At 44.6% G+C, this 72,089-nt stretch overlaps 1 protein-coding gene across 1 annotated transcript; it reads left to right on the forward strand.

Moving 5' to 3' along the window:
• The first annotated feature begins 1,992 nt into the window (after positions 1-1,992).
• MANEA (mannosidase endo-alpha) lies at positions 1,993-49,603 on the forward strand. Its single transcript, XM_088470836.1, has 5 exons — positions 1,993-2,270; positions 21,411-21,956; positions 40,567-40,676; positions 42,286-42,362; positions 48,482-49,603. The coding sequence occupies exons 2-5, from the start codon at positions 21,437-21,439 to the stop codon at positions 49,116-49,118; spliced, it is 1,344 nt and encodes a 447-aa protein (XP_088326962.1). The 5' UTR covers positions 1,993-2,270; positions 21,411-21,436; the 3' UTR covers positions 49,119-49,603.
• Positions 49,604-72,089: the final 22,486 nt, after the last annotated feature.

Genomic DNA, 72,089 nt, shown 5'->3' on the forward strand with positions numbered 1-72,089 from the left:
CACCCCGCACCCTAACCCACTCGGTGCCTAACCCTAACTTACCCCCGGTGGGCCTAACCCTAACCTCTCCGGTCTGGAGCCTAACCTCCTCCTCCTGCAGCCTAACCCTAACTCCCCCTGGGGTGCCTAAATCTAACCCCCGCACGCGGCTAACAACTACCCGGCCCCGCTATACTTACGATCGGGATGCCTGCTGTCGGGATTCCGGTGTCGGCAATTACAGTGCCGGTCTTCTGGCCGGCAGTGGAGATTATGGCGCCGGAATTTCGAGAGCCGGCATCCCGGGTGTAGGCATAGTAACTACGTCCCATCTATGACAGATGCCATTCAAAACTTTCCCATGTCTTCGATAAAGAAAAATAAATCTATTTTTGAGAATACAATTTTTAATGCCTTAAAATATCAAATATGACAATATACACATATGTACAGTCACATACACACCTACTGTACATACACTTATACAATGGGCGTGGCATATGCGTGTTCTGTAGACCACATATGCACAGGATCTCCGGCACAGGAGCAAAGAGATTGCTGACTCAGAGGGATATATTTACTAATGTGCGGGTTTTTAGAAGTGATGTTGCCCATAGCAACCAATCAGATTCTACTTATCATTTATCTAGCAACTTTTTGAAGATAATAGCTAGAATCTGATTGGTTGCTATGGGCAACAACTCCACTTCTAAAATCCTGCACTTTAGTAAATATACCCCAGAGTGTGGATGGCCTTAGGTGTGGTTACCATTGATGGTATAATAACAAGTAGCCATCGATAGCTATCAACTATACAATGGATTACCATTGATGGTAACCACACCTATGACCATTCGGTTATGCTTAAGACATCGATGGAGGGAAACCATCTGGTTCTCCCCCATCGATGGCAAAAGCATTCAACGTCGGCCATAAACCATCGATGACTATGAATCATTGATGGTCGATCGCCATCCCTATCAATGAGTAAACACGGGCAGAGAGATTCACTCTACTGAGTTGAGCCACATGGCTCAGCTCAGTGGAGTATCTCGAGACACGACTCTTCGACTGAGCATTGGCTATCAGCGACTACGGGTAAATCGCTGATAGCTCCGCCCCTCGCTGCTGCTGATTGATTCATCTGCACTGACTCACCCGAGTCGATGCACACCCCGGGACCCAGCTCTAGTGGCGCGACTCTGAGTGAATCACAGCTCTGCCCCCCACAGTCCTGCACTGCTGACTCCCGACTCGAGTCAGTGAAGGCAGGCACACTGGCAGGATCACATAAATGATGACTCTCCTGAGTCCCGACTCCCAGAGCTGCAGCAGACTACAGTAATAACACACTACACTGACACTGTAACCTCTGCCTCCTGGCTCCCTCAATGTAACTGTGGGAGGCTAGAGAGGTGACTGTCTCGACACCCCAAACTGTGAGTGACTCGAATCATTCGAACATCTAAATGATTCGAGTCATTGTGTCGAGACACTCACTCACTAGCCATCTCTATCAGAGAGTCACTTGACTTCACTGCTAGCACATCGCAGGGACGGGCTCAATTCGGAGCCCCTGTCCCCTTGGGTGCAATTTAATAAATCCGGGCGGTATGCTCACAACTTGCAATGCAATCATGGGCGCTAATATCACGCCCAGATCGCATTGCAAATATGATAATTGATAAATGGTCCCCTAAAAGAGGGGTGAGGGCGGGGGTGCCGCTTACCAAGAAAGTTGGGTCGGAACCTGTCGACAGTATATATATATTTTAAGGAGAGAAACAGATGAACAAGCTGTTTTGGTGTATGTATAGTTGCATACACCTTTCTACCGCGTTTGTTCGTTTCTGCAGGTGACACTTGACTAGTTCTAATCTAATCTATGTACTGTAACCCTAACCCAACAATTGTCACAGTCAGTCCCCTGTACGTCTGTGTGGCTGTGCTGATTCATTCATGTCGGATTGGAAGCTCCTCCCAGCAGACGACGTCCGAGGTTACATCGTATTCTCCTCCTCTCGGTCTCCGTGTACCAGTCATACAGAGCAGGAAGCGTCCTGGCAGCGAGCACTGTAGTAGCTGCGTTATTACCAGTCTCTGGTAGGTGGACATTACTGAGCCTGCGTGGAGGAAGTGCTGTGTTACACGGTGTGATATCTCCAGGAGTCCGATCTTCCAGCTGTTACCTATCTCGCACTGGGGACATGTGATAAGTACATCATGTGAGAGTCACATGACTGTTCATTATATCTCTCTCCTGCTGCTGAGATGTGTGTATGAATAATGCGGTAAGTATAGCAGCCAGGTGTTTCCTGTAATTGTCAGTTGATCTTTGCATAGTTTAGAGTAAGATCTAGGTTTCCTATTGGTATCTTTGCAAATGGCAAATTGTCATTTATCTGTGTTGTGTGGTGTACTGTAATCGTGTAAGCATGTTCTTTTTCATATCTGAGCATGTACTGTTAGTGAATCTCCTTGTGTGTCATTTTATCAGTAAAGTATTGAGGTAATAACTTTATAATAAGAATAACACCGTGGGCAAGAACATTCACAGATTTTCTTTTGTTAATGTTCTTTTGCTATGTTCAACAAAGGTGGGTAATTATTAATTACACAAATGCCTATGTAAATATTGGCTCGGTCCACTTGTCATTTCAGCTGAGCGCATTTGGGAAGTAAGACTCCCTGTTGCACATTTGGTTTTGATTTCACTTCTCATGAGTGCAGGTGTCCTGTCTTACCACAGAGGATGAGCTTCTCCCCTGTAGCTCTGTAATGTGTCCTCCTCCTATGTCACCTGCACCTCCATTATCATTGACTTACAGCTGGTGCATAGTGCATGGGGATCTGTTCAGCTGCACAAATTGCCCCATTTGTGCTGAAAATATGGAAATGCTACCTGTAATGTCAGGGCCGAGATGCACTAAACGGAAAATGCGGTAAAGCCCGTTTACCGCATTTTCCGTATGCATCAAACAGCTGGCCGCCGTGCTGCGATGCAGAGGGTAACTCCAGCTTTTGCTGGCGTTACCCAATAGAAGCCTATGGGCTTCTACCGCATCGCGCTGCTATGAGAGATCCGATCGGATCCCTCCCAGCATGCCCCGCGGCCGCCGTGTCTCTCTTCGCATAAAGCCGGAAGTCCACACGGTGGCAGGGATTGCAAAGGACAGCTCTTATCGGAAGAGCTGTCCTTTTGCTGTACAGATCGCATATGTTAGTGCATATGCGATCTGTACAATGGCGGTGACTGGCGGTAATTATTAGTGCATCCCGTCCCATGTGAGCAGATTCCTACTTTAAATGTCACTTTTAAACTCAGCCAATGTAATAGTCACAGAACATGCATGTTTTTCAGACTCAAAAACTCTCAAGATTTAGGGGCCTGTGTATCAAAGTTTGATGAGAGATAAAATTGTGAGATCTAAATCACCAACCAATCAGCTTCTACCTTACATTTTATAGGCTGTGTTTGAAAAAATGACAGGAGCTGATTTGTCAATACTTATTATCTCACAATTTTATCTCTCATCAAGCTTTGATACATAGGCCCCTTAAACTGTCTTCCAGGTGTTTCCTGTTTTCAAAATACAACTCGATCAGTGTATTAAGGCCCCATACATAAGCAGTTGTGCAATTTGCAATCGATTGTGTATAAAAATCTTTCCCTTTGTGGCAATTCTGCAATCGATTGAAAAAGGGAAAGATTTTTATACATAATCGATTGCAAATTGCACGATTGCTGCAATCAATTGCTGATGTATGGGGGCCTTTTGTGCAGAGGTTCCCAAACTTTTTTCAATCATGGCCCCCTAGACTAACAGCATTGTTGTCACGGCACTCCTAAGCCAAACGTTTGTTATTGAGAAATTCAGAAAAAATGTAGTAAAGTAATAAAGTGTAGTAAATTGTGCTTACCTGTCATCCTTAGGTTCAGTAATGTGGTTGTGGACAGGTTTAAGCTTCTGTTTGTCCACATATTCACATTACATTGACCATAAATAATTTGATTTGGTGCTGGACCACCAACCTGAGGCACCCCAGGGTGCCACGGTGCACAGTTTGGGAACCACTGTATTAGAGTGAGTTTTACTGCTTAACTCTCACCCTATTACATTTGGCCCTTGGTGTTCAAACTCGTGCAAATTGCATTGGATTAAGAGATAACTGTTGTTCTTTAACAGACATACTTACTGTGTAGTGCAATAATCTGCAAATACCTATTCATGTTTAATTCAGGATAACATATAGGGGTTACTCTAAGTTAAAATTTGAGTCCCAGGGACCCCTCACTTTAAAGAATTGGGGTCCTACTTCACTGTTTCTGGGTCCCATTACATATTATGGGGGGTGAGGGCAGTAAGCAGTTGGGACAGTGCTGGGGGCAGGTAGCAGGTGTGGTAGAGGGGGTTAAGGGCAAGCAGCAATTGGGGTAAAGGTAGGGAGAAGTTGGGGTAGAGCTGGGGGGAGTAAGGGCAGGCAGTACTGGGGGTACAGACTGGGCAATTGCAGACAGCAGTTGCGACACTGTTAGGGAGCAAGGAGGGGGCTATGGGCAGGCAGTGCTGGGAGTAGGGATGGGGTAAGGGTAGATACCAGCTGCGCAGTACTGGGGGCAAGGAGGGTCTTAGGGGCAGACAGTACTGGGGGTAGGGCGGGGGCAAGGGTAAGTGGCAGCAGGTGCAGTACTGGGGGGCTTGAAGGAGGTTAGGGACAGGCAGTGCTGGGGATAGGGAGGGGGTAAGGGTAGATGGCAGTTGGTGCAGTACTGGCAGGCAAGGAGGGGGTTTGGGCAGGCAGTACTGGGGGTAGGGAGGGGCAAGGGTAAAATGTAGCTGGGGCAAGGATGGGGTTTGGCCAAGGGAAGGGTGTAAGCGTAGATAGCAGCTGGGGCAGTACTGGGGGCAAGGAGGAGATTAGAGACAGGCAGTGCTGAGGCTAAGGTGGAGGTAAGGGTAGATAGAAGGGCAGCTTAAAGTAGTTGTAGTAGCATTTGATCACCAAGTTTAAGGAACAATCAGTCTTGATTGCTGTAATGTGGATAGAGAATAAATCCAATGTATAATAAGAAATCACCTATTGTGAGTTACAGCCACTTCCTGTCAGCTAGAACAGAATGCTACGTTTCAATTCTATATTATTATGGCAGATAAATACATGATTGAGTTGCTGCTGTATGTCTGTTGGATATAGATATCATCAACCATGTCATATTTATAATGGAGCATCTGGAGGTTGCAAGGTCCCGCAGCACTGCCACTGCATCAAACAAACCACCACCTGCTTATAAAATTTACTTGAATAATCCTCCAGTGTCCTCCTGCCGGGTGCCGGGACTGTCCTCCCGTCAGGGCCATGGCCACGTGTCCCTGTAGTGCACTGCCGGGTACTGCAGCATCAAGGAAAGCCTGGCGCTGCAGCTAAACTTGTTGAAGAGGGCTGACCACACCTCCACCTTTTCATAGTCCTCCCTGGCCGGGCCAGGGAGACGTCAATCATTTCATCAGGAACCAGGGGATTGGCTTAAGCGGAGCGCGTCCCCTGGAACCCACCCATTCTGCAAAAGTGGGTCCTCATATTTGGGTAAAATACGCGCTATAGCGTGTATTTGCGATCACTGACTGAACAATAAATAGTTGTACCCCTTGCAATGCAACATGGTTTATCTACTTTGATGTCACACTTCATGGACTTTTGATTACTTAAGAACCTGGTGAGAAAATAGCTGCATTTTAAACCTCCTGTATGACATCACTTTTACGCTGGTTACACACCGATTCCTGAATTGAATCGAATACTGCTATTGGGTAGTCGGTAGAGTGGGTGGGTCACTCATACCCCTTTTACACCACAGCTAAAATCCAGGTTATTGCCGGGTTAACCCGGTTTGCTGCTAGGCGTAAAAGGGACCAGGGTGGACTCCTGGTTCGAGTGACCCGGCAATCCAACCCGGGTAGTTTGCAGGGTTTAACACGGGGATGACCCGTCTAAAAGGGCAACCTGGGTCGTCCGACTTGGTTCCCGTTTACAGGATGGTGATTTCCAGATTTTCTGGTGCTTGGAGATATCAGCTCCAAGCGCCGACAGACCGGTTCTACTGCACCTATGTGCAGTGTGAATGGCACTGACCCGGGTCGGCGCCGCTGTCTGAAGAGGGTATGTCCCGGGTCTGACCCACGACATTAAGAGTAAAAGCAGTGTTAAGAGTAAAAGCAGTTGGTCTTGTAGTGAAGTCCTAAGAGGATGGCAGACACATACAGCACTAATGTATACTTGGCCAAAAATGATTGTACTGATTTTGATTATAACTAGATTTCCAGGTTGTTTCTGGACCATTTACTGGAGTACACTGTATCTGGCTCCTTGTCTGATATCTATGCCTATATTTCAGTACATTTGGCAAACATTAGTAGTGCACTCTATAATGTGTATGTATTGCAATGCTAAAAAACAAATCCCACCCTGTAAATTGTTAAGACCTTAGAAATGACCTCCTAGGTTTATGTCCAATTTTAGAGCACTGTTCATTGGGGTATGTATAAGGACACTGGGCCTGATTCAGCATGGATTGCAATTGAAACAGCGCATGCAGAGTGGCTGATTGTTATGTACGAAGCATGCACTGCGCGTACACGGTGATTATGGACACATTATGGAATCCATCGCAGAGTGAGTGACAGCCCGTGAGCGTTTAATTCTGACGGGGGAGTGGTTGCAGAAACCCAGGCGTACCTGTCACATTTAAACCAGGGCTTGACAAATTTTTGTAAAATCTAGGAGCCATCTTAAAAGTTTAGGAGCCAGACCATTGTCCATTACCAAAATATATGAAAGCTTGTATAGATCACCACACATGCCCTTTCAGTGCCCCACAACCTAGCAGTAAGCTCCCTGTAATAGTGCCCCCAGTAGTAAGCTCCCTGTAATAGTGCCCCCTGTAGTAAGCCCCTTGAAATAATGCCCCCTGTAGTAGTGCCCTCAGTAGTAAGTCCCTTGAAATAGTGCCTCCAGTACTAAGCCCCCTCTAATAGTGCCCCCAGTACTAAGCCCCCTCTAAGTGTGCCTCGCACACACACACACACAAAAAAAAAAACAATACTTACCTTAGGCCACGATCCTGCGTCCGCTGCCGTCTGCCGCTCTTCGGAACTATGGGAGAGATGTCATGACGTCTCCCCCATAATGCCCGTGGGGGGAGCCATACGCCGGAGCTCAGGAGTGAGCTGCCGCTGCGGGGAGTGGGGCGTCCGCCGGTAACATTTCTTTCCGGCGACCTGGCACCTGGGATTTGTCGAGCACTGATTTAAAAGTCGTTGCATGGCTGTGAATAAATTAGCCTACGCACAGCGTGCGACGAGACTTGCAAATTCTGAGACAGGTCAGAGCTGCTGTAATTGTGCGTGAGGGGCTGATGTTACCGATGTATACGCAGGACTGCGAGGTATTACGGTTGTGAGAAAGCAGTAGTGAGTGTCTCTATGCTGGTTGAGCGGTGGCAGACATTAGCATATTTTCGCAGATTCATTGCGTGAAATTACGAAGCTGCGACCGCAATTGCGATCTGTGCTGAATCAGGCCAGTGTCATATAGCATATAGACTATCTTGTCCACATCTAGCATAAGGTCTACCGCGCTATTTATTGCAGAGATGTGTTTTACTGTAACTTACAAACCGCTTTTCATCAGTGTGTCATAATAATCAATACAGTTGTTTTGATGTCGGTGGAGAAAGACCATTAGTAGCCTCTAAAGTCTGATTTTGTTATCAGTATGTTTCGGGAAAGCTGGTTGGAAACGCAAGCACATATGATTCTGTGAGTTTATCCAACACAATGATGGACTGGGATGTAGTCAGCATCCCACTATACGGGATGCCGGCGGTCTAATTATCGCAGTCGGGATCCCAGCTCAAGTATACCGACTGCCGGCATCCCGAAGGTAAGTATCGGAGCTTAGAGGAGGGTTAGGTTTAGGGTGCGGGGAGGGGGAGGTTAGGGTTAGGCACCGAAGAGGGAGGGTTAGGGGTTAGCGGTAGGAGACTTGCCTTCCATTGTCGGCATTCTGACAGCCAGGATCCCATACCCAACCATGGCCCGTATTCAATTTGAGGCGATGTAATTTTCGCCTGTTTTGCTTTTACCTCGTATTCAATTTGAAAGACTTTCCGCCTAGGTGGAAAGTTAATGCAATATACTAGGCGAAAAAGTTTCGCCTATGAATAGCAGGCGGAAAAATGTGCAGAATTGGGGTTTTGGGGTTCAACATTGCGGGAACCCCCCTGCAGCCTTCAGACAGTCCCCCAAAGGTAAACTGTGTCAAAAAAATAAAAAACACTTAAGGACACCTCAAAAAATAACTGACTCTGCGGGGGTCCCCAAGTATGCCCCAAGTGTTTTTTTTTTTTTTTTATTGCAGGTGTTTGCGGCAGCTGGATTTCTCACGATTTTTTCAACTTCACTTTAGCAACTATTAAATATGCTGACCCCCATTTTCAAGTACCCCGAATTTGCTGGGTTAAGTTATTTTCTGGAAAAAAAATCTCCAGAATACTATTCTGCACCACGTACGGAAAAATTAAATTTAGCAGCTATTGAGCCCGTTTAAAAACACCAAAAACCTTTAGCAAGCCAAATCGGGGGGTATCATAGGGAACCCCCATGTCAGAGCATCTTTTGGGGGGTGTCAGGCTTATTTCCCCAAATCTGTCAGTACTTTCCGCCTGTTCGAGTTTCGCCGGGTCCCGTTTTCGCGTACTTGCAAATTGAATACGGGGTAAAGCGGGCACGTGCGCGATACTTTTCTGCCTACAAAACAAGCGAAGTAGGCAAAGTCCGGGACGCAAAAAAGTATTGCGGCTTGGCTCAAATTGAATACGGCTCCATGATGGAATAGCTTGCCTAGAATCAAAATGGTCTTGGTGCTGCATCAATATAAGCTTGAGAAAGTTTGCAGCTGGAACCAAAAGACAGTTGATACATTTACTCCAATGTTCGTCCAGCTGATTGCTATAACAGGGTTCATCTGCAAAAGTTTTTTTTTTTTTTTTTAAACCATTGTGTTTTGTGTCTACAGCTTTATTCAAATTTTATATACCGTATATACTCGAGTATAAGTCGACCCGAATATAAGCCGAGGTACCTACTTTTACCCAAAAAAACTGGGAAAACTTACTGACTCGAGTATAAGCCTAGTGTGGGAAATGGCAGCAGCTGGTAGTGCCCCAGTAGTAATTCCCCCTGGTTGTGCCCCCAGTAGTAATCCCTCCTGGTAGTGCCCCCAGTAGTAATCCCTCCTGGTAGTACCCCCAGTGGTAATCCCCCCTTTCAGTGCCTCCAGTAGTAATCCCCCACTGGTAGTGCCCCCTGTAGTAATCCTCCCCTGGTAGTTCCCCCAGTGGTAATCCCCCCTTTTAGTGCCCCCTGTAGTAATCCCCCCCTGTAGTAATCCCCCCCTGGTAGTGCCCCCTGTAGTAATCCCCCCCTTGTAGTTCCCCCAGTGGTAATTCCCCCCTTTTAGTGCCCCCTGTAGTAATCGCCCCCTGATAATGCCCCTTGGCAGTGCCCCCTGTAGTAATCACCCCCTGGTAGTGCCCTCTGATAATGCCCCCTGGTAGTTCCCCCTGTAGCCCCCCCCCCCCCTAGTAGAGAGAGACGTGAAAAGATTTAAAAAAAATCACTTACCTGAACTCCCGCTCCTGGTCCCGCCGCTGTCCGCTTCTCCGGCCGCTTTGCATGGGAGTTACGACGTGTCTCCCATCACCCACTGCGGGAGCCGGAAGATGGCTCCCGCAGTGGAAGCAGCAGCAGCCGCTGAGAGTCTGACAGACTCTCAGCGGCTGCTGATTACACCAAACACGCAGCTGCCAGCTCCGGCGGCTGTGTGTTTGGCAGTGTGTAGCGCTGACCGAACTCCGTCCGGTCAGCGCTACACTTGACTCGAGTATAAGCCGAGGGGGTACTTTTTCAGAAAATTTTTTGTGCTGAAAAACTCGGCTTATACTCGAGTATATACGGTATTTTAGAATGCATCAAAAGTGCATGCGTTATTCATATGATAGACAGGAATATTTGAGTCCAAGGTAGTATTCATTCTGGCACCCTGTACCTACTCAGTGTGGAGGGCATATTTTGATTTTAACAGGCAACATTTTATACATGATGAATCGCTACATAGCTGTATCATTAAAAATTAGAATATGCCCTCCTCACTGATTAGGTGCAGGGTGCTAGAATGAACACGAAAGGGAAACATTTTAAGCATGCTGAATTGTGAAATCGTTAATACAATGTTATTTAAAACGGAAATAATGTGAACTTCACTAATGAAAGTAATTTATATTAAGATTTGTTTTTGACTTTTGTGCATTAATGCAAAAGAAGCAATTTTAAGATTTGGTGTAATCTGCTTACTAATTGTTAGGATTAGGGAGTTCATTGGTGAGTACCATATAGCGGCTATGGAAGTAGGTAAAGTTGTAGAAGGTGTGACCTCTCCAGAGACTTTTCTTTGCTCCTCTCCTACATGGCACACTTACCATCCCCCCTAATAAACACACCAAACACCCTTACTGGACATACAGTGCAAATGCTTAATACCTACTCACCCCTGCCCCATCCCCCCCTTAATGGGCATACTCACCCCAGTCCACCTCTGCTATGCATTTACCCACTAGGGACAGGGGATCAGGTGCCCACCACAAACACTCAATAGTGAGACATTCCTCAGGGCACAACAGCCCCACCCCCCCGGATATCCAAGAAATACTGCCCAAATCTCTCCTCACCCCAGCCACACCGACAACGCACAGCATGGAACACATCATATTCTGTCCTTTGAGTGTTCTCTCCAGTCACCATTCCTGTCGTTACCTGTGGCTCCGTCTAGCACCTGATGTCACAAGGTCTTTCCGGCAAAGGGGATCCAGTGTCTATCGCTGTCTCCTCTGATCAGCGATCTGAGGAGACTGTGCTGTCAGATTACATTTAAAAATGCATGAGGCTAATCAACTTCAAAGTTGGCCGTTCCTGCCAGATCTGGAGCAACCTGCTGAGGTCTCACAGCTGTGTAGGTGGTATGCATACCACAGATTGAGAACCACTAGTTTGGATATCTTGCTCAATTGTTTTTCTTCTGTTGGTTACTGATTTCTGTGCTCTTTACTCAAAAATAGAGAAGGCAGAGTTAGAAAGTTGTGACCCCTAGCTTACTTGGATTTTAGCCAGTTTAAAGTTGATATACCAACAGTGATGACATTATATTTAAACAATTTAGGGGCATATTTAATTGGACGCGGGAATATTGAAATTTCTTCCATTGCGAGATTTTTTTCAATATTTTACGCCTCCAAAAACTTCACGCTATACAAATGCACCTGTTTTTCTTGTGTGACTATTTTTCTTTGGAGCATGAGAAATACTAGTACAAGCATGCATTTTCGTGCACTTCATAATAGAAAGTGTAGGGGCATAGTTATTAAATTGCTCTCGCGTCCCAAATCTCGCGCTCAATTTTTTCAAAATCTCACTTTTTTTTCCATGCATGTCAGGGAGGTGCGTGATTTTACCTGAGCAATGTACAACACCGTCCAACCCCCTGACAAAGCAAGTGGGACAGTCCAATTCCACCCTCCATTTTTTTTTTCGAAAAATACACAATGGACCTTTCCAAACAGCTTTAGTCCTGCTTTTAACTGGAAATTTGCTGGAGCAGTCTGTTTCAACCAACACCACTTGTATATTTCACTGAATTTCATTGAGATGGATGCATTTGGAGGTGTTTTATGGTTGTGCCTGATTGATGAGGTTATGGAGGAAGGTGATAAGACACTGCTCAGGAACATCTGAATCTTTCTGCTGGGAGTGATCAGCTTTTCAACAGAAGTTCACGCGTCCTCTTTCCCTCGCGTCTTCCAAAATGGATGCCAAAATCGAGGCGAGGTTTCTATATGCCGTGCGCGAACTTTGGATCCAGCTCATCTCGCTTCCCTATGCTAATACCGTGCAAGGTTTAGTTTCAATTGTATAGCGCTCAAACTGGAAGCGCGCGTTGAAAAAAATCAGGTGCGAGTGGCGCCAGAATTTTAAACAGACGAGATTTTTTAAATGTCTGCGTCCAATTGAATATGCCCCTTAGAGCTGTATTCAATTAAAAGAACCAAAAGTCAGTTTCGGCGATACTTTTTCGCCGATGACGTAATATTCGCCGATTCAACTTTTCCCCATATTTAATTTGGCCGACTTTTTGCCGGTGCGAAAAGTCAATGCAACAGACCTGGCAAAAAAGTATCCCCATTGAATAGGTGGCGAGAAAAAGTGCAGAATTGGGGTTTTGGGGTGCAGACCTCCAAAAACCACCCTGCACCCCTTGGACAGTCCCCTAAAGGTAATCTGTGTCAAACATTTTTAAAAAAGTACCTTGGGACACTCCAGAAATGTACTTTTGTTTTGGGGGCGAAAAAAAATACAAAGTTGGGGGACAAACTTCTAAACTATCGAAAGGGGGGGTGGGGTCCCCAAGTATTCCCCAGGTGTTGTTTTTTTTTAAATTTATTGCAGGTAGTTGCGGCAGGTGAATTTTTCTCGTTTTTTAAAGCTTCATATTAGCAACATTAAAATATGCTAGTACCCATTTTCACGTACCCCAAATTGTTGGGACACCTTATTTTTCCCCAAAAAAGTTGCTAAATGCTATTCTTCACCAAAGATGCTATATAGCACCTATTGAGACCGTTTAAAGACCCCACATACCTTTAGTATGGCTATTCGGGGGTACCCATAGTGATCCCCAATATCAGTGCATCTTTTGGGGGGTGTTGGCCTGATTTCCCCAAAACTTTTCTCCGATTTCAGTTTTGCCTGGTCCCGTTTTTGCCGATTTGGAATTGAATACAGGGATAAGCAGGGTGAGCGTGATACTTTTTCACACCCAAAACCAGCGATGACGGCGAAAAGTTCGGCAATGGACTTTTCGCTTCTAATTCAATACGGCCCTTAGTGTACCTTTTTAATAAAAATAAAAATGTAAACCATTTTGACAAACATATTGGAGGCTTGTATTACCCTTTTTTCCGTGTTTTTTTTATTATTCATTGTTGAACAGTAAGTCTGCAAAATTGGTTTATATCTAGAAAACAATGGTTTATAGATTCACACACAAAAAACAAACACAAAAATCCCCCATAAAAAGTGACCATGGTCCATTATGTGTGTTCCACGCAACTTTCTTGTCTTCTGACCAGATTAGAATTCTTTAGTCCAGGACCAGATTTACCACAAGGCGATAGAGGCAGCCGTCTAGGGCCTGGTGAGCCCTAGGGCGCCTGCCTCTCCTGACCAGCAAAATATGTAAAAAAAAAAAATAATTGTTTTTAATCAACTATTATTGCCTTCTACGCCTGCTGGTGGGTCGCCTTACGGAGCTGGGTGGGTGTGTGGGGATCACCTGCTGGCCCCTGAATCAGGCTGACATTAAGCCTCCATGGGGCATGATGTGGGCAGTACCACCATCGTTGATGGGGAGTTGGGGACGGACGCTGACAGTGATGTTTTGTGCCCAACATCTTTGGTCCCTCCCCCAGGATGGAGGGACAGCGGAAAATAACCGTGCTCTACTTTTCAAGATCCACAGATGGCCACACTCTACAGTGTGTATTTCCATCTGACCTCGGCTCCTCGTCTCTGTGCTTCCTGTCAGAGCACCTCTGCCTTACTCTTTAGTTTACATTGTCTGCCTGTGTCTCCTCCACTTATATTTTTCTGTATCTATGTCCCCCTCAGACTTCAGTGTGGTTGCCTCCATGTCCCTCTCAGACCCCAATGTGTATGTCTCCATGCCACCCCCACTTACAAATGTTTGTCTCAATATCCTCCCTCACTCCCCAGTGTATACAGTATGCGTCCATGCCCTCCTCCCCTCCGTCTCCAGTGTGTGTGTACATGCACCCCCCCCCAGTCACGTAGTCTCAATGTCCCCTCTCACACCTCAGTGTGTGTCACCATGTCGTCGTCCCCCCCCCCCCCCAGTCACCGGTGGGTATGTCTCCATGTCTCTCACCCCCCAGTTACCAAAGTTTATGTATCCATGACCCCCTCCCCCCCAACCTCAGTGTTTGTATCTCAATGTCCTTCCTCTGACTCCAGTGTGTATATCTCCATGTCCCCCTCACCCCCAGGCACCAATGTTTGTGTACATGCTCTCCCCCTCAGTCCCCTGTGTGTATGTCTCCATGTCTCCACCCAGTCATCAATGTGTATGTCTCCAGGTCTCCCCAGGCCCCAGTATGTCTCTGTATCATCTTTGTGTGTGTCTGGCCTTTGCGTTTCCTCCTTCCTTTGCTTGTGTCTTCCAATACTACTCCTATTGGGGTAGATGTATTATAGTGGCACGTTAAGTGCCGCTATAACGCTTCCTGCTTCGCCTCTTTACCGAGGCGAAGCAGGAAGCACTACTGGTGAGATGTGTGAGCATCTCACCGGCCGGAGAGGGGGAGCGTTAACTCCCCCCTCCGGCGCTACCCGCTACAGACCACATCGCATCAGCCTAGTGCTGATGCGATGTGTGTTAGGCCCAGCCGGCTCCACTAAGCATGCGCGGGATCTCGTAAGTAAGTGGAGCCGGTACCCGCCACAGCAGGGACAGTGCTGTCCCTGCTGTGGGTATAGGCTAGCGCCTGCTGTAGCTGTCGATAACGACAGCTACAGCCGGCCGAACGGTCAGACGATCTGACCGTTCGTACATAGCCCAGGCTGTCGGCGCTGCTATCTTGTAGATAGCAGCGCCGATAATGACAGGGGCGCACAGCGCCCCTGTCATTTACCGCCCAGACCCCCGATCATACATCGGGGTGAAACGTTAAGTGCGCTGATACCGTTTCTGGGCTTCATACATCTACCCCAATATCTGTTACCCCCCCTAACTCTATCATTTGGTGATTCTCTGTGTGATGCACAGGACGTACCATTTCTATACCATTATTTTTATTTTCTGGTGTTTCAAGTCTTAAATACTTCATTGGTAGAAAACATACACCAGAAAAAATGTCACTACAATAAGTTCCTTCTGGAATTTTGAAAACTCTGCGTGATGCACTGAGCTCTCTGATTCACACAGAGAATCACCCCATTTATCCTTCACAAATAATCTTTGTCCTGTGGCCCCACCACCCACCTTTCCACAGTGTCCTTCACAAACCACTTTTCCTAAATAATCTCCCTCGGATTTCATATGATGGTCAGGGGAGTGCGTTTTGAGCCTTGACTGGAGGAAGCATGCCCCTATGACCCCTTTGTTGTTTCAAGCCCCTATTCTCCATTTTTTTTCACTTGCTATAGTGATTTGAAAAATTATCCCTGTTTTTTTTAAAATGACCCTTGACCCCATTTAAGGAAAAAAACGGGAATTTTCGGGAAATATGCCTGGGACCCCCCTAAAAAGGTGCAGACATGGGGGATCACTATGGGTAACCCCGTTTTTGCCTGCAAAAGAAAGTCGGGTTTTTAAATAGCTTTGCCAGGTGTTTTTTCCTGCCGCGGCTATTAGAAACCCCGACTTCCTTCAGTAGTTAAAAATGGGGGTACCCATTGTGATCCCCCATGTGTAGACATCTTTAGGGGGTCCCTAGAATATTTCCCGAAAATTCCCGTTTTTGTTAACCTGTTAAAAAAATGTGTAAAAATTTAGAAAAAAAATGACATAAGGTCCCCCCCCCCAATAGCCATACCAGCCCCAGGCTTGCCAGCCAGTGGTGTCTAAAAATACGGGGAACGAAATTTGTAGGGTTCCACCGTATTTTAGAAATCAACACCAAGCTGCAGGGACTAGTGCTGGTTTTAAATATAGGGGGCAAAAACGACGTGGGGTACCCCCTATATTTAAGACCAGCACCAGACCCAACCGACCGGGGTGTAATGCCACAGCCCGGAGACCCAATCACCCTGGCTCCAGGTCCAAAGCATTACACCCCAAGTCGGTCAGCGCAAGCCGGTGATCTCGGGGGAGTTGGGGACCCCCCATAAAAGGGTACCCCCTCTCCCGAGCACCACAGGCTTACGCTGAAGCCTGGGGCTCATCCCAATACCCCTGGAGCGGTGGGTGTGGTGGTAATAGGGGGGCCAAATAATGTAACACTATTGTACTTTACAGTGGAACTACAAGTGCCAGCATACCTGCCATTTTGCACTTGTGGAACTACAAGTGCCAGCAGACATGCGGCACCTGTAATTTCATTGTAAAATAAATAGTTAAAAAAAGACAAAACACACACCGTGCCCAGTATAAGTTTATAAGTTCATGGCGATCAGTCACAGTCCTCTAGTTGATTGAAGCAAAATTCTTCTGCCCCCTTTACACATAAAACTCGGACTTATGAAGAACTTTGTAATGGATATGAACAAATATACAGAAGCTTTAAAGTACCTGAAAGGAGATTTTCCACTCCTGAGTGATGCTAAAGTTAAGGAAGAAATGTTTGTTGGTCTGCAAATTTGTTAGCTTCTTAAGGATGAAAATTCTAAGAAGCCTCCAGGTTAATGAGAAAGCAGGTGGGGAAGCCTTTGAAAGTGTTGCGCCTGGCTTCTTGGGTAACAGAAATGCTGGAAACTATGTTGAGATTGTGAACAACCTTCTAGAAAATAATTAGGCTGCAATATGTTACGCAAAATGCACTCAACTCTCATCTGGACTTCTTCCCTGCCAACTACGGTGCAGTGAGTGATGAGCTCGGTGAGCGATTCCACCAAGACATTTCATCAATGGAACAAAGATTTCAGGGTAGGTGGAACACTTTTATGCTTGCTGACTACTGGTGGGCAGTAACATGAGATGCCACAGAAGAGGAGTACGAGTGACGAGAGAGTGCTCTCATGAATAGGCGACTATTTGAGAGAATACTTTCAGTGGCTGTATGTTTCGTTTTGTGTTCTTATGTGTGATTGATTGAATTGAAACAACTGTTACTAATGTTATATCAAGAAAATATCAGATTATTTTAAAATTGTTTTTCACTATGACTATTACTAAGGTACATACTGTATAGCTAAAAAACTAAAGCTAATAGAAACATTGTGCAATCATATTTGTTTTCCTTGACCTCAAATTAGTGAAGTGACTTTTTTTTTTTTTAGAAAAGAAACAAATTACAAATGTTTCTTTGTTATACAGTGTACCATATTCAATGAAAAGACAACACTCATTTATTGCACTATATAATTAAATTTACATTACATAACATTACAATATTATTTCTATTTTAGGGATATCGCTAATTAGTTTATTATGAAAATAATTCTTACTCCTAACATAACTATATGTATCCCTTATTATGAGTGCACTCCACTAGTTTGCAATTCTTATGGTCCTAATACATTACAATTCGGAATTCCTCTGACTAAACTTTATTGAACAGAACCGTATTATAATTATCTTTCCTCTGAGAGTAAAACTATACTTTGATTAAAACAGTCATCACTTTTACAACCATTTCCTCAGGTAGAGCAAATTGTAACACGGGAAGTGACACTTTATAGATATAGTTAATGTAACCAGTCAGTGGCCTCAACTCCTGCTGGGAAATATTTAAATCTTGAAGATTGATATCCCATTATACTAGTCTCCTTTTCTAGGCATGAATGATCAAGTACGAGAGTTGGGGTGTGCGCTCACCCACAGTTTTGCTGTAGTAGCAGCAGGAACTAGAGAGGACTCTTAAGGGGCCTATCCATTACACGACTTTGTGAACAATCCGACCAAAACCAGGAGTTTTTGGTCGGATAGTGTAAAAAGTTGTGTAATGGATAAAGCTTCAAACGTCCTGCGACGCGCACTCCCGTGAACAACTGTCGGAGTCTTTTGCCTTTCGAACATGCTGGTCAATTTCTGTATATTGCTTAACGACTTTAGAAAGTTGTTCAGTGGATATGCAGTGAACGACCAACTGTGAACGGCAAACAACTTCTTTAATGAATATTCACTACACTCATAGTCCTTGGTCTATAAAGAAATTTTTCACAATAGTCTATCATGTTTGTAAAAGACTTTTGCATGAAAGACTTTTTTTATTGGCAGGAAAAGTCTTTGGTCTTTCAAAAAAAAAATAAAAATATTCTAATGGATAGGCCCCTTTACTCTCTTTTATTAATAATGTAGTAACAAGGGGATTCTTGCACTTTACTACAGTAATTTGAGTTGTGTAATGTTAATTATCATTGGTCTAAATTGTCTTGAGAAATTACTTGTAAACTACATATCCATATTTACAAATCACTCACTATTGCATATATACATCCAGCAGTGGAAATGCTAGATATGATCTAACTGCATGCAAAACATTAACATCCGTAAATATGCAAATTAAAATTAAAAAATAAATAAAATCAGAGGAGGACATGTCCAAAGAACAAATCTGTAAATGATCCTTATTATTTAGTAGCCTTACGACTGTGCATAATGATTGTCAATAATGAATGAAATAATAATATTTGGGCCTTAAGGTGCAGCATTCCATGACCCAAGGTACCCTAGTTACCCACAGATGTCTTCAAATCGTTGCTACTTCCCCGCTCTAGACTGGAGCCACGGGAGTGCTGATGGGTGGGTAGTGTCCTTGTCTGATCCTGGTTGCTTCCTTGGTTCCTGATTCTGGTGTGTGTGGAAGTAGCACGCATCGGCTGGGTGCCATGGTAGCCCTGTTGGTCAGCTCCTTGACCACAATACTTCTGAGATTGATTCTCGCGGTATTTGACAGGATAAGTCAGCAATGTTGCAGGTGACCATCTGTGTAGAACCTCTTTAGCATTAGGGGAAGTTCAGTGCATTTCAGTGTGTAGTATTTAATGGGATGAATCCAACGCGTAGCGGCCTCCAGGCCTTCCAAAATACCGAGAGTATTCAATGTGTATTCAAATAAAATTATGTCTCGTACAAAGAAGGACAAATACCGAAAAAACACACCAAACGTTTTCCCCTAACTAATTGAATAAAAAGGAAATGGTGCTTACAAGAGTAAGATAGATATAGCGGCACACTTTATAAATACTATTGTATTAAATAGATTTATTTCTTTTGCAGTGAATGACAAAAATATAGGGGAGATGTATCAAACCATGGAGAGATATTATGTACAAACCAATCAGCTTCTAACTACCATTTTACAGGCTGTGTTTGAAAAATTAGTTAGACGCTGATTGGTACTTTCTCTCTCCATGGTTTAATACATATCTCCCATAATCCTGTAGACCCTAAAGGCAGGAGTTACACATTTACTCAAAGCTATGCTAAAAGGATCAGTGAGCAATATAAATAAATCTGACTCAATACTTTCTTGGACCATGGTCATAAACACTCCACCACTTGGATAGGGTAATCCTGTTTGTGGGAAGATACAGTATGTCCCCTTGGCAGGCATAATGTATCCCTGAGGTGATGGAGCAGGCATAATGTATCCCTGAGGTGATGGTAGGGGGGAGAAATTTTGTCTTTAAACACTGGTGGTGTTTTCCATTATAACATGTGACAGTGCAGAGTTTAAACTGTGGGAATGCTTTATTATAATGACATTTATAGAAGCTGACAAATGACCTATGTTAAGGCTCTTTTCGGACCCAAGTGTAGATTAATGAGGAGTAAGTAGATATGTAAATTAAAAGCAAGCTAATGAAGTGTAATGGTGCATACACACGGTCAGATTTTTCTTCAGATCTGAACAATAACGATTTAAAAAATCGTTCATATCTGAAGGAAAATCTGACATGTCAGAACGATGCGCGTTCCCGATGGTCAGATAACGATATCTGACATCTGATGTGTTTGCAGTTGGTTTTGGATGATTTCAGTCATTTTAATGCAGTCAAAAATCGTTCATAGTTCAAATCGTCAGTCAAATCGTTCAGATCGTTCAAATCGTTCATCTGACACATCTGACAAATCTTACCGTGTGTATGCACCTTAAGAATTGAGTGTTAAAACTTTAGCTAATCAGAAAATATTTTCCAGTGGTTCAAGAAATATAATAAACCATGCAACAGAAATGCACTCAATTGTCAATTGTTATAATGCACCTTAGTATTGCTAAATAACCAAGTATTGAAAAAATTATTCCTCAGAACATTCAAACAACAAATAGGAGCAATTGAAATGTAGCCATTTTAACAGCATATATAAAATAATCATGTAACCATTGAAGAAGAAATGATCATCTTTTATTCATATTGTGCAATTCCCATATAAACAAAGATAATAGTTCATATGAGCTATAAACTGTTCACTTATTTTCTCTCACATTTAAGCAAGCAACATCTTTGCAATAGACAGGCATATTATACATCATTTTGTATCACCAAATAACTGCTGTACATTATAAAATTCAGTGGAATGCTAAATTAGACGTGGAACGCAGAGGAAAGCAATGCAAGGCATATCAATCACTACAAATTATATACTCCCATGCACAACTTATTAACCAAATCACTCAGAAATAAAATCAGTTTTAAGTATCCATATTGTTGACTACAACATTTAATCAAGGAACACACATTGTTTTGAGTACATTCTGATGTTAGCCATATATGTAATCTGTGTTCAGTCTAGTCTATAAAACTTGAACACCTGTAAAAATGGGGATCTTGGATACCTGTATAGAATGCTGATTACTATAGTAAACATGCCGTTTGTAGAAACTGAACCTTTTCCAAAACATGACATATTAAAAATAGAACACAGAGCATTTTGGTGCATCAGATGTTCTGGATCTAAAAAGTTTGTCTATTGACAGTGTATTCACAATAGGGATGAATAATAACTCTTATTGTGAGATAATTGTCATTTTAATTATTGTTAAAGATTCTAAAAAAAAATAGAAGTATAATGAAGAATTGTTGATTTAACAAACCTGGAATTTTACTTACTTGCAGCAATGTTTACACTGCCAAGTCAAATAGTGTTGTCACATCCCATAAAAACTAAGCACGTACAAGGGAGAACTGAAAGGCTCCCAAAACAAAAAAGCGATTAAAATGTCAGTTCTAATTACTCATTAATACCTAATTATAATTTATTTTTATGCTAATGCTCATATTTCATAAAAAATATCCTTAAAAATGTCTGAAATTGAATTGGTTTACGCCTTCCTTGGAATGAAGACATTCAAGAATTTTGCCTTCTGGACTAAATAGACATTTGAGAACAAAGAGATAAAATGATTGTTAATGTATATTTTTATAATGAAAGTATGATGTACAGTATTTGCAGCTACCCACAAAGCTTGTATATAAAACAGAGTGGCAACAGGTTGCTGATAAATGTTTGTATCTGTATTATTTATAGTAGCAGACTTTGATATACCTCTACCGTATAAAAATAATTGTATGGTGACAGCATTTCAAAAATTGGAGTTTGAGAAGTATTTTCTTTTAAAAACATTTTTTTCTGTTTTACAGTATGGAATTGATGGAGAAATGTCATCATGACCAGATTCCGCAAAAGAACATGCATCACTTTAGGGATTTTCATATTAATTGTCTGTTCTATTATGATGGGCCTGAAAACATTGAGACCTGAAACAGCTGTGTTCGGAAGTCCTTTTGGACTTGGCCTTTTACCTGCATTTCCAAAACTCACTGTTTTTCATAAAGAACCAGGCATTAAAACCAGTGCACAAGAAGTCACTGAGGCTCCTGCAAAGGCAATAGTTTCACCAAAGTCTGCTGCTTTCGAGATGGGTGAATTACCAGCTCCTAATTATGACATTCATATTTTCTATTATACATGGTATGGGAATCCAGAGTTTGATGGTAAATATATTCACTGGGACCATGATTTGTTGAAACATTGGGATGCCAAAATTGCTAATCATTACCCTTCTGGAAAACACAATCCTCCTGAGGATATTGGAGCAAATTTTTACCCAGAATTAGGGCCATACAGCTCCAAGGACCCTTCTGTTCTTGAATCCCATATGAAGCAAATACGGTCAGCAGCTGCAGGTAATGCCACTCAAAATGTAGTTATTGATTTATTCTGGCTTTGACTACTAGCAATGTCCTGTTCTTGTCAGTTGCTTATATGATTTTGTTTTAAGGGAGGAATGCCCCATAGAATCAAATAATGTTATGGTCCTGTGTTTATTGCTGCAAGTTTATAATTGTACTAATTAAAAATTTTGGAGCCAGGTAGACAATACACAAAAAACACTTTCAGGAGTCTGATTTCCTGTAATCTTAAAACATACATATTGAAATAAACAGTCAGTCTTATCCAAAGCTACAAAATTGAAGGGACGCAAAAAGGATATAGTCAGGATCCTGACGGTGACCATCCTGACTGTCACAATACCGGCAGCAGAATCCCGATGATTGATTATGGTTAAGTTTAGGCACTATGGGGAGGTTTAGGATTAGGCTGCCGAAGGGGTGGGTTAGGGTAAGGGTTAGAATACTTAACAAAATCCATTAGGATTTTGACTGTCGAGATTCCACTGCCGGTATTGTGACCATTGGGATAGTCACCGCCGGGATATTGCACCGAACCCACGCAGAACATATACTGCTTCTTCCATATTTGTGAAGTCATGGTCCGAAGTATACACAAGTGCGCCCATTAATTATCCTAATATCCATGTTTAGGACTTGCCAAGATGGCATCCACTACACGATAGCGTTTTGGTGCTTCATGTCGGTGGATCTGAGCATTTCTTAATGAAAGTATGATGTACAGCACTAACAAGTACCTACAGCAGCAAAAATTAGATTTTCGATTACATGACCTATTTTAATGAGCTTCAAGTGGTGGAGTATACTTTACAAATTCGTCAACAATTTTGTTTCACACTTTAGAATTAAAAATTTTATTTTTGATATTTATAGGTTTACAGAGAACACCAAATACTAATGCTGGGCATGCACAGCCAGATAAAATGCCTAGCAGACCAACAGACATTTTATCTGGCAGCCTGTCAGCCCACAGATATCTCAGTGTATTAGCCCAGACATCTGCGCTCCGTCCGTGGGGGAGCAGACATTTCCCTGTTGCTTCCATGGGAAGGAACACAGGAAAAGTCTGTCGGCCGCGGATGGGCATACACATTTTAACTCACAAATATCGCATCGATCCGGCATGCCTGACCGAGCGATATTTAACCCTCGGTTGCCCACAAACACTCTACAATTATCGGGGTGATCCGCTCGATATACGCGAATCACCCAGATAATTGTAGTGTGTATGCCCAGCTTAAGATGGAGACTAAAAAAGGACTGGCAGTATGAAGCATTTTATCTGCATACCAGTCTTACTGTTACAGCTATTAAAGGATAGTGCAGTGTACTTTAAATGCAATATATGACTATTTTATTGACTGTTTTAGTCCTTTCAAATCCTAAAATTGTCAATAATAAAGAATTCTCATACACTGCTTCCAGCTATATATATAATATAATATAATATATTCTTGCTTTCACACATTCCTTTTTAAATGTACCTGTATTACAAATTCAGGACTGAATTTGGCAGTTAATGAGTGCACTTTAATTCTGATATGTTTCAAAAGTCTGAAAAGTAGGTACTCCTTTTTTTAAATTTTCTGATTCCTGTACAGCAGGGGTGGGGAACCTCCGGCCCGCGGGCTGTATACAGCCCGCAAGGTGAAATCATCCGGCCCGGCCGGCTGTCAGCGGCAGCAGCAGAATCAGCGTAGTGTAGCGGCTATCAGCGGCGGCAGGTAGCGCAGCGGGGGAGAGGGGATGTCAGGATTGTCATCGGCGGTTGGTAGCCAATGACAGTCCTGACACACCCCTTCCCCCCTGCTGCGCTATCAGCGGCAGCAGGTAGCACAGCGGGGGTAGGGTGTGTGTGTCAAGGCTGTCATCGGCTATCAGCGGCGGGAGGTAGCGCAGCGGTGGAGGGTGTCAGGGCTGTCATCGGGCGGATTAGTGCAGGGGCTCTCTCCCCATCAGCGGCGACAGGCAGGCAGCGCACAAGGGGAGGGGTGGAATCAGGGCTGTCATATGGCTGCCATTGAGCTGGTTAGTGCAGGGGCATGCAGGGTCTCACCCTAACAGCACGGGCAATCAGGCAGTGGTGGCACAGCATGGGGTGTGTACAGTCAGTACTGTCATCATGTTGGTTAGGACTGAGAGGACCCTAGGGCTGCCTTATCAATCTGCCTGTCACACATCCATAGGGACTGCCCCTCCAGACTCTGCCTGGCAACATACCAAAGAGAAGCAGTTACTTACAGCCATCGCATTAAGGGTGAGTTAATAATGTTTTTAACCAAATATATGAGGCAAATTTTAAGTTAATAATTTTGTATGGCCCCCGAATGATTTTCTAAAAATCAAAATGGCCCTTGGCAGAAAAAAAGATTCCCCACCCCTGCTGTACAGGGATCATGACCAAAACCGCATAAAGCTAAAACTAATTTATTTGTCAGATTTTTAGACTATTTACTTACTGTACCACTCTAATAAAAAAAAAATTACCCACAAATTTGATGCTATATATATATATATATATATATATATATAATAATACACCTCCCATTTATCCAAAAGTCAAACACATTTCCTTAAAACACACTTCGCCATGAATTTAAAATTACGCTTCAAATAAGCAAACAAGTATGAAAAGAGACAGTAATTTTTTGGGCTCTAGACCAGTGATGGTAAACCCCCACATGTACCTTACATTCCGTAAGATATCCCTATATGCCAGCAGACTGCTATACAAGCCCTTTATTAAGCAATCAGGCCCTTATATATGCCATCTGCTCCACATGTTCATTTATATGCCATCAGAGTCCCCACTGATGTTTATTGGTAAGCATGCAAGTCATCAGATGTAATAGGATGGAACATTTTAACTCACCAGGAAAGCACCTGAAAGTCTTTCTAAATAAGAACACCCTATGCCCAGTGAGATGGTTACTAATGCAGCTATCTCCCCTGGCTCATATCTAAAATATTGTTGAAAATAAATAGCTATAAGAAAAAAAATACATTGGGTACCCCCCAATTATTGAACTAAGATGAAAATTATGTGGGTCCCAGGGACCCATCATTTAAAATTGGGGTCCTACTTAATTTTTTGGGGTCCCATCATATTAAGTCTTAAATATAATTCCACATGCTAGCAGACCTACCTAGGTGATGCTTAAATGTCCCTCATACCTCCCCACATGGCATAAGATCACCCTATAAACCCTTTAAATGCCCAGATCCTCCACATGAACTCAGATGTCCCCACGTGTCTCTTGGATCACCCTCACATGCCTTCAGTGCACCCCATATGGTTAATTTGGCCATCAGATCCGCAATATGCCCCAGACCTTCCTGCATTCCTATTATAATGGACAAAAAATCCCTTCGTTCTGCTAGTAGTTGCCAGTTGGCATCCTGTGGATTTTGTAGAGGCTGGTCATTGTTGCTGTTTGTATAGTGTGATTATTACTGTACATGGCACGAAGCTCGGAGGATGCTCCTGCACAAGATACAGAGATACCACTGACAGCAGTGGTGATATACAGAGGCTCTCTGTGTTTAGTGCATAGAGCCATATACTACCTATGCTCTACCCACACTGATATAACACACATATATACTACCCAGGCTCTCCCTCCTCCTCTGCAGAGCCAGTACATGTCTCCGATACTTTGGTGTGTATTCTCCGATATATCACAGACAGGACAATAATATGCCCCAATATGTCACCAGCCTCATCCCCAGCCCAGTGGTGACAGCCCCCAGCTGCACAGCAGGCTGCTGAGAATTAGATCCTGTGTGTGGCAAAGGATGAGGAGAAGCCGGGTGAACACAATCTTCATAGTTTCTCCTATTTCCACTGCCATTGGAGAATGAGCATGACTGACAGGATAGTGCTGCTGATTGTCTTTTTATCTTTTTGTGTCCACACTTTCATTATGCAATAAAAATATGCGCTATTGCGAAGTTTGCCCCCAAAAGTGTTACCATCTCCAGCGCTTCTGCCTAGGCTGGTATTTGAAAAAATTCTGTTACCAGCACAAGGCATTGCCAGCCAGGGCTGGTGGCATTATAGCAACGGGACACATTCAGCGTGGGGTCCTCCCACCTAGTGCCTCCCAACCCTAGACCAGTCAACACCAGGCTAGTATCCCTGGAGAAGTGGGGCCCACATAAAAGTGAAGATTTCCTATTTCTACTTCAGGGTCCATAGGGTATCCACAGGGATACCTTGGGGTATAGATGATGGCGGCAGACATCTGGCACCTCTGAGTTAATTTTTCAGCCTCCCTGGATGCATTGGGGTCCCTCTCCTATACCACGCCCCCGAGCCAAGGCAAATCAGTTTCGTAGGTGCCCGGCTCGGAATCTGATCACCTCTACAGAGGGGGGCTGTTGGACAGCCCCTGAAGTTTTCTTCCAGCAGCTTTTGCTGCGATGATATGAGCGGGCAGCATGGACAAGTTAATCAGAGGTCCATGTTGCCGCTCCTTCACCCCGCCGGGCCAGAACGCCGGTACTGATCCGGGGATGCTGGCGGGTACCAGGGTCTCAGCTAGCGAGGACCCCGGTATTCCAGACTATGGCTGGATTCACGGGGATTCAGGTAAGCGGCGGGAACCCGCGGTGGGTTACCGCCGATTCAGTCTCGTTTGTCCCTAGGCAGGGGGCTCCCTGGGGACAGGCTGCGCGTGGAGCAAGGTACTGATCCTCCGCTTCTACTAGACCACCAGGGACAGCGGGCTGCAGCAGTGTGGAAAATGCTCCAGCGTCCCAGGGGTTAATAGCATGCCAGGGGTGTGTGCTTTCCCTGTCTCACAGGCGGCACCTCCCTCGCTGCTCAGTACCTTTCCACAGCGATCTGGCGGGCTGTGGCTGCGTTCCTCCCCCGGGCCTGTCGCCTATCGGCTCCTCGGCGGCCATTTTATAAACATGGCGAACGCTGCTTGATTCTGATACAGGGGGCATCGCGGTCCGGGTCCCCCGCATACCTCTCCTCCGCTGAAGTCACGTAGGCAGCACTGTTTCCTACCAGGCCCTGTGTCTGCGTCGTTGATCATAGTGCTTGTAGTGCAGGTGATTGATTTCTGCATTGTATGTGACTATATGCTAGCACTGTCTGACTGTACTTTCACTTAACTGACTGTCAGCCATTTTACTATCCCTGTCTTTCTCTCCCTTGCAGTGCGGTACTGCAGGGTGCTTATTGCCTCACAGTTAAAATGAAAAGTGTTTTTTCTGTGTGGTGCGTCACATACACATCGTTTACACTCATCATGTCTGAGAGTGAACGTGATTATTCTCCTCAGCTAAAACGTACCATATGATCAGTACTGTTAGCAGAGGGTGATGTGAACACTGAGGGTTTCTCACATTTATATAAAATATGTATTTGTGAGACTTGGTATGCACTCTGCCATATTTATGCAGTCAGTTCCTGCGGCTTGACAAGCATCAGACAGGACTAGTGTTTTGCTTTACTACTATAATGTGTATATAATATGTATGTATATGCTATGTGGTCGCATTATACCCAGTGCATGCTGTGTGCTTTTACCATGCAGTTGTACCTGCAGGTTTAACATACACCCTGCTGCTCCACTCTACCTGTTAGTTACAAGGCAGGTATGTGGGGAGAAACAACTAATTCTCCCTCCTTGGTAGTTCACGCAGTGGCCCTGATTCACAGCCGGATGCTCTGACAGAGTGCTCGCTCTGAATCAGGGCCGGCCTTCTTGTTTTTTAGAGCTGCCTCCTGGCCGCTCGCATAGCTGCTTAGAAGAAGATGGTCGTGATGGGCAAGACCATCGCGACCATCGGGCTTGCGACGAGACCCTTGTGGTAGGGTCTCGTTGCCGCAAGCCCCAGAGTGCTTTCGGCTCTAACAGAGCCGAAAGCACTCCCATTGACATCACTTGTGATGTCAGTGGGGCTGGTCCCAGATGGTAGGCCATGGGAACGCCTCCGTCTGGGCAGCCACGCCCCCGGCCCGCCCACCAAAGGGGGCGTGCTGTCACTCAACATCGACAGCACGCCCCCTTTGGTACGAGACCCGGAGCGACGGATTGCCCGTCGCTACCCGGGTCTCGCGCATGCTCTCGACGGAGCCGGCTCCGTCGTGCGCATGCGCACTGGGCCACCATCGATCTGAATCAGGCCCAGTGTTCACAGTAGTGTGTCTCCCTCTACCTTGTACATAGACTGACTACTACCTCCAGTCCATGTTGCAGGGATTTCCCTTAAGCCAACATGGAGTACGCTTTAGGCGGAATCAGCATATTGCGCCCTTTCGTTACTCTTCGCTTCGGCGTTGAAGTTTAGCATGTATGCCACGCTATGTAGGCGGTCTGGGATCCGCCTGCGCGATACTTTTTTGCCAAAGGGAGACCTTTTCGCAAAAGCGAGGTTACGCGGGCGCAAAACTTTTAGGTGTAAAGGGTATTCTGTGGAATTCTCTTTCAGTAATATCACAGGAATGTTAGCTGCAGGTTATCCATTCCCGTGGTTCATTACATGCTTAGTGAGTTCTGCAACCTTGCCTATGTTCTCTTGAATGCTACATATCGCAAAGTGGTACTTTGTTGGAAGTCCATATATAATCCCTTACAGGGGGAGGCTTCCAGACCAGCTATGACTAAGCTGGGTAGCAAGAGAATGGAACGGGGCAGATGCCTTGGATCCATTATATGTTAATGAGACAGCCTTTGTTATAGGTCTCCTCACTTCTAGAATTTCCTCGGCAGCAGTGAGGAAAAGATTGGGAGCACTTTGGCAGCAGCTAAATCCACGTGTCTGCCATTGGTCCAAGTTCCTTCAGGGTCTGTCTTTTTGGCCCTGTTAGGCCCAGGTAAGTCCATAGAACAGTTCTGACAGGATGGGCCTCCCCCTGGGGGACCCCAGGGTGGTAGGCCGACTTCTTCAATTCGCCCAGTGCTGGTATCGGACTACTACAGACACTTGGGTAGGAGAAGTGGTCTCTCACGGGTACGCCTTCTTCTTCCGCAGAAGGCCTCCCAGACTGTTTTTCACCACAGGCCTTCCGTCAGTTCAAGACTAGGCCCTGGAATTCCAGAAAGTAGGGCACTCTATGCTCCCACCTGGGGTTATAGTGTGTTTCGTTGCCTCTCAGAGGAACAGGGTTTTACACCCGACCCCTTTCTGGTTCTGACAACCAATGGGTCCTATCGGCCTATTCTTAACCTCAAGTCTCTCAACAAGTCTTTGAGGGCTCCTTGGTTCAGGATGGAGACCCTGCGTTCCATCATATTGGCTATGGAGCCTGGGGATTTTATGGTGTCCTTGGACATTCAGAATGCCTACCTGCATGTCCCATTTGCTTTAGTTCACCAGCGGTCCCTCAGGTTAGCAGTGGTCAATTAACATTTCCAGTTTCAGGTACTACCCTTTGGCCTTTCCACAAGCACCTATGGTGTTTACCAAGGTTATGGCAGCCCACCTGCGGATGCAGGGGGTCTGCCTGTTACCCTATCTAGACGACCTTCTGCTATTAGCAGGGTCTTTGGGGGTACTTAAGGGCCATCTGCAATGGACAATATCTGTGTTGCAGACTTCCAGCTGATAAATTGGAAGTGGTTCCTCACAGACAACGAAGAATCTTTGTGACAGAGGAAAAGATCTCTGCTTTACAGGCAAAAATTTATGTTTGTCTTCAAAGTCGCCGAGTGTCCCTTCACTCTGCAATGAGGTTACTTGGGGGTCCATGGTGTCGATGTTCACCATGGTAGAGTATGCCCAGTTTTCACTCCAGACCTCTGCAGAAGTTTATCTTCTCCAGATGGAATGAGTTGCCCTATCGGATAAAGACACTGACAATGGTGCTTTCTCTAGAGGTACAGCTGTCTCTGGCCTGGTGGCTACAGATGGCCCACCTCAACCAGGGACGCCCCTTTTGGATTTCAGACTGGGTCCTCCTGACGACTGATGCCAGTCTCCGAGGTTGGGGGGCTGTGACAGGTCCACACTTCTGTATGGAAGGTGGCCCACAGCAGAATCTGCTCTTCCAATCAACGTATTGGTACTTCGAGCGGTATTCAGAGCTCTTCAGCAAGCTAGACTAGTTCTTCACGAAAAACCCGTGCAGGTCCAGTCAGACTACGTCACCACAGTGGCTTACATAAACCGCCAAGGAGGAACCAGAAGTCAGGCGGCCCTGACATAGGTGTCCCCCATTCTGGCTTGGGCGAAAAGGCAATCTCCCAGCTGTCTCTGCAGTGTTCATACCAGGAGTCCTCAACTAGAAAGTAGACTTCCTCAGCCGTCAGGACGTGTATCCAGGGGAATGGTTGCTTCACCAGGAGGTGTTTTAATTCCTAGTGAACAATTGGGGCCTTCCAGAGATAAACCTCATGGCCTTCTGACAAGACAATAAGCTGTCTATGTACGGGTCAAGAACAAGAGACGAGCAAACTTCTGGTAGACGCTCTGTCGGTCCGGTGGACCTTCCAGTTTGCGTTCTTCTTCCTCGAGTACTTCAGAACTTCAAGCAAGAAGGAGGCACGCTCCTGTTGATAGTTCCAGCATGGCCCGGCGGTCACTGGTACTCAGATCTTTGGAGTCTCTCCATAGACACTACGATGCTGTTGCCTCAACGTCCGGACCTATTGTCTCAAGGTCTGGCCATTACCCGGACCTGGGTCATCCGTGGTAGTTGAGACAGCCCCTTTTATGGTCCAGGGGTTTTTCTGGCTCTGTAGTTAACACCATGCTCAGAGCTTGGAAGCCTGCTTCTGCAAGAATTTACCACAGAGTGTGGTAAACTTTCTTTGAATGGTGTCCACGTAGAGGCTATTATCCTCAGGTGTTTAGGATATCCAGGGTTTTGGCTTTCCTACAGGCTGGCTTAGATCACTGTCTTCGCCTTGCTTCCCTGACGGGGCAGGTTTCTACCCTATTGGTGTGGTTTCAGCGCAGGATTGCTACCCTTCCTGATGTCCGCACCTTTGTGCAAGGTGTACTTCGTATTTAGCCTCCCTTTGTTCCACCAGTGGCTCCTTAGGATTTGGCTGTGGTCCTGAGGGCTCTCCAAGGACCGCCTTTTGTACCACTGGGCTTAGTGAATTTAAAATGGCTTACAGCTCGGACTGTGTTTCTTCTGGCCATTGCTTCGGCCAGAAGGGTGTCAGATGTGGGGGCTTTCTCTTGTCACCCTCCCTTTCTGAATTTTCATAGGGATGGGGCAGTGCTTCGCACTCGCCCTGGTTTCCTACCTACGGTGGTATCTAGTTTCCACATTAATTAGGAAATTATAGTGCTGGTCTTTAATTCCCCAGACCTCTCAGCTGGTGTGGCCTACTTGGATGTGGTACGGGCTCTAAGGATTTATGTTGACCGTACCAATTCATTTCGGAAGTCGGACTCTTTGTTTGTCCTCTTTTGTTCCGTAGGAAGGGTTGGCCTGCCACTAAGCAGACTTTGGCAGGGTGGATTCGCATGGGGATTTTTGAGGCTTACATTCATTAGGGCCTTGATGTACCATCCTCTGTTAAAGCTCATTCTACTCAGTCTGTGGATCCTTTGTGGGCAGCTCGTCGTGTTGCCTCTGCTGTTCAGCTCTGCAAGGCAGCCACATGGTCTTCTGTCCATACCTTTGTGAGGTATTCTACATTTGATACCTTCGCCTCTCAGGATGCTTCCTTCGGGTGGCGGATTCTCCTTTCAGCACAGGAGCGTCCCCACCCTTAAAGGATACTGCTTTGGGACATCCCCAAGGTATCCTGTGGATACCCTATGGACACTGAAGTAGAAAATGAGATATGGTAAGAACTTACCTTTGTTCTCTCTATTTCTTCGAAGTCCATAGGGTTACACAGGACTCCTGCCCTGTCGCACCTGTACTGCAGATGGGCTTTGTTCTGGTCACTGGTTTTTCCGTCTCCTTCTGGTGAGAATGTGATTCTTGTGTGTTCCAGACTTTCTTCTCCTTCTCCTCTGGCCTATGGCTTGTTACATAACTGACTTGCCTTGGCTCGGGGGTGGGGTATCGGAGAGGGACCCCAGTGCATCCTGGGAGGCTGAAAAATTAACTCTGAGGTGCCCGACGTCTGCCGCCATAGCCTGGAATTCTGTGGACTTCATAGAAATAGAGATAACAAGGGTAAGTTCTTACCATATCTCATATTTTTTGTTTATTGGCACACTGCAGGTCTCCGCTATCACAATCGTGCCCAATTGAAATGGCTGTCAGAGCATTATTGCACTTGTAATACCACAGAGCCTGCTGGTATCTGTAAAAAAACAAATTACAATAAAGTGCACACACGGTTTGGGTACGGGATCTCAACGGTCAGGATGTAGATGGTCAGAATTCCAACAGATTTCTGTAATTATTATAACCATAACTTCCCCCTAGTGCCTAAGCCCACTGGCGTCACTAGAGGGGTGCGGGCCGCACTGGGTGACACCATCCAAGGGGTTGACACCAAAATAGCAGAGCTGCTCTGCTATTTTGGTGTCATCCCGTTGGATGATGTCACCGTGACATGGAGAGAGGAAGGGGAGAGATTGTGGACTGCCCCAGCAGCTGCAGGAGCACTGGGGTAGCCCACTGTGTGCCGAGAAAGGGAGGCATTAACGCCTCCCGGATCGGCACACATAGGGGGCGTGACTTCGCAGGTGAAGTCACGCCCCTTTCGCAAAGCCACACTCTCTTTTGAGTGTGCGTGCCTATTTCACGCAAAGCATTTCAGTCCTGCCGCACCGGGTGTCACAGAGGTAAATGACGCCTCTGCCTAAGCCTCCCCCTAACACTAATACTTACCTTCACAATCTGTCAGTATTCTGACAGTTGTGATGCCGCTGTCCGCATTGTGTCCTGTCAGCATCCTGACTGACAGGATGCTGGCTGCAAAACACACACACACACACATCCCTTAGAAGAAAAACTCTTTAACAAATAAACACTAACCCAAACCCCTCATGCATCACTTTGTTTCTAACAGATCCATAGGGAAAGGTCCTCTTTCTTCCAAAGTAAGCATCCAAGTAGGTATCCAAGGTACTTGACCAAAGTAATTTGCTTCTTATGAGGCCTGACGCTAATGGCAGGATACTAGATAGGCATGACTGGAAGCGCTCTGATTGGTGAGACCAGGGCAGCAACCAGAGACCAAAGTTAGCGCAATTTTCTGCGTCATAGTCGCTTAAAATTTGCAACCTATAGCATTCTCTTCTATAAATATTATATTGTGATGCTTCCTGACTGACTGTTACTTGTGATAAATATAATGACAATATATAGCAAAGAATGCCTGGTGACTACTACATTTATACAGCAAGCTTCTAAGTCTTCTTTTGCAGCCACTCACTTGCTGGCTAAGGTATAAGTGACATTCTCTCTAAATTCAGGATTCTCCTGAGCAGCAAGAAGTTACGATTTAAATGACTATAAAATATTTTTTTAAAGTGCACATATAGGACTTGCAAGTTAATGGGGGTGACATTAGACTCATTTTAAACCATGTAGTTTCCTCTTGCTTTACAGTATGCTATCACTAGATTTTCTTATCATTGAAACAGTATTAGACATTTTGAGGACAATTGAACTGTGTAAGGACATCACAACTGTTTCAAGTTATAAACTGGCAATGGAATAGTGATTCATTGCTAAATGACAAGTGTTTAATGGCCCATGATCTGTGATAAGAATACTTGGAAGAAATACAACATCAGTGTCTGTCCATGAGCTCTGACTGTTCTTCCTTTTCAGACCTAGGGCCTAACACCCCCAAAAAGATGCTCTGACATGGGGGATCACTCTGGATACCACCGATTAGCCCTGTTGAAGGTTTTTGGGGTCTTTAAACGGGCTCAATAGCTGCTATTTTGGGGATTTGGGAAGGTGGTGAAGAATAGTATTTAGAAGTGTTTTTTTTGCAGAAAATAAGTTCTCCCAGCAAATTTGGGGTACTTGAAAATGGGGGTGAGCATATTTAAAAGTTGCTAAAGTGAAGTTTTAAAAAAACGTGAAAAATCCACCTGCCGCAAACACCTGCAATTAAAAAAACACCTGGGGCATACTTGGGACCCCGCTAGATTGTAGTTCGCTAGTTTAACTTTATACCCCCCACTTTTTTTTTTTCGACCACAAAATGAAAGTGCTTTTTTGGGGTCCTCTGAGGTATTTTTCAAAATGTTTTTGACACAGTTTACCTTTGGGGGACTGTCTGAAGGTTGCAGGGTGGTTTCCAAAATGTTGCACCCCAAAACCCCAATTCTGCACTTTTTTTCGCCACCCATTCCTTGGTGATACTTTTTCGCAGGGTCGAATGCAAAATTCTTTTCGCACCGGCAAAAGTTTTCAAATTTGAATACGGTGTAAAAGTAAAACCGGTGAAAATGACGTCATCTGAGCGAAAACCTCGCAGAAACCGCGTTTTCGCTCCATATTGAATACCCCTATTAGTCTTTGCGGCAGTGTAAAAACTACACTTTGTGGATTTTTTCTCAGAACACATCAGGTTCTGAAAAAAAAAACCAAGATAAATGCTGGTGTCGAGCGGTACTTCGGGGCTAATTGGATTCATTAGCTCCACAACAATGTTTGGGGCTAATTGCCCTTAATTAAGCTGGCCTCCTGATAATTTTTGCAATATGTGACTACCACAATATATTTTTAAATGTGTAAACAAAATATTATATTATCTATATAATAAGCTAGAAAGTGTGTGTATGTGTCTGTCTATCTGTCCTTTGGCCAGAGTTTTGTACCTGGCGTCACCAAATTTGGCATGATTAGATTTTTGGTTATGTTTGAAGTTAGTCAGTGCCATGGAGGTCTGTATGGCCCCAAGTAGGCTGTGGAGTTTGTTTCAGCAAGTTTGCTCAGGATGTCTTCCAGTGCCTAAAACTGCACTGATCTGAAGGCACAGGCTGATATGTACCAGTGGGGGGCAGGCAGAGCTCAAACTGAAGAGCAGTAAGCCTGAGCATCAACTGTCACACTGCACCTGCACTGACCGTTACTAATTTCATCCAAGCACATACTGTATAAATGGATAGATAGGTCCTTTTCAGGGCTAAAACCATGTTAGCATACAGGGGGGTTCTTTCAGGATCAATGCAATGGGGTTGTAGGCATGGACAATATAAAAAAAAAAATTAAGGCTGCAGCAGGGACGGATCAAGATTGTTCTTTTAGGGGGAGGGCGATTTAATGATTCTGACTCCTCCTTCTTTTGCTGGCACCTCCCCTTTCTGGTCCTATCACCTCCCCTTTTACAGGGTTTTTTTTTTTGCCACATTGGCTGTGACAATTTTATATATGTTTATGTATTCACTGTGTATTCATGTACTGTATGCAAAGGGGTTTATTCATCATCACTTAATTTCTACAAAAGCAGGTAAAAATTTAAATTTTCACCTGCTTTTGTAGAAATTAAGTTTTTGGGCCATTCATCAAGTAGGTAAAGCAGGAGATATCACAGATATCTCCTGATTTACCTTCCCCTCACGGAATTGCCCGCTGTCCCCATACACTATGGCAGAGGTCTTCAAGGCTCCCCAACCGTTGAGGTTTTAGAGATATCCATGGTTGAGCACAGGTGATTATATCACATTGATTGAGGTACTAATTAAGTCACCTGTGCTCAACCATTGATATCTCTAAAACCTGAACTGTTGGGGAGCCTTGAGGACTGCCTTTGGGAACCTCTGCACTACGGGGACAGACTTCATCAGGCTCTGAAAACACAATATTTTCGGAGCTTGACTGTGGTGTTTGCCTTCATTCGCGGCTCACAACCCACTCCTTCCTTATGGGCAGGAGTCCCGAGTTGCAATCTGTCCAGCTCCTGCTGCCGGACGCCAAGGCTCATGTGCGCATGCGTGACCTGTATGTCACACATTTACACTAGTGTAGTGAAAAGATTCACTTTGATTTTCAGATCAGCTATCTCCACACTGGAGCAATGATGAATTGGACTGATGGTAGCGCTCACCTTTCCTAATCCGGACAAGCGTTTTTCCACATGCCCCAAACAATCTGAAAGGGGATTCATCAGAGAAAATAACTTTACCCCAGTCCACAGCAGGCCAATCCCTGTACATTTTGCAGAATAGTCTGTTCCTGCTGTTTTTCCTGGCTTCTTTGCTTCCCTTCTTGACACCAGGCCATCCTCCAAAAGTTTTCGTCCTGTGTCATGCTAACAGTAAAGCATCCTGAGACCATTCATGTGTGGGGTTTCTTCTCAGCCAAGGGAGTGGGATCACTCACAATTTTGCCTAAGAACACAGCCATGAATAAAGAATGGTACCAAAACATCCTCCAAGAGCAACTTCTCTCAACCATCCAAGAACAGTTTGGTGATGAACAATGCTTTTTCCAGCATCATGGAGCACCTTGCCATAAGGCAAAAGTGATAAATAAGTGGCTCGGGGAACAAAACATCGACATTTTGAGTCCATGGGCAGGAAACTCTCCAGAGCTTAATCCCATTGAGAACTTGTGGTCAATCCTCAGGAGGCGGGAGGACAAGCAAAAACCCACAAATTCTGACAAACTCCAAGCATTGATCAGGCAAGAATGGGCGGCCATCAGTCAGTATGTAATGTGTAGTGTAGACAGAGAGGGAAAGAGATGACAGGATGCTGCTGCTGGCTGCTACTACATGCCAAACTAGTCTCTGCTAACTGCAGCTGAGCCACTCTGTGAGCAAAACGTTCAGCTGCCTGTCACCCGATCCACTCCCACCCCCAGGAAAAGCCCACTGCACTCTGTACCTGGAATCCTGGATTGTGCAGCTCTCACACTTAACCCTCCCACCTCTGATCACAGCACAGCCTCATCATGCACACAGCAGGCTGAATGAAGACTCGGAGGGGATGTACAGACAAGGGGAGGGCAGGCACATAGCTTCTTCTTCAGTTCAGGAGGAGAGAGTTCATGATCAAGGCTGGACTGTGGTGCCATAGGGGCAATTGCTCCAATCGCTTCCATGCACAAAGGGCCTGATTCAGAGATGTATGCTTTAGCACACCCGCTGCTTCTTTGTACACAGTGGTTGTCAGAAAATATGCAAAAGATGCAGGAGTCTTCTTTAGCAAAAAGATACCCTCTGCAGATTTCTGTGATCCACTGCTGCATCTGAATACACAGCATCAGATCAACTGCATGATCATCGGACATCTGTTTAACCCTCAGTTTACTCAGGATGTCTGGTGAAGTCACTCTGCCAGGGTCAGTGAAGCTGCATCCAAGGATGTAGCTACTGGTAATCATGCTACAGCTTTTGGGGCACTGCAAGCGGCAATGCAGAAACAGATCTGCATATGTGCAATGCGACTCCTGCAAAGATCTGCAAACATTGGATATGTATGTAACTATCTGAATTAGGCCCAAAATGAGGACCATTAAAAAATAACTTTTAGCTTGGTGTGGAAAAACTTGACTTGTACAGAGCTCTGACTTAATCCCTATAGATCACCTTCAGCAATATATTGCGAGTCAGGTCTTGTCATCCAGTACTAGTACCCAACCTCACTAAAGCTCTAGTGGCTGAATCCACATAGCAGTGTTACAAAATCTAGTGCAGAACCTTTACAGTAGAGTGAATGCACTTACAGCAGCCAATGGGGACCAACTCAATTGTAATGTTCATGGTTTTGGAATGAGAAGTTCTGGAAGCACCTATGGGGGTGATGTGTGGGTGGTCCATATACCTTTTGGCTATGTAGTATACTTTAAATTCACGTCCGTAAAAACTCTAGGGGGTATATTTACTAAAGTTCAGGTTTACAAAACTTTAGATGTTGCCCATAGCAACCAATCAGATTTTACTTGATCATTTATCCTCTAGAAAATGATAGCTAGAATCTGATTGGTTGCTGTGGGCAAAATCTCCACTTTTATAAACCCACAGTTTAGTAAATATACCCCTAGGATTCAACCTTTCCTCACCCCACATGCCATTAAACCTTTGTCTATGCACACATCATTCCTTGTCCTGACTACTGTAATCTCCTTCCTGGCCTCGCTCCATGCTGCCTCACCCCTAATATTTCGTTATTGCTACTGAGACTCGTCTCATCTTCCTTTCTTTCCACACATCATCGCCGCTTAACAACCTCCTTCGTTGGCTATCATCCTGAGAATCCAGTTTAAATGACTCACTCATTTATAAAGCCCTGAAAGCCCCCGACCCCTCCCCAATCCCTTATTTCTATCTATACGCCTTCCTGCCTTCTCCACTCCTCCTCCTACTGACGGCTTCGCCTCTACTTTGGTCACTTCCTCCAATGCCTTCATCCTAATGTTTTGAACGGAAACAAAACAACTATTTAAACCATTTCTATCACATTTCATTAAAACTGTTTTCTTAATCTTGGATCTTCTAATTTGCAACTTTAATTACAAAACTTTTGTACATTGTCGTCTTTTACTTTGTTCGTGTTAAGCAATCAGTTCTTTCCTTGTGCTATTTGTTCCTCACTGGTGTTTTGGCACCAGCATTTGTTGATTTCCAAGCTGCTCCTTGAACAAGCTCCAAACCTGTATATATTGAATAGCCTATTGGTTGATCAATTCTGTTATGAGTATTAAATCAGGGGAATGAGAGAACTGAGAAACCGATATTAATGGAATTACAAGTTTCAAATGAGGAGAAACCCAATAATAATTGGTTAATTAGGAGACTGAGAATCTAAAAATGAATAATTACATGTTGCAATAAAGCATGCTGTAGATTAGAGAAGGCCGTTTTATAATCACTTGTTACACTTTTTGTTAGGGTGCTATCACTGTATCGCCCTGACTGGTACTACATACAGATGTGTCCTTATACATCTTTGCTGCAGTCGTGCTATAAAGCCTCTCTAGGCGCGCCAGATCTCGTGGCACTTGGCGTCTTTTTTTGTCTGTTCTTGCCGAAAATGCATTTAAGTCCCAGTGCGATGTGACTAGAATACACCAACAGACTGTGCTGATTTGATATGCAAGTCTTGTACGTCTGTGTGTGACTGAGTCTGTATACGAAGTGCTATAATGTAGTGCCTGCAGCTTTTTTATTCCAAGTAACGTTGTGGTTCATATACATACTCAGGTGCACACAGATATACAAGTGTCGCATATCAAATTAATCAGCACAGTCTGCTGGTGCGTCCTAGTCTCATTGCATTGCAACTTAGACACCTTTTTTTGGGTAAACTAGATGCATGGTGCCGTCAGAGGACCTGGTGCTCACTTACGGCAGGCAAGTCGCGCTGCATGGCCTATTGAGGCTAGATGTACGAGGACACATCTGTATGTAGGACTGCAGTCACTGAGATCCGTACATCCTGATGCAGTGAGGGCGGAGCTTATTATAATATTCAGACAATTTCATAATTGGTTTAACAATATCAATCGTTACATGGTAGCCTAAGTGATCAAAGCTTCTTCAAAGACTAATGCTGGGTACATATTCAGACATCAGAGTGGACGATTGGTAAGCTATACACACTTGCCAATCGGCTGCTCGATGTGTCCGGGCTGACATCACAACTGGGCGGGCATTTACATTTGTTATAAAGGGCTTGTTGCATTATGGTATAATAGTTAATACAATTTATAACATGAATGCTGTAGACATCCCCCATCCTTTAACAATGCGTTTCTGGATTAGTTTGGGTCTGTGGGGTTTATGTACGAAGCCTTAGAGAGAGATGAAGTGGGTGGAGATAAAGTACCCACCAATCAGATCCTAACTGTCATTTGTCAAACACACCCTCTAAAGCGACAGGAGCTGATTGGTTGGTACTTTATCTCCGTCCACTTTATCTCTCTCCAAGGCTTTGTGCATAGACCCCTCAGTCAGCTAGCAAATAGCAAAAGGGGAGTGACAGGAGAGGTACCTCCTGAGGAAATCACAATTGCTGTGAAGAAAGACATCAGATGTTTAACAGCCCTTCTGAGTATTTGACCGCTATATAATGAAGCTTACGGTGCACCTTGTTCCTCTATCACTTCCCCACCTGCTGTTTCCCTGCTGGCGTAAACACGGACTTCACTTGTGTGCAGCATTTGGAGCTCACTGCTGGGACTTTACTTCCATATTATAAATCACTTAATTTTCATGGATTATTCAACTATTCTACAAAAAGTAAGCTGTTTAATGATGAACTGGATGTTTATCAGGAACTTTTCCCCTGCTCCTAATTTATGCCGCAAATGTGATTTAAGATTGACTCTGTATTGTATGAATATATAATGTTTACTTTATATTATAAATTAAACGGTGCTTTTAATGCAGTTTACACTTTGATACCTATTAAAATATGTTCTGCTTTAGGTTTGATAGGGATTCATTACTTCCATTTAGATGTTTTAAGTGCTGAATCTAACAAAACATAATTATCTATAAATTTGGGCTACATTTGCTTGGTGAATATGACACTTAAGCTATTTTATCATAGGGAAATGAGAATGTTCTGAAAATGGCGCTTCCTGATTCTGTAAAAGCTTTGTCAGTAATCCTGAAAAGCTGGTATTTTACTAGAACCTAACATTTTGTTTTGTCTTCATGAATAAGAAGACTTTTAGGAATTTATAGTAAACAGTTCCTGAAGTCAAGCAATGTATATGCACAGTTTGGTAGAAAAAAAAAAAACTTTTAATTGGTATTCACAGGAGTGATATCCATCTCCTGGTATCCACCACAAATGAGTGATGACAACGGTGCTCCATCTGATGACCTACTGCCAAATGTATTAGACATGGCTCACAAATATAGCCTGAAGGTAAGTTAAAAATATATTACTCTCCTCTATTTTCCACTGAACGTTTACATCTTAATCTGTAAATATATTGGTATAATCTAATTTCTTCCTTTTTTTGTTTTTACATTTTACACATTACAAAACATCGTCCTAATGGGTTTTTTAACAAATCCCATCAGATCACCATGGTGAGTGATTAAAGAATGTACTCTGGCAACTGAAGTCTCTCTTGTCTGAGCGCTGCACTGTTATACTGCACTGAAGAGGAGCTCTGGGTGGCAGTTCCACAATCTCTAGCATTATGTGTTATTCCTATTAGGAAATATTAGTGCCACTGTATAGCACTTAAGATGGGAACAAAATACAAGTGTAAAAACAAAAACATTCTCTATTTTGTGGGAAAAAAAATGTAGTTGTAATAAGTAATAATACAACTCAGTTGTGCTATAACATAGCATTCGGTACAGCTGTCCTTGTGTGCATGTATCTTCTCACCAAAATGATGAGAATGAACCAACATTTTGACAAGATTTCCTGTGCAACATAAACATATTGCACATAAGCCAATGCCAAAGAAAAAAATGGCACCCCATCCTCTATCCCACCAGAATGCACTCCAACCTGTGGCCCATTGATGTCAGCCCAGACACATTGAGCGGCCTATTGGTAATCTAAAACATAATCTGCTCCCATGAAGAAATATACCCCAGTCGGTGCCTTTGATAGTTAATTACATACTATCGTGTGTCCACTGCAGATTGCTGGAATCCAGAACTACACATCAGTGCCATTAGAATTGGGACCTGGCATTAATGTTTTCTACACAAAGGGTTCTCCTCCATGAATGCCATAGTTGTTACTGTGGACACTGCTGCTGTTTTGTGACGGCATTTGAGTTTCACGCAAGGGTACAGATGTGTCCTCATACATCTAGCCTCCTTGCACGTTAAACAGCCCTCCTAATCGCACCGTGGCGTGGCTCTGTAGTGCTGAGAGTCTTTCGTGCAACTTTTTACTTTCAAATGCCTTTTTTTATTCACACAGTGATGCGAATAGCTAGCACAAGCAACATCTGCTAATTAAAAAGATATGCAGCATGCCTATATTCTCTGTTCTGCATGCAAAACTCTACGTTAGTGTTACAGCCACTGACACTGTAACGTAGCATTTCACATGCAGATACACCCGCAGTTGCAGGCATCAACATACAGTACATTTCTGTAAATGTGTTTATAAATTTTACAATTGTATATATGTATAGATATGTTTTGAGGAGTACTGAAATATTCTCTTACAATCTTCATTAGCTTAATTCTAACAACTAATGTTTCTAATAACTTTTGTGGTAAGCATAAAAAAAATATTCTCTGCTGCATATTTCTGTTGCTTTATCTTTGTGTATACAATATGTTGGGAGTGACCTTTAAATGATAGCTTATACATATGTCTGTATATATGTATATATCCTTTAGATTGTAATGACACATTTGCTTTCCTTATCATGCTGTAATTTCAGCCATGACTGGCCTCTGTAAAAGATAAACGTTTTCAATGCCTGTTTTTATCACTTTATATTGTTTGCCATTTTGACTGATTGCTTGCGCTTTAATACAGATTTTATTTTTTGTAGGTTACTTTTCATATTGAGCCATACAAAAATAGAGATGATAGCAGCTTACGGAGCAATGTGATATATATTATTGAAAGGTAAATTTTTCTTTTTTGCTTTATATGAATGGTGCATTTTTTTTTTTTTTTTTTTTTTTTAGTTTTCATCTATGCAATTATAAACATGTTTACGTAATACTTTGGTTCACACCAGTCAGCCACAACGTTAAAATCACATGGCCTATAGAAGACATTAGCTGCAGATATCTTAAGTCCTGGAATTTGTGAGGTGGGGCCTCCATGGCTCATACTTTTTTTTTTTTTTTTTTTTTCAAGCACATCCCACAGATACTATGTCAGATTGGGATCTGGGGAATTTGGAGGCATGGTGCATTTATCCTGCTGAAAGAGGCCACTGCCATCTGGGAATGCCATTGCCAAAATGTAATCCATCAGATCAGGCCACCTTCTTCCATTGCTCTATGGTTCAGTTCTGATGCTCACGTGCCCATTGTATTGTAGGCAGTTTCGGAGGTGAATAGGGAAATGACACCACTTTGACATGGTAGGTTGGCATACATCTTTGGCCAAACATGTTAAGAGACTTATTTGTACTCCATGTTAAATGTAGAATTTGTTATTATTTTGATTATCAGTGTTCTTAGTGCTTACAGTGTGCACCAGCATTTTTTTGTGGCGCTATAAGTCCTGTAGCACCTCATATTATGTTTTAAAAGTAGGGTGTGCAGTCCAGCCTCCGCCCCCCCTGTTCCTTTCCTTTGTATTATAGCCAGCAATAACTTTTCCAGAAATTTTTGCTGCAGTAGCTCTTCCGTGGGTTAGAACCAGATGGGGTAGCCTTCACTCCCCATGCACATCAGTGAGCCTTGTGCGCCCAGTTCACAGGTTGTTCTTTCTTGGACCACTTTTGGCAGGTACTGACCACTGCATACCGGGAAAATGCCACAAGACCTGCCGTTTTACAGTCGACTAGCCATCATGCTCTGGCCCTTATCAAAGTCGCTGTGATTCTTACGCTTGCCCATTTTTCCTTCTAGCAATACATCAACTTCAAGAGCTGAATGTTCACTTGTTGCCTAATACTGTATATGCCACCCTTTATAGCTGCCATTGTAATGAGATAATCTGTTTTATTTACTTATCCTGTCAGTGGTTTTAATGTTATGGCTGATCAGTGTATATATATATAGATGGTGCAAGAATACATATATTTCAAACCGGGCATGATATGAAGAAAATGGGCCTCATTGATCTATGTTGTACTTTTCACACCATGGAAGCTTAACCTTGTGCTATTTGTCTTAAATATGCTTCATCTGTATCTACCTATCTCAAAATACATTGCTTTAAGAGTCACTATGAAACAGGTTGAATTTTATCTGTATTCTGTTATATAAGTAAGAGATACATTCTATAAAGGAAATTTGTGTAGCTTCACTAATTTTTTTACTAACCTGTAAAATGCTTGACATAAGCATTTTCAAATATAGAAAAACAGATACTTAAATATTGCGTGCTCGGGATGAGAATTGTTCATTAGCTGAACTCAGCAGTTCTTAAACCTTTTAAAGGAACGTAGTTCCTACCATTTCTTAGTTACATTCCTCATAAAAATATACGCGTTTGTATGTATGGCATGACTTGTAGCACACGGAGGATAGATGTATGTGGGCACATCTGTAGGGAAAGGGCAGGCATATATGGCAGTAATGTTGGGTGAGCAAAGAGTTTAAAGTCCAGATGAGTATATGGTCAACTGTGAAAAATAAAACCAATCTAGAAGAATAAGTAATGGCCCTCTCAATTTAACATCAACAAGTACTTTAATGTGACAGTGGACTCCTAGTACACAGAATTAAGATTAAAAGGTCCAATCCAGGGCTGCTATCATAAATTGTGGGGCCTAGGACTGAAAAAACAGGCAGCCCCCCCCCCCCAAATATATAAGGTACTCAATTACAGTTAGTATACGCAGCTGTAGCTCACCAGCAAAATATTTAAAAACAGCAGTTCAGAGAAAGCGGTAACTTAAAAATAATGGAAAGAGAAACTTTAGTTTACAAATAACTAAAGTATAAGTTATGTATTGTGTATGTACATGGGGGACAGGAGAATAAAAGCAACAGTCACACAGACAGGGACACACACCCAAATATCAAAGTTCAGCAGAGGCACACATGGGTCTAGACAGTGGGATACATGGGTACGGTCAGAGGTTCACATGGTATGGAGAGTGGCACACATGGCAAACGCACACATGGGTAGGAGCAGATGGAGACAAGTGCATATACATAATTGGTGAAAAAGGGGGAAAACAAAGAGAAGGTGACAAACAATGGCAGACACACTAGGGAGGGTCAGGGAGAAGCAGGTGTAGACTGTTGGACAAACAAGCATGCAGGGGATGAAAAAGGCTGAGTAGGAATGGGTCAGGTCAGTTGGAACCATGTGTGGCCGGGCTGGGCTTGGAGCAAATGTGGACAACTGGTGACTGGTCACTTACCTCTTTAGCTGATGGTCACGCCTCCTCTTGTCCTGTGCTGCGCGGTCTCCGTCAGTGCAGAATGCAGGCCACTGGGCAGGCAGTTGAATGGAACTGGAACTTATGTCAGAGAGTAGTGGTGGATTGGCACTGGGCCGCCGCCCATAGTTGGCGGACCAGAAAACAGCCATGAAGATGCAGCAGCACCAATATGGACTTACTGGTCCCTGATATGTACTGCATATTATGAGTGGGGGAACTCACCCTCCTCCTCCTAAAAAAAAAAAAAAAAAATTACAATGCGCGCCTACGGTGCGTGGCTCTCAAAAGAAAGGGATGTGGGTACAAAATAAATGGGCGTGGTCACACAATTTGTATTTCCAATTCAAATTACACCACTCAGTAGCACAATCTTGATTCACCCAATTCACATTACACTGCATAGTAGTGGCCCTTATTCATGTATGACACACAGCAGTGCCCTTTTTACACCATGCCCACATTTGTGCCCCTTCTACACAATGCCCACAGTAGTAGTGCCCCTTATGCAAATTCATTGCTCATTGTAGTGGTTCCCATGATGCAGTGCCCCCAGTAGTGGTTCCCATGATGCAGTGCCCCCAGTAGTGGTGCCCATGATGCAGTGCCCCCAGTAGTGGTGCCCATGATGCAGTGCCCCTTTTGCAGTGCCCCCAGTAGTGATAGTGCCCCTTTTGCAGTGGTCCCAGCAGTGATAGTGCCCCTTTTGCAGTGCCCCTTATGCAGTGCCCTCAGTAGTGGTGACCCTTATGCAGTGCCCTCAGTAGTGGTGCCCCTTATGCAGTGCCCTCAGTAGTGGTGCCCCTTATGCACTACCCTCAGTAGTGTTGGCCCTTATGCAGTGCCCCTAGTAGTTGTGCTCCTTATGCAGTAACCCTTATTCAGTGCCTCCAGTAGTGGTGCTCTTTATGCAGAGCCCACAGTAGTGGTAGTGCCCCTTGTTCAGTGCCCCCATGAGTGGTACCCCTTATGCAGTGCCCCCATGAGTGGTACCCCTTATGCAGTGCCCCCAGGAGTGGTGCTCCCTAAGTAATGCCCCCAGTTGTAGTGCCCCCTGTAATTGTGCCCCCAGAGTAATGCCCCCTAAGTAATGCACTCTATAGTAGTGCCTCCTGAATAATGCCCCCTGTAGTTGTTCCCCCTGAGAAAAGCCCCCTGTAGTTGTGCCCCCTGACTAATGTCCCCCAGCCCCATATAGTGAAGCCGATACAAAAAAAATAAAACCTAATACTTACCTTAAGTCCCGCGTCCACTGCCATCTCCTAGTCCGCCGGGCTGCTCCTCTGAACTATGGGAGAGACGTCATGACTTCTCTCCCATAATGCATTGCACTCAGCGGGAGCCGTAAGCCGGAGCTCATGAGTGAGCTCCAGCCTCCAGCTGCTGCTGGAGCTGCGGGGAGGGAGCCGGGTGCCCGCTGGTAACAAAATCTCAGTGGGCACCCGGCAAATGCAGCCTCCCTGCGATGCCTGGGTTAGGTGGGTCGGAGGAGGCGGAACTGGTTCCGTCTCCAAAAATAAGTGAGTGAACGTAGTTCCGGCCCACTTTAACCCATGGATAAAAGAATCAGGTGGAGATATCAGGAGTGAAATTGGGATTATTATTGTTTGAAAGTTATAATGTTTATACTAAACTATGTGTTCCAATATATAAAAAATTTTAATACAAATCCAACAAATATATTTATATCTCTCTCCTGCTGCTTCAATTAGGTGGAGACATATCACCAAATCCAGCCTCCACCACATGCCCATCCACAATGGACTATAAATCCAAATAACCTCATAAACATCACATGTCTCCCTTCACCCTCCAAGTCACTAAAATGTGCCTTATGGAATACACGCTCTGTTTGCAATAAACTAACATTCATCCATGACCTCTTTATTCCAACTAACCTCAACATTCTGGTGATAACAGAAACTTGGCTCAAATTATCGGACACGGTCTCCAGCTGCAGCATTATCACAAGGTGACCCACACTTCACACACACCTCCAGGCCTGGTATTGTAAAGGAGGTGGGGGTTGGAATATTACTGTCCCAATCTTTCAAATACACAGTTCTCCCACAGGTACCTTCACTCACATATACATCATTTGAAGTACATTCTATCAGAACTTTCACCCCTTTCTCTCTGTGAGTTGCTGCTCTCTATCGCCCACCTGGTCCACCCCAACAATTTCTGGTACATTTTTTTGCCTGGCTCCCTCACTTCCTATCCTCTGACATCTCCACCATCATTACGGGGGATTTCAATAACCCTATTGATAGTCCACAATCACTTCTTGCCTCCAAACTACTTTCTTTAACCTCCACTCTGGGCCTCTCCCAATGGACTGACTCCTCTACTCTTCAGGATGGCCACTGCCTTGATCTTTTATTCACCAGACTACGCTCAGTTTCTGATTTCACTAATTCTCCTTTCCCTCTCTCAGATCACAAGCTTTTCCCCGGCACACTCTCCTCCATTACATCAACCTCAATGTCCTTGAAATCATAACCTCACACATTGTCTTTCTTTCACACCCTCCTTACCTTTGGCCAACATTCCTGTGTGACTGGTTCATACAGCCCACCAAGAAGCTCTGCATTCTGACTGGACTAAAACGTAATATATCGCACCTATCCTTGTGTGTTATTGTCTATCTCCCTATAGATTGTACATTTGCGAGCAGGGCCTTCCTACCTCTGTCTGCCTTTTATTACTCAGTTTTGTTCTATCAATGTTTCCAATTGTGAAATGTCAACAGAATATGTTGCGTTATATAATGAACTGTAAATAAATATTGCCATGTGGATTCATATAATGTAGTGTAGTGACCCCATAACCATTTATAGTTACATCAGTCTCCATTTTTCTCAAGTTCCCAGTAGCATTCCCCACAGACTTATGTTTGATAATAACAGCATGGAACATGTTAACTTGGAGAAGGTCACTTGTTTCTCCTAGTCATCCCTCTTCATTAATATCAATCAGTACTTATTCTTTCCTCACCATAACCATTAGACATTATGGACCCACCACATAGAGAGTAAGATGTAAACAAGGGGGAGATTTCCCCATGCACTATACAGCCCCTTTTTGGAATCCACAATTCAAGGGGAGAGATGCTAATCTGGTATTTGCCCAGGAGAAGAACAGCAGGAGAGTTTGGTAAGAGCCAAAAGGAATGGAGGTTTGGCCAAGAGATGTTGTTCACCTATTAGAATACTTAAGTGTAAAGTATCTGCTCCTGTCATATGGACCCACTCTACATGGCTTGTATTAATCTTTTAACTTTAAAAAATAACCAATTAATCAATTATTTATATAGTGCACACGTATTATACATGACTTTCCAGAGAATATTTTAGTAATTCACATTTAGTCCCTGTCCCAGTGGAGCTGACCATCTATATTTCCTATCACATTGATTAGGGTTACTCTTTACCAGTAGCCAATTAACCTACCAGTATGTTTTTGGAGTGTGGGAGGAAAATGGAACACCCAGAAGAAACCCACGCAAACACATGGAGAACATACACACTCCACACAGATAGGGCCTTGGTCAGGAATTGAACTCATTACCTTAGGGCTACTACTACACCAACCTTACTGCCCATCATGACAAATCTCTACTTTCATGCACCTTGTTTGATTATTTTTTTTATTGTATTTTATTTTATTTTTCTAGATATGGGAACCATCCAGCATTTTACAGATACAAGACCAGTACCGGTAGAAGTTTGCCCATGTTTTACATTTATGATTCCTATATAACATCACCTGACACATGGGCCAATCTCCTAACAGCGTCTGGATACCAAACTATTCGAAATACCCCATATGATGGCATTTTTATTGCTTTGCTTGTAGAGGAGAAACATAAATTTGATATTCAAAGAAGCGGTTTTGATGGACTTTACACATATTTTGCAACAAATGGCTTTACTTATGGATCTTCACATCAACACTGGTCAAGTTTGAAAGAGTTTTGCAATACCAACAACTTGATTTTTATTCCAAGCGTTGGACCGGGGTACATAGACACCAGCATTCGTCCTTGGAATTCTAAAAATACAAGAAATAGAGTGAATGGGAAATATTATGAGACTGCACTAAATGCAGCAATGACGGTGCGACCTAGCATAATTTCGATCACATCATTTAATGAATGGCATGAAGGAACACAGATTGAAGCGGCAATTCCGAAAAAGAATTCTCAGACAAAGTATGAGGACTACTTGCCTCATAAACCTAACATTTATCTGGAGCTCACTCGAAAATGGTCTGAAACATATGTGAAAGAGCAAGAACATTGGCTGGTTTAAATGACCTGTTTATAGTTATTTAAAATCCTTATTCAAAACAGAATTTTACATTACGAAATCCAAATTTTCTTTTCATGTAAAATGTCTAATCAGTTAATGCGATAAGATCTGCATTTGTGACAAATTACTATTGTATTGTAGCACTGCAATATATTTTGTATTGGTTGAAATCGACGTTATATGCACTATACTCCCACTGGCTCTTCACACATTCTGACAAAAAATATGTTTATGTACTGTATTGCCTTTATTTGTAAGAGAGGATGTACAGGTGCCTTGGCACAATTTCAATATTATGGTGTACCAACTACTTTTGGGTTTTATAGCATTCAAGCATGTGTTGCTCTCTGATCGGAGATGCATTCAGTTCACTATGGTAGAGCACAATCCTGAATTTAAAAATAACATACTGTGTTATTACCACTTCTAATTGCAACTCATGCTTTGTAGAGCATTTATTTCTGAATAAAGCTAGAATACTCCCATGTGTGATTCTGTATTGGAATGTTACATTTTTTTGTGCCGTAGCATTGCATTATTTTCTTTGATAATGATTCCTAGTGACACTGTTCAATTGTATTCAATGGATTTTTTTTTACTAACCTAGATACAAACTTGAACTGAACAGTAGCTCAACAACTAATCTCCAGTTAGCTTTGATCAGACTAGTTAAAGTTAGAATGCTGAAAACACACCATACACCTACACCATAAAAGGTCACCATCAGGAAAACACTAGAAGATTATATACAAATAGATTTCATAGTTAATAACATTAAATTCACATCTGTACAGACCACATTAATTTTAGTTGACACACATGACCTACATATGCAAAGAAAAACTTGAAGAACTAGATATGCTTCAAGCTATGCCAGCCTTTACATGAACACATGGGAAGAGAACTCTGTCTAAAGAGACAATCCATTTTTAATAATACATATACCTTTGGCAATGGTACATAGATTATATTCTTATAAAGGTGGGAATCCAAATGCAGCAACTTAATCCTAGTCCTATTGTAAACCATATCAGACAATATAAAATTAAGAAAACTCGCAAACAACGTGACAATACTAATATTAGCACAATATATTGAAAATGTTCAAATCCACTCTAAACCTTTTTAGAAACAGATGGACAGTGTGGGTATCGTGTTATTAATTGCTAGGGAGAGTGGACTGAAGAGAAGAGTGCAAAGGTCCTGTTGGACAGTGGAGTGGCTGCTGCAGAGAGCTTCTCTCACATGCCGCTGATCATGGAGATTCAGGAGAACAAATTATGCTACCTTCCAGGAGTTACTGCATCTAGTGACTCTATACATTGAGAGGCAGAATACCAAGTCCATGAGGACCATTTCTGTTGAGGAGAGGCTGGTGCTGCTCTGCGTTTGCTGGCTATTGGCAAGTACCTAGCTGACCTGAAGTTTGGCTCCCTCACCTCACCTCAAGCTTTGGGAATCATCATCCCTCAGACCTGCAAAGCCTAACACAGCAGTACCTAAAAGTAAGAAAAACAAAATCTTGTTTTTTTTGGAAACATTTTTTTTATTTTTAATTACCATAAAATTAGCCAACATAGCATGAGAAAACTTTTAAATTAGTTTTTGTAAAAAAACAAATCACTCCTACATAACATGAATATAATTACATATGTTTGAGATATTTCACACATTTTTTACATTGGTTTTGGCTTAATGTTCTATATTTTACAAACTATACAATTGAGGCTCAGTTGGACTAGACTGGGAATTGGAGGATAGAGCATCATGACAGAGTATATGGCACTAGGAATGCCTATGAAAGAATCTCCACTGTAGGTGAGTGAGGTATTGGGCTCTGGTTAGTATTGGGAGTGAGGCTGAGGTCTGATTACTACCTTTCTGTCTGGCAGAAGTAGCCCAACTTGCCCCTTTACTAGAGTATCATATACTATGTGCTTTGCATGTGTCTTCTGTTCCTCAGCCATACGGCACATACTAAATACTTTTGAGCCAAACCCACCCCTTCATCTGGGGGACACTGCAATACTTGCTATGCACTGGATATTACTTTGTGCATCAGCTCGTACTTGTCATCCTTCTGTGCCACTACATTTTTCTTCAAAATCCAGCTGCTGGCTGCTCATAGTGGTTTCTGGAGTTGCAATAAAGATATAGTAAGGTGATGTTTTAAAATGTTTTTGTTCTAGTTCCCTACAACTGTGGAGGAATGGCAAAGTATTGCTGAAGATTTTGATGTTCGTTGGAACTTTCCAAACTGTGGGGAAGCCATGTATAGATAACCCCACCTGCCAACAGCAGATCATTTTACGACAATTACAAGGGATTTATTTAGCATTGCTCTGATGGTTGTGGTCAATGAGAACTACAAATTCATATATGTGGACGTTGGCAAGAATTAATGGCCGACCTATGAAGTGCCATTCTATCATGGAATTTCCAGGTAGTCTGGCCTACATAGTACAGGCCACATGGACACCAGATAATATGTGCCACAAATGCCGTAGTACAGGTAAGTACATGGCAAATGTCAAAACTCCTGTCCAGATGTGGATGTTTAAAAGATTTAGCTGGCACCAAATATCTACAACTAGTACAATTATGGCAGGAATAACAACCTGGTGGCTTCACATACACATTCGGTGGACGAGGCACTTCTCTCCCTGTAATGTCAGTGATAGAATGGCACTTCATAGATCAGCCATTAATCTGGCAGTTTCAGATAGGGATATCGATCAGCCAGTTGCAAAACATTTTAAAACTAAAGCACATCCTCTCTCTGCTCTGAAATACTTACTGTAGGACCATGTTCCTGAATCCCCAAGAGGTGGTGATAGGGCTAAAACCCTCCTCATCATGGAAGCACGATGGATCTTTAGGTTAGACACAGTGGGGGCGATTCAGACCTGGATGCAAAGCAGCGCACTTTCGCTGCCATCAGGGGCAGGGTATGCAAATTCCGCAATCGCACGGCAAGGCTTAAGGATGCCCTATATGCCTTAGAAAGCGACGGCAGAGCGAATGCACGCCGGTCTAAAGACGCCCACTTTTCTTAGCGCACGTCATCTCCAGGAAGTGTATACTTAATCAGTAACATCGAAAGCCATCGGAACTGCTCGCAGTCCTTGAGGTCGACCCTACCCCACCGCAAGCACTGCAATCACTGCAGGCTGAAATACAACCAAGTGAGTTGTGCAGTGACTCTTCCATGCTAATTATGCACACCCATAAAACGCCATTTTGATGCCCAGACACGCCTGCATTCACAGCACCACTCTCCCGTTCACAAGCACCTTCCCCTGTTACCACCCACAAACGGCACTGTCACTCAAAGTAGCATCCAGTCTATGTACTACGAGCGCACAATTCCCGAGCACAGTGAGTGTCTCGCGCATGTGCATAGTGATGCATACACATGCGCAGACGGCCATAGCGTGCGTTCATGGCTTAGCGTTCAGGGTCTGAATCAGGCCCAGTGTCTCCTAAGGGTCTTAATGAAAAGATCAACTGGAATAGCCTTATGAAGTCAGTGTCTTATTTAATGCTAATTAGAATTATGCCAGGGGGTATTTATGGTGGGTAAGTTTTGGATGTACTTTTTTCCTGTTTGTGCAAGTGTGTCCTGACGAAGGGGCTGATGCCCTGAAACGTGGATCATGATATAATACACTTAGTTTATGTTGCAATTAAATCGTGTCTCATGAGTGCCTATTATTTGCGTGGATTTCTATGATACCTATGATTTACGGCACCGGAACCAGTTGCGGTGTGGATATAGGAGTGCCGGCAATTTTGGAAGTGTGTGTATATATGTATATATATATATATATATATATATATATATATAATCATAGACCAAACGGACAGCACTCCATAGATTAATAGAAATAAGTAAAAAGGTCCTTTATTGAGCCGACGTTTCGGGGTTCCCCCCTTCGTCAGGGACAGCAGTACAAATAAAATATACATGACAAACATATAAAGCCATTTAATCAATCCAAAGTTAACTCACCTGTGGGACGCCAGCCTCCGACCTCCCGGACCCGCAAGCGGAAACTAGGGCGCTAGGCCTGCGACGTCATCAACCAGCGCCCCACAGGTGAGCAAACCACGTGATCCTGTCTCTTTGCAACCCCAAACACAAGCCGCTAAGGATACTGTATTACAACCGCTACACTACTACTTAATACATATACATGGCAGTCACCATGGCATGCAATACTAATAAGGAATTATTTAATAACTACTCAGCAAGCAAGATTCAAAAAGTAACAATGCAAATATAAGTACAATACAATTAAATTAATGAATTTGGACTAAATATACATATGCCACTATTGGGAAAAATTAATACAAAAAAAACTAATTCAAAAAAACAAATGCATATATATATATATATGTATATATATATATATATATATATATATAAAATATGTGTGTGTGTTAAACACATACACACCATATAGAAAATCGTAATGGGAACCTGCCACAGAGATCAAAACACTGCTGTTCACACTGGTGACGTTCAGAAACGCAAAGTTGTCTCCACTGCGTCCGACGAGCAGACAGACAAGATGGAGGAGATGGGAGTGGCTGAGGTGACTTCTTCAGAGGCCAGATATTCACGACGGATCGTCTGGTCTTCCAGTTGGGAATACAAAGTACCCGATTTACACAAAAACACTAAAGAGATCTTCTCATCTGCCGTGCATGTACAGCAGATGAGAAGATGTAATGAACGCCACATGGGAGCACGCAATAGTGTGTACACTTTAGATGATGTGAACGATTTGTCATTCCAGTTTGGCTCAAAATGACAAAACGTCCAATTTATCACCTATGAGGTTTATGTCAGCAAATTGAAGTTTTGGTTTTCTAGTCAAAAGTATCATGGTACCAGCTTAGTAAGAGACCATAGATCATATTCTGTAAAACAATTCTGTATATAAAGTAAATAATTGAAATCTTATAACTGATCAGACTACTGTTATATAAACTATTACTCAGTATTTGCTCTGTCAAATTACTATAGGTATGTTGTAAACTTTTTTTTTTAATATTTAATAGGTGTTATCAAAAATGTTTACGGGTGTAGAACCAATATATTACTACTCGGTCCCAGTCAGTCTGGATGATGCTCCTGTGATGGCAATACCAATGAACTTGTTAAGTCTAAAGGTAAACAGACTAAGTAATGGGTTAAAAATTTAGGTTTTGATGTTAGTAAGAACTGGATATTCAGGATTTGTGCAGAACTGTTTTATTTGTAGTGGATGCAGTTTAACGTTTCAGCCAAGAAACATTTGAAGCAGGAGGTAAGGCTATTCTGTTTTTATAATTAACTTTTTATGCATTTTAGCTGCTTTTAACTAAAGTATGGACTTCTTTCTTTGTGTTTTTCATCTCTTGTCCCCAGTTTTAATGTAGGTATTGATAGAACAACCAGTAGCAATTCAGAACATCAATGTTTTAAGCAGCACAATTTATTTCAGAATGTTGTTGATCCTTGCATACCTTTGGTCAACCACTTGCCTGGCACGGTTGCATGGGCTTCGACTGCAGCCAGCTGGGCCTTCACTGACACAGTTGCATCCCATCCTATAATGTGATGGGTGGGGGGATAACTAACATGGTGGGTACTTATGGACACTGGTGAGTGGTAGGGCTCTGCCACTGGGGATCTAATACCACTAGGGAGTGGGGAAGTTGCCAATGAGAATCCGTTGCCCATGGGGAATCTGTTAACACTTAGGGTGGGGGGATGCAATTACAATGGGAGCATATGGAGATGGGGGGTGGGTGTAAGCATTACATTCATTTGTCCAAAGAGCTTCAATAAATGTGCAGTGCTTTAATAGTGAGAATATTAATTCAACCCTTGTTTTTTTAGGCAATTACTTCAATGCACCCTTTACAAACCATACTTATGTGTCACAAATATATATTTAGATATACAGTACTTGCATTAAAGTTTTCTCAAAACTGTATTTACTCAATAAAACATTGATAAACTTATTTTTTAAATATTTTTCTTGTACGTTGAGTAATGATGATGTACTGTCTAACTGGCACATTTGTATGAGAGTTGCATGTAAGATTTTCTGTATACAAATGGCATATAATCTACAGATTTAAATAAATCCTTTAGATTAAATTTAAATCTCAGGAGCCAAATTAATCTGGCATTTTTGTTTACAGTAAACAAACTGACAAATACTGTAATGATTTTATTTGTTTTCTGCAAGTGTGACCTATATAAATGCAAATAAAAAAATCTGTTTTTAGAGTTGTCATCCTTACAAAGAAAAAAAAATATTTAAATTAGAAATAGTTTGTATTCTTATAAACATTGTTCAGAGTTTGATGATTCTGCTCTTCCTTATATTAAGGTTTCATATTACAGTTCTGAATGGCTTTTTTTAATTTTAATTTAGACAAAACCACTGACCCATTGGAAGCGATTTGATATTTCCGCTCTGAACTGCCTTCTAGTGAATGCAGTGGTTTGGGTTACTAAACTGCTGACAATGTGTGATTATGTCCGGCTCTTAAAATCGCTGTCAGACATGATTCTTGGTAAATTTATTCTTGAGCGTATTTGCAGTATAAGTGTTGATGACTGTAATTTTTACCTGTTTTAACTCTCCACATAAATCAGTGTAACATTACTAAGTTGATGTCTACATTACCAGCATGTAACTTGAATTAGACTAACTATGCACCAACTGTGCAGAATACAGGTTGAGTCTCCCATATCCAATTGTTCCGAAATACGGATTTCTACTTCAGGGTCCATAGGGTATCCACAGGATACCTTGGGGTATGGGTGATGACATCAGGCATCGGGCACCATAGAGTTACGTTTCAGCCTCCCAGGATGCACTAGGGTCCCCCTCCTATACCCCGCCCCCGAGCCAAGGCAACTCAGTTTAGTTTGGTGCCCGGCTGGAGTCGGATGCACCTGTTAGAGGGGGGCCATGAAGAACCCCTGAAGTTTCTTCAATGCAGCTGTGGCTGCACATCTGGAAGTACAGCATGGACAGTCAGTCCTGACGTCCATGCTGTCTTCCCTACACCCCCGCCGGTACCAGAACACCGGTACTGATCCGGGGGATGCTGGTAGGCATCTGGGGTCACAGCTAGCGGTGACCCCAGATGTTCAGGACCATGGCCGGAATCAAGGGGGACAACAGATAAGCAGCGGGGTCCCGCGGTGGGTCCTCGCTGATACATGGTCCAGAGTCCCCAGGCAGGGGGCTCCCTGGGGACTGGCTGCAGCGTGGAGCCAGGTTCTAACCTGCGCTTCCACTACCCCCCTGGGACAGCTGGACCGCGGCAGAGCGGTAGCGCTGCGGTGTCCCAGGGGTCAAATGCATGCCAGGGGAGCGCGCCTTCCCTGTCTCACAGCCGGCGCCTCCCCCGCTGCACACAGCCCTCTCTGCTCTAGCTGACTGGTCCTGTGTCAGCGCTCCTCCCCCAGGCCGGCCTCCTCTCTGCTCCTCGGTGGCCATCTTTGGAAGAAGCATGGTGAGCGCTGCTGGACGCTGTTGAACGGTGGCATCGCGGTCTGGGTCCCCCTGCATACCTCTCCGTTGGATAAGGTCTGTGTATGCAGTGCTGTGTCCTACCAGGCTCTGAGTCTGCGTAGTTGAGGATCAGCGCTGATAGTGCAGGAATTGATTTCTTTGCATGGTATGTGACCTATGCTAGCGTCTGCTGCCTGTACTTTCATTTTCTATCTGTCAGCATTTAACTGTCCCTGTTCTTTCTGCTAAAGCCCTTGCGGTGCGGTGCTTGCAGGGTGGTCTCACACTATACTAACGAGTATCAGTGAGAGGGGTCACATACTTACCATTATGTCTGAAAGTGACTTTCCTCTCCAGCTTTTATGTACTACATGCAAGGTACCTATAGCGGAGGGGGACGGTAGTGCGGAGGGACTATGTCGGCAGTATTATTCGTTGTCGCGGCCGATTACGGTCTCGGCTCCGGTACAGGAGCCGCCCTGGGCTTGTTTTGCCAAAGCACTTACAACCCTCGTGGGCCAGTTAGCTCCGCAGCCTGCCTTCACTCAGATGGGATTGTCCCAGCAGTCAGTGGTGTCGTCACCCATGCAGGGTTTCCCGAGACAATTGATGGTACCCCACAGTCTCCCTATTTCTCCTCCTCAGGTCTCTCATGAGCCTGCGTGGGTTAATTTGTTAACAAGATCTGTACAGCAGTTGTCAAAAGTGTTGCAAGGGGAGTCTGTGATGCGGCCTCACAAGCGGTCGGTGGCATCTCTGTCTGCTCCTTATGAGGATGACGACGGGACGTCCGATGATGGGGAGATTCTGGATCTTTCTGACCAGGAACCTCCCCGTCCTAAAGAGTCGGACACTAAGTCTAAGGTGTATATACCTGGCCTTATTCGTGCAGTCTGTACTGCTTTAGTTATTGAGGATGAGGAGCCTCCGGTATCAAAGTCCAAATACGCCTTTTTCAAGGATGTTAAAGGAGATACCACAGTGTTTCCTCTGTCGGGGCAATTAGTTGACCACCTAGAGGAAGCGTGGAAACAGCCAGGCAAACGATATCAGCCTCAAAGGCGTTTAGCAGTGGCGTATCCGTTTGCGGACAATTATTTTGCCAAGTGGGAATCCCCTCCACAGGTGGATTCTCTTGTGACACGTCTTGTCCGTAGTGCCACATTACCCATGCCATCCATGTCCTCCCTTAAGGATGCTACGGACCGCAAGGTGGAGATCTACCTGAAGTCCGTCTATTCCCTTGCGGGGGGGGCAGCGCGGCCAGCTATGGCCATTTGCTGGGTTGCCAGAGCTATGGAGCGCTGGGCTGATACGTTGGAGGTGTCCTTCGATTCCGACTGTTCGGCTGAGCAGACGGAGTTGATCGGCAATCTCCGGGATTCGGCCACTTATATCAACGAAGCGGCCTTGGATATTAGTACCCTGGCATCTCGAATATCTACGACAGCTGTGGCTGGCTCGTCGCACCTTGTGGTTGTAATCCTGGAAGGCGGACGCTGATTCCAAAAAGGGTTTGGAGGCATTGCCTTTTAACGGAGAAGTTCTCTTCGGTCCGGACCTGGACAAGATAGTAGCCTCGCTGGCGGCAGCTAAATCGGCATGTCTCCCATCGGCTGCTGTTCCTTCTGGTTCAGGTACTTCGTCCTTTCGGTCTTATAGGGCCCAGGGTAGGCCTAAAGCACAGTCCTTTCCCCGACAGGCTGGCCCCAAGAAATCGGCCAAGACCCGGAAGCAGGCCTGGAGTACCAGACGTCCGGCCCCTAAGCCAGATGACAAGCCTGCGGCCTGACGGTCCAGGCCTCCCTTTGGGGGATCCCAAAGTGGGAGGCCGCCTGCTGCAGTTCGCCCGGTGTTGGTCGGTCACCACGACAGACACTTGGGTTCTCAAGGTGGTCTCACACGGGTATGCCCTCTCCTTCCGGCACAGACCCCCGGCTCGATTCTTCACCACGGGTCTACCATCAGACCGGAACAAAGCCACGGAGCTGCGGAAGGTTTTGCTCACTCTGCTCCAGGCTGGAGTTATTGTGCCTGTTCCATTCTCCCAGAGGGGCCAGGGTTTCTATTCCAATCTCTTTTTGGTGCAGAAACCCAATGGGTCGTTTCGTCCGATTCTCAACCTCAAAGCTCTCAACAAATCTTTGCGGGTGCCGAAGTTTCAGATGGAGACCCTACAGTCCATCATTCTGGCGCTGGAACCTGGGGACTACATGGTGTCATTGGACATACAGGACGCTTACCTGCATGTCCCTATTCTTTTGCGCCATCAGCAGTTCCTCAGGTTTGCAATCCGCAGCGACCACTTTCAGTTCTGGGTGTTACCTTTTGGCCTGGCGACAGCACCACGTGTTTTCACTAAGGTGATGGCGGTCATGGCGGCTTCCCTGCGGCTGCAGGGAGTCCGCATGTTGCCGTACTTGGACGACCTTCTCTTAGTGGCAGGATCTCCGGAGCTCCATCTCCGCCACTTGGATCTAATCATTGCGCTACTGCAACGGCACGGCTGGTTGATAAACTGGTAGAAGTCCATCCCGTCTCAGCGGATTCTGCACCTCGGAGCCTTATTGGACTCGGGACAGCAAAGGATCTTTGTAATGGGGGAAAAGATCTCGAAGGTGCAGTCGAGGGTGCACAGTTGTCTGCAGAGCCGCCGGGTGTCTCTGCACTCGGCGATGAGGTTACTGGGCTCCATGGTGTCGGTATTCGACATGGTGGAATATGCCCAGTTTCACTCCAGACCTCTGCAGCACCTGATCCTGTCCAAATGGAATGGACTGCCTCAGTCTCTAAAATCCCAGATGATAGTGCTCACTCCGGAGGTTCGCCTGTCCCTTGCCTGGTGGTTGCAGACGACCGATCTCAACAGGGGTCGTCCGTTCTGGGTGGCGAATTGGGTCCTGTTGACAATGGATGCCAGTCTTCGGGGCTGGGGAGCAGTTTTGGGTCCACACTTGTTCCAGGGCAGGTGGACTCCGGCAGAAGCAGAGCTTCCAATAAACATCTTGGAACTCCGAGCGGTTTTCAATGCTCTCCAGCAGGCACATCAGGTTCTCCAGGGTCGCCCAGTGCAGGTCCAGTTGGACAACGCTACCACCGTGGCCTACATAAACCGGCAAGGAGGAACCCGAAGTCGGGCGGCTCTCGTAGAGGTGTCTCGGATCCTGGTATGGGCGGAGCGCAATCTTCTGGCCATATCAGCGGTCTTCATCCCGGGAGTGCTAAACTGGGAGGCGGACTTTCTCAGTCACCAGGACGTTCATCCGGGGGAATGGTCCCTGCACCCGGACGTTTTTCAACTGCTGGTGGACATTTGGGGTCTTCCAGAGATCGACCTCATGGCGTCCCGGCACAACAACAAGTTGCCGGTGTACGGGTCTCGCACAAGAGACGAAGAGGCGTCTCTGGTGGATGCTGTCCATCCAGTGGACGTCCCGGTTTGCTTATCTCTTTCCTCCGGTTTCCCTTCTTCCACGGGTAATCCGGAAATTCAAACAGGAAGGAGGGACGCTCCTGTTGATAGCTCCTGCATGGCCCAGACGGCACTGGTTCTCAGACCTTCAGGGTCTGTCCGTGGACAGTCCTCTGCGGTTACGGCTCCGACCGGACCTTCTGTCACAGGGTCCTTGTCTTCACCCGGACCTGACTCGGCTGTCTTTGATGGCGTGGCTGTTGAGATGGCCATGTTAAGGTCCAGGGGGTTTTCCAGCTCTGTAGTGCGGACCATGCTAAGAGCTTGGAAACCGTCTTTCGCGAGAATATACCATCGCGTGTGGCATACGTTCTTCCAGTGGTGTCGACCGAGTGGTTATGCACCGCAGGAGTTTCGTCTGTCTCGGGTACTCGCCTTCCTACAGGCGGGACTAGACCATGGGCTTCGCCTTGCTTCTTTGAAGGTGCAGGTTACTGCCCTGTCTGTCTGGTTTCACCATAGGATTGCCTACATTCCCTGATGTACGCACCTTTATGCAGGGCATTCTGCGAATTCAGCCACCTTTTGTTCCACCTGTTGCGCCTTGGGACTTGGATGTGGTCCTGAGGGCTCTCCAAGGACCGCCGTTTGAACCACTGGGCTCAGTGGATCTTAAATGGCTAACAGCTAAGACTGTTTTCCTTCTGGCCATAGCTTCAGCCAGACGTGTTTCTGATTTAGGGGCTCTCTCTTGTAGACCCCCTTTCTTGATTTTTCATGGGAACAGGGCAGTGCTACGCACTCGTCCTGACTTTCTTCCCAAAGTTGTTTCCCAGTTTCATGTTAATGAGGAAATAATTGTTCCAGCTTTTAACTCACCTGGCCTTTCTGTGGGTGAGGCCACTTTGGATGTTGTGCGGGCCTTAAGGACTTATGTTGACCGCACTTCTTCATTTAGGAAGTCGGACGCCTTGTTTGTCCTCTATGGCTTCCGTAAAAAAGGTTGGCCTGCTTCAAAGCAAACTTTGGCAGCCTGGATCCGTATGGCTATTTCTGAAGCTTATCTTCATGAAGGCCTGCCGGGTCCCCCTTCTGTGAAGGCTCATTCCACTAGGTCTGTGGGTCCTTCGTGGGCAGCTTGACGTGGTGCCTCTGCAGTCCAGATCTGCAAGGCTGCTACGTGGTCCTCTGTCCATACCTTCGTGAGGTATTATGCGTTTGACACCTTTGCCTCTCAGGATGCTTCCTTCGGGCGGCGGATTCTCCTTTCAGCACAGGAGCGTCCCCACCCTTAAAGGATACTGCTTTGGGACATCCCCAAGGTATCCTGTGGATACCCTATGGACCCTGAAGTAGAAAATATGAGATATGGTAAGAACTTACCCTTGTTATCTCTATTTCTACGAAGTCCATAGGGTTCCACAGGACTCCCGCCCTGTCGCACCTGTGCTGCAGATGGGCTGTGCTCTGGTCACCGGTTTTTCCATCTCCCTCTGGTGAGAATGTGATTCTTGTGTGTGTCCAGATCTTTCTTCTCTCTCTTCCTTCTCCTCCTCCGGCCTATGGCTTGGTACCTAACTGAGTTGCCTTGGCTCGGGGGCGGGGTATAGGAGGGGGACCCTAGTGCATCCTGGGAGGCTGAAACTCTATGGTGCCCGATGCCTGACGTCATCACCTATACCCCAAGGTATCCTGTGGGACCCTATGGACTTCGTAGAAATACAGATAACAAGGGTAAGTTCTTACCATATCTCATATTTTTTTTATTTTTTTTAACATGACTGAGATAGTGAAACCTTTGCTTTTTGATGGATCAATGTACACAAACTTTGTTTGAGCCACAAAATTATTGACATTATTGAATAAAATGACCTGCAGGCTGTGTGTATAAGGTAGGGGCAATAAGCGGCCCCCCAGTTGTTGTAAAACTACACATCCCAGCATGCCCTGCCACAGTTTTGCTATTTGGCAATGCTAAAAATGTTGCAATGCATGCTGGGATTTGTGGTACAACAACAGCTGGAGGGCCGCTTATTGCCCACCCCTGTTATAAGGTGTATATAAAACATATATGCATTCTGTGTTTATATTTGGGTCCCATTTCCAAGATCTCATTATGGCATGCATATATTCCAAAATACTGAAAATGTCGATATCCAAAATACACCCGGTCCCAAGCATTTTGGATATGGGAGACTCAACCTGTAGTCTACAACTATCTCTTTCCCCCACTAAATGAAGATACTAATTCATTTTCAGGCTCGGACTGTGCTGCCTGGGAATCGGGGAAATCCCCGGTAGGCACCGATGATTTATGACCACACCCTCTATTGCGGGAGGGCATGGCCTATCCCTTGTAACCTGCGCTGTTATATACACATGCGGGTGTGCGGCGGGAGGTTAGCATCGGAAGGCATGCAGTGGGAGGTTAGCATCGGGAGGTGTGCGGCGGAGGTTAGCATCAGGTGTGCGTTGGACGTAAGGTTTCTTCTAACACCAGTCACCAGTGATTCCTTCCGGAATCAGCGGTGACATCACTGGGGAGGAACTTACCACAGGCTGCTGCAGGCGGTCACTTCTGTTAGAAGCACCACTATGACTGTCCCGGCTGGCAGGGGCGAGGGGGGAAGGATGCGATTGGGCTGGCAGTGGGTTGCTGAACACTAATATAGTTGCCAGCAGCAGCTGCACCACACTGTTTACAGCACTGATATCAGCGGGGGGCGGGGAGAAGCAGGCTGAAGTCGTATTCGACAGCAGCAGCTGCACCACACTGATTCCTGGGTAACGTCAGTGGTGGGAGGAGCCTGAAAGACAACAGAGGTGGATCCATGGAGCCTCATCATTCTGTTATGGAAAAGTGTCTCACCAGATAAGGCAGGAAAACTTGGTTTGTAGAGTAGCCTGTGAAGAGGGCAGGATAACTTGGTTAGATGAGTTGCCTGCCAGGAGGGCAGGATTTCTTGGCTAGATGAGTTGCCTGCCAGGAGGGCAGGATTTCTTGGCTAGATGAGTTGCCTGCCGGGAGGGCAGGATTTCTTGGCTAGATGAGTTGCCTGCTGGGAGTGCAGGATTTCTTGGCTAGATGAGTTGTCTGCCAGGAGGGCAGGATAACTTGGCTAGATGAGTTGCCTGCCAGGAGGGCAGGATTTCTTGGCTAGATGAGTTGCCTGCCAGGAGGGCAGGATTTCTTGGCTAGATGAGTTGCCTGCCAGGAGGGCAGGATAACACAGGCTGAAAAAATTTCAGGTGTAAATGTACAGTTTGATTACACACAGTAGGGCTGAGAAAACTGTAGCTGCTGATTATACAGAGGAAGCACGGACCCAAAGGCTTGGGCCTGCATACACTGAGCACAGCATGTGGATGGTGAAAACAGACAGCAAGCTAACAGCAATCAGAGCAGAGTAGAACAACAGTCTTGAATAATTGAGCTACCTGCTGAAGCCTTGAAGGCAGCATGGAGGGAGATGGAGAGTGGTAAATAGAAGCAGCGGCTAAAGTGTATACAATCACGGAGGATAGCTGGAACTACCAGACCGAGCTGTAGGAGGAAACTCTATAACTGGCGAGGGGGAATGAATTTGGAAGCTACAAATAGGAGGAGCAGCCAATCAGCAGCATATGGAGTATGAGTCACTCTCTGCAGCATCCTCAGTGCTTGGTAATCAGTGGAACCGGATTATGAGTCAGTGTAGGTCCCAAGCCGGTGGGAAACAAGCCGCTGCCACGGCTTATGACAGTACCCCCCCCTTGATGCGGGATTGAAGAACCCCCAGAGCCTGGTTTAAAGGGAAATTCCTGAAAAAACATCCTCGTCAACCTGGGAGCATGTAAGGCATCTTCTGGAATCCAGGAACGTTCTTCCGGAACATAGCCCTTCCAATGGACCAGAAACTGCAACCGACCTCTAGATACTCTAGAATCCAGCACTTTCTCAACTACAAACTCCTGTTGACCGTGGACCACCACCGGAGCAGGCCTGAAAGAACTCCAGTTCCCAAATCTATCTGACTTATGGACTGGCTTTAATAAAGAGGCATGAAAAGTGTTGTTAATCTTTAACGAATTTGGTAGTTGGAGTTTGAAAGCAACTGGGTTAACTTGAGAAATGATCCAGAAAGGACCAATAAACCGGAGGACCCAATTTGTGAGAGGGTTGCCGGAGTTTGATATTTCTAGTGGACAGCCACACTAGGTCCCCCCTTTTGAACATGCAAGGCCTCTGATGTCTATCTGCCAATTTCTTAGAATGGAGAGATGCCTTGAGATTATGATGCACCTTGGCCCAAATACCACGGAGTCTGGAAACAGTCCCTGCATCAGAGGATCTGGAAAATGATAAATCAAATGAACTGGCCCGAGGATGTTGGCTTGTCACACAATAGAAGGGTGAAACTGAAGATGCAGAGTGACAGGAATTGTTAAAAGCAAATTCAGCCATGGGAAGATGAGACACTCAATCATTCTGGAATTTCGAGACTTAACACTGTAAATATTGCTCTAGGGTTTGATTAGCACGTTCTGTCTGCCCATTTGGCTGTGGGTGATATCCTGAAGACAAGCTGAGACTGATACCCAGTGCAGTGCAGAAACATCTCCAAAAACCGTGCAACAAATTGCATCCAACAGTCGGAAACAATGTCACAGGGAAGACCATGCAAACGAAAAATATGTTCCAAGAAGAGGACAGAAAGTTCTTTGGCAGATGGCAATTTGGGCAGAGGAATAAAGTGCGTCATTTTGCTAAAGCGGTCTACGATAGTCCAAATAACTGAACAGCCAGCAGAGCGAGGAAGGTCCACAATAAAGTCCATCGCAATGTGTGTCCAGGGTCTTTTTGGTGTGGAAAGAGGAAGCAGTAATCCTGATGGTGGGGTACGAGGAGTCTTGTTACGAGCACAAACCTCACATGCCAAAACTAACTCCCGAATGTCCAAAGCCAAAGACTGCCACCAAACCGCACGAGACATTAATTCAATGGTCTTATTGATGCCTGGATGTCCAAAAGCCCATCTCACATGGAAGTCCTGTAGGACAGCTTTTCTCAAATTTACAGGAACAAACAGGCGATTGGACGGTCTACCAGGAGGTGAATCCTTTTGAAACACAGACAGATCCTCAGCCAAATTTCGAGATAAAGCCACCTGGATACAAGATCTGGGAATGATTGATTCTTTGATCATAGTATCCTGTTGGCCAGGAGTGAAACTCCTGGACAATGTATCAGCCTTGATGTTAGTAGATCTGGGTCGAAAAGAAATTAGAAAATGAAATCTGGTAAAAAATAGTGCCCATCGTGCCTGCCAGGAGGGCAGGATTTCTTGGCTAGATGAGTTGCCTGCCAGGAGGGCAGGATTTCTTGGCTAGGTGAGTTGCCTGCCATGAGGGCAGGATTTCTTGGCTAGATGAGTTGCCTGCCAGGAGGGCAGGATAACACAGGCTGAAAATAGTTCAGGTGTAAATGTACAGTTTGATTACACACAGTAGGGCTGAGAAAACTGTAGCTGCTGATTATACAGAGGAAGCACGGACCCAAAGGCTTGGGCCTGCATACACTGAGCACAGCATGTGGATGGTGAATAGTTCAGGTATAAATGTACAGTTTGATTACACACAGTAGGGCTGAGAAAGCTGTAGCTGCTGATTATACAGAGGAAGCACGGACCCAAAGGCTTGAGCCTGCATACACTGAGCACAGCATGTGGATGGTGAAAACAGACAGCAAGCTAACAGCAATCAGAGCAGAGTGGAACAACAGTCTTGAATAATTAAGCTACCTGCTGAAGCCTGGAAGGCAGCATGGAGGGAGACGGAGAGTGGTAAACAGAAGCAGCAGCTGATGTGTAGACAATCGCGGAGGATAGCTGGAACAACCAGACCGAGCTGTAGGAGGAAACTGTATAACCGGCGAGGGGGAATTAATCTGGAAGCTACAAATAGGAGGAGCAGCCAATCAGAAGCATATGGAGTATGAGTCACTCTCTGCAGCATCCCCGGTGCTTGGTAATCAGCGGAACCGGATCCTGAGTCAGTGTAGGTCCCGAGCCGGTGGGAAACAAGCCGCTGCCACGGCTTGTGACACATTCACAGTCAGCTGACTGAATTGTAAACCAACAAGGTTAGTAATTATTGGAATAAAGATTGGACTCAGGAGTAAATGTTTTATTTTAAATTTACTTGACTGGTTATAAAATAAAGCAGGTAGTGTCACATAAAGATGCATTAGGTCACACGCTGTCTATGCTTGCTAACATACACTGTCAGTATCTCCCCAAAATATAATAAAAAGTATTAACAAAACAGCAATTTTGTAGTTTGTGTCAGCAAGCATAGCCAGGGCCAGATTAAAGTTTGTGAGGGGCACTGGGGCAACTAGGTTGTGGGGACCCCCCATCAACAAAATTGATTATGTGACTATATTTACAGTTGTATTAATTATATACCAGTGGATCAACTGCATGCCAACTTGTGATTAATAAATTGCCATACTTTCCTTTTCTAAAACAACACTTAAACAAATGTAAAAGACATGTAGGAAATTTTCAAACTATTGAATGCATACATAAGCCCATTACTGCCACTAATAAAGGGTTCTGAATAATGAAGATTGGATAAATAAGCTAAGCTGTGCCATCTATAGTGAGCACTGCAACACTCTCTCTGCATTATATGGGGGGCACGGCAAAGCACTCCACATTATATGGTGGGCACTGTGACACTGCATTATATGGTGGGCACTGCAACACTCTGCATTATATGGTGAGCACTGCGACACTCCGCATTATATGGTGAGCACTGCGACTCTATTATATGGTGAGCATTGCGACTCTGCATTATATGGTGGGCACTGTGACACTGCATTATATGGTGGGCACTGTGACACTCTCTGCATTATATGGTGGGCACTGTGACACTCTGCATTATATGGTGGGCACTGTGACACTGCATTATATGGCGGGCACTGCAACACTCCGCATTATATGGTGAGCACTGTGACTCTGCATTTTATGGTGGGCACTGCAACACTCTGCATTATATGGTGAGCATTGCGACACTCCGCATTATATGGTGAGCACTGCGACTCTGTATTATATTGTGAGCATTGCGACTCTGCATTATATGGTGGGCACTGTGACACTGCATTATATGGTGGGCACTGTGACACTCTCTGCATTATATGGTGGGCACTGTGACACTCCACATTATATGGCGGGCACTGCAACACTCTGCATTATATGGTGAGCACTGCGACACTCCGCATTATATGGTGAGCACTGCGACTCTGTATTATATGGTGGGCACTGCAACACTCTGCATTATATGGTGAGCACTGCGACACTCCGCATTATATGGTGAGCACTGCGACTCTGTATTATGTTGTGAGCATTGCGACTCTGCATTATATGGTGGGCACTGTGACACTGCATTATATGGTGGGCACTGTGACACTCTCTGCATTATATGGTGGGCACTGTGACACTCTGCATTATATGGTGGGCACTGTGACACTCCACATTATATGGCGGGCACTGCAACACTCTGCATTATATGGTGAGCACTGCGACACTCCGCATTATATGGTGAGCACTGCGACTCTGTATTATATGGTGAGCATTGCGACTCTGCATTATATGGTGGGCACTGTGACACTGCATTATATGGTGGGCACTGTGACACTCTCTGCATTATATGGTGTGCACTGTGACACTCAACATTATATGGCGAGCACTGAGACACTCTCTGCATTATATGGCGGGCACAGTGACAATCTGCATTATATTGTGGTCGCTGTGACTGTCTCTGCAGTATTTTGAGTCACTGCGTTGCTCTCTGCATTATATGGTGGTCCTTTGGTAGCTAGCCACCCCCCCGGTTATCCACACCCATAGCTGGCCACACCCCTCCCTTCAGTGAGTTCCTGCCATTGCATTCCCCCTGTGGGCCCTTCATGCCCCAGTCCGACACTGTCCATTTTTTACACCGTTCTGAAAAGACTTGAGTTGAGTTGAATTTGTTGGGTTTTCCTGAAAGCACAATTATCAAATGGGCAGTGTGTTCATTGTTAATACTTTGATTTTTATCAGCTAAAAATGTTTTTCTTGCACCCTTGAGTAAGGCTGCAAAGAGAAGGTTAGAGTAACTATTAGTATATGTGATATGGTGTGTGCTGTGTGTAATTTTCTCCTTTTTTTTTCACTTAACCACTTTTATTTAACGATTTATCATAAGATGCCACTACAGGCAGCCAGGATTCCAGTGATTTGTTTGTGACACAGGTGACATTATTGGAATGCCCACCAGCTGCTGACTCTCACAGGAACACTGTTCTGTGCTCGGTGCTCTATAAATATCAGTTCAAAACTCAATAAGGACAATACTGTGGCCCTCAGTACAGTAATACTTCTGCCTGTATTATATAATAATCACCCTTTTTTGCTCAAAGGACTGTTAGAAGATAGTTGTTGTGTGATTATAATACCCTGGTGTGATTGTACTACCCTGGTGTGTATTAGTGTTTTCCTGCACCTCTTTCTTCTCTGTCAGTCTCAGAGTACACCAATCTACATTACTCAGTTTATTATTTTATTACATTTAGGGCCGGATTAAATTACCGGCAAATCGGCCTTTTTAGTCGCTGGTGAAATCTGAAGTTTTTTGCCAATAAAACATTGAAAATGGACGATTTACGCCATAAAACAGGCGAAAAGCTTTCTCCACCTAAGACCAGGAGAAAAAAAATGCAAAATCCCTATTTTTGACTAAACATGTGGGGATTTCTTTCAGAACCCTTTGGCCACCCCCTTAATGATAAATTCGTAATTTGGGGAAAACGACTGGTCAAGTTTTTGGAGAAAAATAAAAATCATTGAAAATGGGTTTAACGTATTGGCTCTGGTTTTCAGGGGGCGGTATGGATGCGTCAAGTGTCTTAAACATCACAGCAGGTGCTTTTTTAACGGTTTTTAAAATTGCGCTTTTACGACGAAAATATATTTGCACCCATTTTAACGTACCCCCAATTTACGTGGAACAGTCATTTCCTGGGAAAAAAAATTGTTTTCTATCATTTTATTAATGCTTTTCCGTATGCGCAAATTACCGCCAACCGTCGCAATTTATTTCCCTAAAATACTTTTATTACGGCCAATTGTACACTTCTAAAATAATTTCCAATGTACATCAGCCGCAAATTCCTAACTTTTTCGCCTGTTTTTTTCACCCCTCCTGTTTTTATCAGGATGACAATGCCACCTGTCATGTTTCCAGGGTGACGTTGGACTGTTATACAAAAAATTTGGTAACCTGGATGGCCTTATCAGCTCAGAATCCAGATCTTAAACCCATTCAGAACTTCTTGGACAAATTGAAGCGACGGAAGCGTTCTAGGCCAACTCGACCTTCAGTGTTACAGTTGGTCACTGCAGAATGATAAAACTGTTGTTGTCCAGGAACTTGTGGACAGTTTGTCAAGAAAGTAATCACTGCATGTGGTGGACCTACAAAGTGCTGATGTAAAAAAAATCTCATTTATCTATTTGCTGTCAGTGTCCAGTCACTTTTGTCTACATTGTGCAGTGATTCCCAACCTCAGTCCTCAAGGCACACTAACAGTCCTGGTTTTAGTGATAGCCATGCTTGAGCACAGGTGGTAAAATCAAAATAACTGAGGTACTAATTAAGTTACCTGCACTCAAGTGTGGCTATCCTTAAAACCTGGACTGTCAGTGTGCCTTGAGGACTGTGGTTGGGAACCCCTGACATAGGCCCTCATTCAGAGCCGTACGCTCTGAGCAGAGCGCACGCTCTGAATGAGGGCCGCCCTCCATAAAAATGGAGCGTCCTCCTGGACGCTCGTATAGCTGTGGGTCACCACCCACAGCCTATACGAGCGTGCATTTTGATGGCCGCGATGGTCGTGACCATCGCGACCATCGAAACTGCGAGCCGGAGCCTGCGGTTGAGGTTTTCAACCGCAAGCTCCGGAGTGATTTTGGCTCTATCAAAGCCAAAATCACTCCCACTGACATCACTAGTGATGTCAGTGGGCCGGCTTCTGATGGGAGGCGTTCCCATGGGAACGCCCCCGTCAGGGAGGCACGCCCCCGGCACGCCCACCAAAGGGGGCGTGCTGTCATTCAACATCGACAGCACGCCCCCTTTGATCAGACACAACGAGCGAAGGACTTTCCTTCGCTCGTCGCGTCTGGCGCATGCGCACGACGGAGCTCCCTCCGTCGTGCGCATGCTCAGTGCAGAACATCGACCCACTTGCGAGCGGACAGCCGCTCGCGAGTGGGTCTGAATCAGGGCCATAGTGTATATGCTTAGTGAATCCAAATCAGGCTATATATGCCAAAAATTATATATACTGGAAAGCATGAAGAATAAAGAGAATTGTTGCATTTGCCCATTTTAAAGATGATCATGAACCCTTGGTAAATAAGGGATATTACCTCACAACCGACAAATGTTGCTTGTTGTTGTTAACTGGCAGATTTATTATTAACTTATCGAAAAAACCTGTATGGAACCCTGAGGATGATGAAGAAATTTGTCCCAGATGCTCTTAAGAAAAAGTAGCTTCAAAAGGGAGAAATCAGAACATTTCAAAAAGTAAAGGTCTGCATATTCAAGTGGAACGACAGAAAAGACATTGCAACAGGATAACAAGTTTTATGTGAAAAATCTTAACCACCTATAAGACCAAGCAATGTGGAATTTTTTTTATATATACATACATATATATATATATATATATATATATATATATATATATATAAACTATGTATAATTTCAATTTGGAGTTGTCGGAGATGCTCATTAAAAATAGCCACCCAGTAGAGGCCTCAAAATGAGGTTGGCAATGAGTTAGCACAAACACCTTATGGCTAAACCTAGAGGCACATCCCAGAATGTGTTCCTCCAGCAGGGAAGAGAGAAAATTCAGCAAGAAACTGTGCTGCTTACTGCTCAAGGAGGAAAAGTAAAGGCAATAGAAAATCTGTAAAGAAATAAGATTCTTCTGCAAAGATAGGATATTGGACTTTGCAATAGACTGTTTCAAAATACATCATACAGAAAAAGATATTCTAATTAAAATCATGTAAAATAAGTTTAAAATGGATGTTCTTAACCTAATGAAGTCACTTATCCATGTCAGCATCATGCAGATGCTCTTTGGCAGCTCCAGGGTGAAAGATGGCGCCCTCCCACCAGATCACCCATTGATGTGGACAGGTGAGTAACCCCATCTCTTTCCCTGCCACCAGGGACTTTCTCACATCTGTGTGGTGGGGAAAGGTGATCTGAGCTGGCTGCTGTGCAAGAGGGTGAAGGTGATCAGGGTTGGCTACTGGAAGGGGGGATAGGTGATTGGGTCTTGCTGCTGAGCTATGTGGGGGGAGGTGATTGGGGCTGGATGCTGAGCTATGTCGAGGGTTAAAATGGTACTGGCTGCTGAGCTGTATGCAGCGAAGGGTGAAATGGAGCTGAGTGATGTGGGGAAAGATGATCGGAGCTGGCTGATGTGCGTAGGTATAGGTGATTGTGACTGGCTTCTGTGCTGTGGGAGAAAGGTGATCAGAGATGGATACTGTGTGGGGAAAAAAATTCATCCATATCATGGTTCTCAAGTAAAGCACATATTGAGTTCATCCAGCAGGTATGCAATCAGGAAGCCGACTGCCTAAATACCGGCAGCCGGCTTCTCGACTGTCATATCCCTTGCAAGGGTGAAATGCCGGGCGTCTAGATGTAGCACCCGGCATCCCGATCGTAGTGATGCCGGGCACCGTGAGTGGACAGCCGCGGGGGGGGGAGGGTTAGGTTTAGGGCTCCCGGGGGGGAGGGAGGGTTAGGGTTAGGCACCCTCGGGGGGGACTTAGGGTTAGGCACCCCCCCGGGGGACTTAGGTTTAGGCAGCGGGGAAGGGGGTGGTTAGAGTTAGGCATTTAGAGGGGGGATTAGGGTTAGGCACTTGGGGGGGAAGTTAGGGTTAGGCACCCCTAAGGAGGGTTAGGGTTAGGGGGG

The sequence above is a fragment of the Taudactylus pleione genome, unplaced genomic scaffold (assembly GCF_031769625.1).
Source record: "Taudactylus pleione unplaced genomic scaffold, aTauple2 ptg000015l, whole genome shotgun sequence".
In the NCBI taxonomy this organism is placed as follows: domain Eukaryota; kingdom Metazoa; phylum Chordata; class Amphibia; order Anura; family Myobatrachidae; genus Taudactylus; species Taudactylus pleione.

Bases quoted from the DNA above. Each gene is read 5' to 3' on its own strand.
- MANEA (XM_088470836.1), top strand. From the start codon at position 21,437: ATGACCAGATTCCGCAAAAGAACATGCATCACTTTAGGGATTTTCATA. The intron at 21,957-40,566 runs GTAATGCCACTC...TGGTATTCACAG, and splicing joins AATACGGTCAGCAGCTGCAG to GAGTGATATCCATCTCCTGG. The intron at 40,677-42,285 runs GTAAGTTAAAAA...TATTTTTTGTAG, and splicing joins CTCACAAATATAGCCTGAAG to GTTACTTTTCATATTGAGCC.